Raw genomic sequence first — 72,089 nt, 5'->3', positions numbered from 1 at the left:
GTAAGGGAATTTTGGACCCAAAATTAAAATTCATTTAATCATAAACTGGAAATCATATTGTGATGAAACAAATAACTTTGAATAGAATAAAAACAAAATAAAACAAGTGGGTTATTGCAATTTTAAGGTCAAATATTTCATGAGCTGCCAGGACCAGCACAGGATATTCTATAGCATTGACAGGAAAACATTTTTAAAGACCAATACCTCATGAACTCAAATGGAGGTGTGTATATATAAAGGTACCGATAGACTTTGTTAATTTGTAACACAAACAGACTATCACAGTGTGACATGGTATAAAGGTTTATTTTGGGGTGATATACATAAAAAATCTTTGGTTAAACTAATCTTGAGCAAATTGATTAACATGTATATATGCACACATGCACACATCCAGTATAAAGCAACAGAGAGTCCTGTGGCATCTTTAAGACTAACAGATGTATTGGAGCATAAGCTTTCGTGGGTGAATGTCCACTTCGTCGGATGCATGACAAGGTCTGAAAGGTGCCACAGGACTCTCTGTTGCTTTTTACAGATCCAGACTAACACGGCTACCTCTCTGATACTTGACATCCAGTATAGTTACCCTGCTGAACCAGAGTGAACCCTTATTGACATGTGTGGTCCAAATAAAATATTTTGCTTATTGAATCCTTTTTTATTCTGAACACTTTTCATGGGACTATTGCCTTTGTGAATCTAGGTGCTAGGACTAGGAATGTCTACCTTTAAAATGAGCGCTACATTACAGTTCCTTTATTGCATGAACTCTGAGTAAGTTGTATGAGCCAAAGAACCAATTTTCAAGAATCCAGTTAAAATATATATTTTCCACTGGCACTATACTCATAGTTTTGATTTTTTCCAATCACTTGTTTCTACTTCTTTTTTCTATTACCTGCTTATACACAGTATGGAGGATTGCATATGGTTTTCAAGTGTCTTTTTAAAAGGCGAAATCTTGGCTATGTTTAAGTCAATGACAAAACTGTCATTGACTCCAAAGGGGCCAGGATGTCACCCCACCTATTTATATATAATCAGGTATCAATATGGTAGGCCAGAGAGTATTTGATTTCCATTTCAGATATAGCCAGTCTAACTCTGATGAAGTCATTTAACTTTATGGAAATATATGGTCCTGTAAAGTTATACTGTGTAATTATTTTTGGTTGTGTCTGCCTGAGCAGTAAACTATTATTAATAATATAGAGCAAAAAGAAGAGTATAAATTACATGGTCTAACAGTCAATAATAGGTATTTGACCAGTGAGGAGGGACATGATAAAGTAGTGGCTGAACAAGATCACCTTTTAAATGAGTTGATGTCCCTTCAGGACCAATTAAATATCTGTCACCGGGAGGGAGAAGCAATATTGAGCTTGTCCTCCCATTGGCCCTTTCATCTGCTTATTTGGGAGGGACAACTGAACCTTTGAAAGTGTACCCCTACCTTGTTAAAACTGAAGAATGTGGTGCAGTAGCAACTGGGGAATGCATTCTAGTCACCATCACTTCCACTGTGCCTATTAAATTTGATGATGTGCAAATGTTTATAAAGGAATTGAGTCCCCTTCCCATGGATAATTGGGATAAATTTACTAAATGGATGATTACAGGCTCCGATGTGGGGGAGGTTGCCCAATTAAGAAATGAAGATTGGGGTATTATGCTCCCTCATGCTACTGGACCTTTATAGTCAAGTATGATTGGATTTACTGGATCCACTAATGAGGCGGCTGGTAGATTAGCACATTTATTATATGAGAAAACATCTGTGAATTTAGAATGACTATGTTATGGCCTTTTAAAGAGGAATCTCCCAGTGATTTTTCTGAGTGGGTATATCAATGAGGAACTTTAAGAAATATTCAGACTAATATGTGTGAAAGCATTTCTGGTTATGGTCCTTGAAGCATCCCCAGAGGATTTTAAGGATTACATTCAGCAATATACCCCTACTCTCAATAAACTAACTGACAGGCTCAATAGGGCTCAGCACTGGTGAAAAGTGATACTATCACTGTTGTGGAGGCTAAATTATTCAAAGAGGAAACAGAAAAAACATGAAACTAATTGAAGGGGTGGGGGTGTGGCTACAGGAGTAAGGGAACATATAAAGGGCAAGAAGAAAGGCGTTTAAGAGGTCAAGGGAGTATGAATTGAAGGGAAAATTCTATTGTTTGGGGAAATTATGGGAATATACTCCGGGAATATAAAAAAAAATGAAAAATTAGAGAACAAAAATTGCCTGATGGATTATCCTGGATAAATCCCTGAAAGGAGAAGTAGGAAAAAGAGTTTTTAGAATGCCTGGGTGATAGAATGAAAAAGGAGAGTTGTAAGGTGGGCTCAAGTGTTACTCATTCCAAGAAGAAATATTATGCTCGGGGGTGGGAAAGGGGTGGGGTGGGGTGTCAAGGGCCCTAACCCAGCGTGTCTGTACTGTGTAAATTAGGAACAGACCCTTGGGAATGACCCACTGTCTCAATTACAATAGTGGGGGCCTGTAAAGAAATGTTAGCAGACAGTGGGGCTGCAATTACAATGACAGGATGTATTAAAGAAGGGAACAGAAGGGGAAATATTCAAGGGGTCACTGGACACCCAGTTTCTGTAATTGCATCTAATGTCACAATCTTTGGTCATACAATCAAAGAAGAAGGGGAGATGGTGGTAAACAGTCCAGAAGAAATTTGGGAACTTAACATGCTAAGGAGCATAGTCTCATTGTAGACTTAACTAATGGTCTCCTATGGCCAATTCAGGCAGGAGATGGGAGATATATTGCCATGGGAGCTGTGACAGGAACTGTTAAAAGTTTAGTTTAGCTAAAGTCCTCCCTTAGCCGATTTAATGGGTTAAAGAGATGGTCCTAATTTTCCTGGCTGTGTGGGCTAGGGACAAATTGGACAGTGGAACCATAGATACTGACATTTTACTGGAAGATGTGTGTGTGGGGGCGGGAGATTCCTCCTCTACAACCACCGTATTTAGTACCCAGGGAGGCAATTGCACCTCTAACGGACACCCTGAACACTTTGGAAGCCGGTTAGAAACTTCAGAGGGGTAGCCGTGTTAGTCTGGATCTGTAAAAAGCGACAAAGAGTCCTGTGGCACCTTATAGACTAACAGCGTATTGGAGCATAAGCTTTCATGGGTGAATACCCACTTCGTCAGACGCATGTTGCATGGTGCCACAGGACTCTTTGTTGCTTTTTACAGTTAGAAACTGTAATTCTCCAGCATGGCCTGTTAAGAAACCAAATGGTCATTTTCAATTGACCATTGATTATTGTAAAGTAAATGATTTAGCTAACCCTATGGCCCTAGAGGTAGCAGCTTATCCAAAGATGATTTCTAAAATCTCTCTATAAATGAAATGGTTTTTCATACTAGATGTTAGCAACGAATTTTGGAGCTTGCTGCTTGCCAGGGAATGCCAATATAGACTTGCTTTCACATGGGTGGGGGTCCAGTGGGTATGGACAGTCCTGCCCCAATGATATAAGGACAGCCCTGCTGTTTTCCATACACATATGAGAATGGTGTTAGAGAAATATAGCAAGCCCAATTTGTCCACATCTTTCCTGAAATGTGGCGCCCAGAACCGGACACAATACTCCAGTTGAGACCTAATCAGCATAGAGTAGAGCGGAAGAATTACATCTCGTGTCTTACTTATAACACTCCTGCTAATACATCCCAGAATTATGTTTGCTTTTTTGTAATAGTGTTACACTTTCACTTATATTTTTCTTGTGATCCACTATTGACTCCCAGATCCCTTTCCGCAGTACTCCTTCTTAGGCAGTCATTTCCATTTTGTATGTGTGCAACTGATTGCTCCTTCCTAAGTCGAGTACTTTGCATTTGTCCTTATTGAATTTCATCCTATTTACTTCAGTTTGTCCAGATAATTTTGAATTTTAATCCTATCCAGCAAAGCACTTGCAACCTATCGCAGCTTGGTATCGTCTGCAAACTTTATAAGTGTACTCTCTATACCATTATCTAAATCACTGATGAAAATATTGAACAGAACCGGACCCAGAACCGGTCCCTGCGGGACCCCAGCTTAATGGTGAACCACTGATAACTACTCTCTGGGAATGGTTTCAGAGTGGTAGCCGTGTTAGTCTGTATCAGCAAAAACAATGAGGAGTCCTTGTGGCACCTTAGAGATTAACAAATGTATCTGGGCATAAGTTTTCATGGGCTAAAACGCACTTCATCAGATGCATGGAATGGAAAATACAGAGACAGGTATAAATGCACAGCACATGAAAAGATGGGAGTTGCCTTACCAAGTGGGAGGTCAGTGCTAATGAGACAATTCAATTAAGGTGGAGTGGGCTATTCTCAACAGTTGACAAGAAGGGAGGAAAATCACTTTGTAGTGCTAATGAATTCAGTGTAATCAAGGCGCCCTGTCACGATGTGCAGTCTATATGGTTTTGTAAAAACATGATAATAAGTGAATATAATGTAACTGGAATAGTTTTATAAAAACATGATAAGTGAATATAATGTAACTGGAATATGCTTCATGCAAAAAGTCTCTTGTAAGGTATCATTACAAAGTTCATAATCTACTGAGTGTGATCATCCTATTTGTATAAATGTACCACTCTTGTATCTAAAACTAGAAATATAAAATATAACTCTGAGGGCCTATTGTAATTATGCAAAGTGTGGGCCATTAATGGTGGTTTGGAATCTTGATGACTCCCATTAACCAGGACTTTTGTCTGCAGATGGCTGTGTTTTACCTGTGAGTCTTCCTGTATATGTGTGTGCTGGCAAGTGGGTAATGAAGTCTTGCAGTGACATGTGATCACTGGATTCCATCTTTAACCTGGTGCTTTTCCAGTGAGGCGGGGGGTGGAAACCCAGAGGGACAAAGGGTCCCCGCCTTATGCAAAAGATATATAAAGGGGTGGAACAGAACAAAGGAGAGAGAGAAGAGCCACCATGAACAATCCCCTAGCTACCACCTAAGCTGAAACAAGAGCTGTGCCAGGGGAAAGAATTGTGCCCAGGCCTAGAAGGTGTCCAGTCTGAGGAAAAAACTTACTGAAACATCTCTGAGGGTGAGATTATCTGTATTCAGTTTGATTAGACATAGACATTATATTTTGCTTGGTGATTTACTTTGTTCTGTCTGTTACTACTTGGAACCACTTAAATCCTACTTTCTGTATTTAATAAAATCACTTTTTATTTAGTAATTACCTCAGAGTATGTATTAATTCCTGGGGGAGCAAACAACTGTGCATATCTCTCTATTAGTGTTATGGAAGGTGAACAATTTACAAGTTTACTCTGCATAAGCTTTATACAGGGTAAAACGGATTCATTTGGGTTTAGACCCCATTGGGAGTTGGGCATCTGAATGCTAAAGACAAGCACACTTCTGTGAGCTGTTTTCAGGTAAACCTGCAGCTTTGGGGCAAGTAATTCAGACCCTGGGTCTTTGTTGGAGCAGACAGGAGTGCCAGCCTCAGCAAGACAGGGTGCTGGAGTCCTGAGCTGGCAGGGAAAACAGGAGCAGGGGTCGTCTTTGCACATCGGGTGGCAGCTACTAAGGGGGTTTCTGTGATCCAACCCGTCACAGGCCCATTGCAAACAGTTGACAAGAAGGTGTGAATATCAGCAGAGAGAAATTAGTTTTTGTAGTGACCCATCCACTCTCAGTCTTTATTCAGGCCTAATTTGATGGTGTCCAGTTTGCAAATTAATTCCACTTCTGCAATTTCTCGTTGGAGTCTGGTTTTGAAGTTTTTTTTGTTGAAGAATTGCCTGTTTTAAGTTTGTTATTGAGTGTCCAGGGAGATTGAAGTGTTCTCCTACTGGTTTTTGAATGTTATAATTATTGATGTCAGATTTGTGTCCATTTATTCTTTTGTGAAGAGACTGTCCGGTTTGGCCAATGTACATGGCAGGGGACATTGCTGGCACATGATGGCATAGATCACATTGGTAGATGTGCAGGTGAACAAGCCCCTGATGGTGTGGCTGACTGTTACTTATCACCTTATTATCTTCTAGGTGTCTGGAAATTGATTGCCTAATTATTTGTTCCATTATCTTTCCAGTTACTGAAGTTAAGCTGACTGGTCTGTAATTCCCCTTGTTGTCCTTATTTCCCTTTTTATAGATTGGTACTGTATTTGGGGAATGGGACACTCACCAATCTACATGTATTAATCAGCCAGGGGATTGTGAATTGGTTTCAGCATTAGGTATCAATAAACACTTCAATTATTTGGGAGAAGGTAAAGTATACTTCCATGTTAGAGAACCTGCTAATTTTCAAACTAAAACTCAAAATATTACTGTTGTGGGCACTGTGGTGGCAGGTACCTGTTGCATCAACCAAAGTATCCAAGAAATTCAAGTAGGAGACCAAAAATAAATGGTATCCATCATTGTATTAAAGGATCAGGAAATTTCAGGAACATCTTGAAGGGGATTTTCTAACCAAGTCCTATGTCAGTTGAAAAACCAGACATATATTACACAACTTAATGCAAAATTAGAACATCAGGTAGGGAATATTAAGGTAACAATGAATATTTTTGATGGAAAAATTGCAAAACAAGTTGAAATTATCAAAAATGTTATCCAGCATAGTTGGTAAGAATTGGTTTTGCAATGGTCATCTACCACAAATAGAGTTTTGAATGTAATGCTACATCTTATAGTTGTATTATGCATTATACAAATTGTTTGTGTATTAATTATGTTTTTAATGTGTTGTTGGACCAAAATAATGTATTTTAGACTGTGAAGTATTCAAGAGAAGATGAAAATCGAAATGAACTTGTTAAATTAGTTAAGCACATTGTAAACAGGACCTGAAATGAAGCATAACCCTAAGGAATATCCTCCCTTGAGGGCTGGCGAACCAAGGACACGTAAGATCCCTAAAGGACAGGGGCAACCTAAGACAGACCCATTGGGAAAGAAAAGAAAAGGAGTGGAATGTAGGCTGCGCTAATAGTATAGTGCCAGTATAATGAGTGCAGCCTAAGGGCTGTCTATCAAGGTGTGCCTCTTTGTGGATCTGCACATGTGCAGAATGGACTCCTGGCCTGAGGATTGCAGGTCTCAGAGTCTTGTTATGGTTATGATTCATGTGAAGGGCACTAGTCTTGCTCTGCTGAGCAACAGTCCTTACTCTGTCCAGCAACAGTTCCTGATTTGTTAATTTGTTTACCTATCAATAACTCCCTCATCGTCAGTATTTATTGGTCAATTGTTAATACATATACTGTTACCAGTTCTTTGGAGAAAGTTATCTGCTGGTCAGGTCACCCCACTACATCTCTGCTTGAAGCAACATTCTGACGTCCGTATTACTGACTTCTATCCAGACAGACCATGAGGGTAGCAGGTAGAACCTGAGGGGATTACTACCACCCAGAGGAAGGATAGGATGGTAGCTAGATGGATAACCTCCCATCGATGCCACCTCAGATGGTCTTCCATTCCACCTCTCAGTCCCTAGTGCTGTTTCCCTGAGCTCCTTACTACCCCATATCTCTATCATCTGGTCTATCTCTAGATTTACAACCAGAGCTTCCTGTGATCCCTGTGGCTATTTCACCTCCCTTGGCCTCTTGCCAGACTCCCTACGCCAGGGCAAATCTGGGGCTTATTCTCCCACTAGACTTCCTCCTTCTTCCTGACCAACTCCCTTTGCCTCTAGAGAGTGACTGCAGGCCCCTTCCCTGTAAGCCTCCTTCTGGTATCACTTCCTGGGCTTCATCAGCAGTTAGGATTTATCAATCCCTGCCTTCCCTCCAGGTGCAGCATACAAGGTTAATTGGCCCTTTCTGGCCCACACTAACCCACTTAGGGCTTGTGTGGAGAGAACACCCCAACACACCCATTTTTCTGTTCCTTTACTTCCACACTATCTCTCAAAGCCCCAGAGCCCTTTCTGCTCCACTAAGCCTCTGAGAGTTTTCCCTATTCTGATCCCAAGGATGTTCCTTCTCTCTGATTCTTACTGTTATCTCTGATCCTGTTTCTCTTTGTCTCCAAACAAACAGTTTCCAACATGTCTGATGACAGCACATTAGTTAGATTAGATATAATACTGAAGAATATAGGTTCTTATACAATAATGAGGGCCATATAAGTCTCTGTGTACTGTAGGTAGACTGAGGTGCTTTTGAGATGTGGCTTTCTCTGATACACTCTGGATGGTTGCTCTGTTCATATCTCATGAGATTAGCTTGTCCTGGTGAGAAGCCGCAATAATATAGCTCCTCACCATTTAATTCAAGCTGAGGCTTCAAATTCATGACACTTGAAGATAACAGCCCTCCTAGCAGAGATGGCCAGACCTGCTGAGACCCAAAGAGGGATTTCAGAAAGGCCTGTTGGGGCTCAGGAAGGAAGAGGAAGTAAATATCTAAACATTTTCAAATTGCAGTTATGTCCACCCTTAGGTCCCCTAACACTTGCTTTCCAATTTGACTTCTTTATCCAAATAGCTTACGTAGGGTTTTAGTTAGACAAATAAAATAAAACAGCAAAAGAAACAAACAAAAGTGCCTCAAAGGAACATCAGATGTAAATACGGATCATTTTAATTATTTATTTAAATGCATAGACATTACACATTAGTTCAAAATAATCTATATTTCTTTATGTTTTCATAACATCAAGAATTGAAACAGGAATACTAATTGATATCTCAGTTGTAACATATATATATCATCATATAATATGGAAAAAATATGTTCAATAATTCACTGCAACACCTGTGTCAAATGAACTTTTTTCTATGACAAACATTTTGAAGAAAGAAAGAAAGAAAGAAAGAAAGAAAGAAAGAAAGAAAGAAAGAAAGAATCCTAAAAGTGTGTGAGAAACAAGAAATTTCATTGCATAAATACTTAAAACATTTTGGGGTTGATTTTCGATAGTAAGAACCAAATCTTCTGTTGTATGTATGAATGCCAAAACCGTCTATTCTGTTATGGTATGGTATGGAATGGTATGGTATGGAAGAAAATGAAGAGAAAAGCAAATATACAAGCATTTAGTAATTATAGACTATCTGAAATCAGTTTACTTATTAAATGAATCCCAGCACTCAAGCACCTCTTCAATGAAACAATAAGACCCTGCATGAAACAAAGAGATTTACTTCTTTAGAGCAATCCCATATTGCCACTAACTCCCTGTGAGGAGGGTATTACCTTCAACTTTGTACATAAATAGTTTCTGCCTTGTGTGATGATGTGCTGAAGCTCTAGTGAGTTTGTAGGAAGATTTTTATCAGGATGAACAGCATAGAAGGTTGCACTATATTGTTATGAGTTAAACATGGGGAAACCCGTTTTCCACCTTGATTTTGTCATTTTGCAGAAGACAAGAAAATAATTTTGAATTCAAAATGTTTTATTCCTGTTGTCTCTGTAGTGCTTCTCAAAAGAGAACTCTGCACAGTAATGCTGTTTAGCGCGTTGGAAGTGGGTGGCTCCTAAACCAGGAGTTTAAACCCATTCCATTAATCAGTCTGAATCAAGTATTGCAATCCATAACAATATAACTAGGAAGTACTTCCTGTTTGCCAGACAATAACCATATCCTGAGCCAAACTCAGTAACCAAAGATTGAGCAGAAAGAAGGCCTGGAAATTATGTTTAATAATAAACTAAAATGTCATAAATTAATCAGAAGTATTCTTTTTCCTCTAGAAGAAATGAGAAGTTGAAGGGATCATGTTCATTGTATGCATAACGATGGTGAATTCTGAGGGAAGCTCTGAAACCCAATGTATGGATTCACATACTTTCTGGTTATCAGAACCAGTGCATAGTTAAAAGCCAGGATGCAGGAATTTACATACTTCACAGTTACAGAAAACCACCAATAAAAATGGCAAATCATTTGTGAGTTGCTCTCAGGTTGGCTGAATGAAATCAACAGTAACTGAGAGAAACTTTATTCACAAGACTCAAGGCTTTACAAAATGTCTTATTACTATGTGGATAAGGCCCCTGTCAGTAATGATTTCAAATAGCCTATGAACACATTTTAATGATCCCAAATCTCCTCCCAGGGGAATAACCTACTTCAGAAACTCTAAGGTTCACTTTGCTCAAATGGCCCTGTGAAGCCATACATCCCCCTTCCTAGGGATCAGTTCATTCCCCACTTAATTCCAAGGGAAATGAATTAGGCCTCAACTGAAGTCAATGGGAATTTTGCCACTGATTTCAATAGGTCCAGAATCAGACACTTAGTTAGGTAAGAGAAGATAAGGAAGAAAACTAGATGTCAATGGAGTTGCATGGATGTAACTGAAAGTAGAATTAGACTTCCCATGTACATAACTCTCTTAGCAACACTGGGAGTTAAGCACAGGAATCTGGAAGAAAGTAAGCTCCACAGCTAAAGAAAAGACAGCAATTCCTGATTCTGGACCTATCGAAATCAGTGGCAAAATTAGGGTGACCAGATGAGAGATGTGAAATATCAGGACGCAGGGTGGGGGAGGGTGTCGATGGAGCAAAAAAAAACCATCTGGCGGCGGAGGAAAACACAAAAACAATCAAACAAACAAACAAAACAAAACAAGAGCTGCCGGAGCATAGGAAAAATTGGGGGGGGCTGAGCTCCCACCGGCAGCTCCCCGCCCGCCCCTGCACTAGCTCGCCTTCGCTCCGCCTCCACCTCCCCTGAGCTGGGTGCCGCATTCTGCTCCTCCCTCCTCCCTCTAGCGCTTGCGCTGCCATACAGCTGATTAGCGCAAGCCTGGGAGGGAAGGGTGAGGAGCAGGAATGCCACGTGCTTGGGGAAGAGGTGGGGCCAGGGCGGGGATTTGGGGAGGGATCCAATGGGGCAGTGAGGCGGCGGGACTGGGGGCGGGGCAAGGGCGGGTATGTGGGGAGGGATCCAATGGGGGAGGGAGGGGACGGAGTCGGGGCGGGGCTGGGGCAGAGTTGAGGTGGGGGGGGCACGAGCCCCCTCTGCCTGTGCGCCGGGGGGCAAAATATCGGGACAATTCGCGTCCCGAAGGAACATCGGTTGGGACGCGGGACAAACAAGTAAATATTGGGACAGTCCCGATAAAATCGGGACATCTGATCACCCTAGGCAAAATTCCCATTGACTTCAATTGAGGCCTAATCCCTTTCCCTGGGAATTCAGTGGGAAGTGAACTGATCCTTAGGAAGGGGGATGTATGGCTTCACAGGGCCATTTGAGCAAAGTGAACCTTAGAGTTTCTGAAGTAGGTTATTCCCCTGGGAGGAGATTTGGGATCATTAAAATGTGTTCATAGGCAATTTGAAATTAATGCTGACGGGGCCTTATCCACCTCCCAATCTTCACAGAGGACACTTATTGACAATAATGAGAAAGTTCTTTAAGTGCAAAGTGTAATTAGGATAGGCTTTTTTGTTTTGTTTTTTAGAATAGTCTAAATTTTCCTCTTTGATGCATGTAAGGCTCTTATTTAAACCAACAGGAACCATGTACTTGCTTCCAAAAGCAGAATTTGGCCAATAACTCATTGGCCTACCCACAGATGCTGTGCTCCATTGAAAATGGCTCACAAGCACTAGAACATGTATTGTAACAACAGAAATAAAACTTGTCTTCTGCAGAAATGTCTCCAGCACCAGAATATATAGTTTAGCACCAAAAAGGCAGCCTTTACTAGCCATTTGCTCAGTAAATGACATAACAGTGAGTCAAAAATATCACAGGCAGTTATTATAACATGAAGGGCTGCACTGGGTTCTTAATGGCATTGCTGCATCCTTTTAGCTTTTTACTCCTATAACTCTTATAAGTGTCTCTTATTTTAAATCAGTTATTCTTCATCCCTATTTTATTCCTTGTACAGTTTTATAAATATCTGTTTTATATTTAAAGTTGAACAAAAAATATTGTATCCAAAAGGAATATTTTTCCAATGGCCAGTCTACTGTTATAAAAGCACACTGCTATTCTGCTCTGTAGGAAAAAGAGTGCAGGTTTGTAAACCTGTGAAATGGGTGGAATAGTCCCATGGTATTTGGGTTTTTTGGGGTTTCTCTTTTCTCAGCATAGCCCTGTAATGGTGAGGAAATATTATATGGCACCTTTGGTCTTCAGCACAGTACTTTTATTCCAACAGCATTTTGTGTCAGGTAATCAATCAAGCAGCACTGACACGGGCTATCAAGGTAGATGTATGCTGGCATTGTCATTATTCAACTCAAGGGAAAGCTGATGAGAGAAATTGCAGGGATTCAAATAGATAATGCACGTTTATAAAAAATTGAAGGGTAAACTGCATTTGGTTAGTCAAATGTCCAGTTGGCTGTAACCTTCTCTGTTAAATGAAATATGTTAAACTAAATGCTTGCTGCTGGTTTTCTCAGAAGCTGCTCTTATGAAATAGCTTATATCCAGATTATTTCCTGCTGCTGTAAATTACAGTGTGATTATGACAGATATAATTATCCGTAGCACCATTACTGTGTTTTGAAAAAAATCTGCACCCCTGTTTGATAGTAGCAAAGTTTCCTATTACTTATATCTACAGAAAACAGAATATTCCAAATGATCAGCTTATTATTACCAAGTTAAAAAAAGTTACATATACAATAACATATATACCCGTTATAATACTTTCAGCTGAATTACACAATTATAAATTAATTTACAATTTCTAGTTCTGTTTGGAAAGTGTACCACACAATGTACAAGTTGCAAGTTACAAAGTGCATAGTTGTTAAACATTAACCCTAATCCTTAGGCTCTGCAGTTTAGAACTTTTGTTAACATAGTCTCTGCCTGTTATTTTTTGCAAATGTAAGGAAATGCAAACATGTAAAATTTTATCTCTTACCCCTTCATCCTCCAAAAACCATCTGTCATGTGGAACAAAAATGCATTTTGCCTCTATATTCCTTAGTCAAAACTCCCATTGGGTTACAGAACATGGCTTATGTACCACTTAAAACGGAACCTTTCAAATAGAGCCTTAAGTGCTGCACAGAGCTTGTGTTTTCCCTCTGCAAAGGGGTGAATTTCACCCAGTTGGACTATTTGACCAAGTGAGGACTGCAGGACCTCAAGCCCATTGTTAACAGTAAGGAAAACCTGTAACATTTAAATTGTTACTAAAATAAAAGTTACAGAAACATCACATGTGGTTTTGGTTTTAAGTTCTCATGCCTAGTGGCATTATATACTTCTCTAATTATTGTCATGTTAGACAAAGGAACGTCAGCCAGAGAGATACTTGAAGAGCTACAGTACAATAAATGACTTTCTCTGAGTTAGTGTCAAATCATAGATATCTGAAGTGTGATAATTCCATTTGCCATGTACTACTACCTCACTCATTCAGTCCATTTAATTGATCCCTTTGGCAATAGGGTTGACTACATGTAAATTATTCCCATATTTGTAATTTTAGTAAAGTTATCGTGTCCTCTGGTGGCAGACTTTCTTAAACAGCCTTGGGAAGACGACATCTTTGCTTTAAAATAAAATGTATATATATATGATTCTGGTGAAGCACATGAACTTCCAAAGCTTATGAACTTCTAAGCTCCCAACATATCTGTGCCAGGCAGAGTGGAAATGTGGGAAATTGTAAACAACTAATCACTTGTATTCCCTGTTCATCATGAGCAAAATTCTGCCTTGTGATATGAAGGAACAACTCTCAGTCACTTCAATGACACTTGCACACATGTATCTGAGGGCAGAATTTGGACCCTGGTCTGTTATGGATACCATTCAGGACAAGCTATCTATACATATATACAGTGTTCTAGTTTCAGCTGTAGTCCCTTTCTCCAGAAATTTTCTACTTAGCTCCCACAAGAAGTTTGCTTTTTGGGGGGGAGAATAAATATATTTTTCTTCGCTGGTTTATAAAGATACTTCAGGAAATAGCTTCACCATATTGTTTAAAGGACTCTGTCAACTGTTTTACAGATTCTGTTTTTTTGTTGCACACTGTTAAAAAATCCCCCCCCCCCTTTTTTTTAAATAAAAGTTCCCTTTTCACTTTGTACTTTTTATTTGGGATACCCGTTAGTCAAAATTGTGCAACACTTAGGCCTGATTGGAAGTTTTACCTGTAGCACTATTTCAGCTAGGGATGTGATTTTTTTTTTTTTTTACTAACATATTTAACAGGTAAAAGCCCTAGTATGGATCCAGTTATACTTGTATAAAGGTGTCTTATGCCAATATAGTTATTCCCCTTCCCATATGGAATAGTTACACTGGTAAAGAGTGCCTTTAAACCAATATAACTGCATCCACATTAATGGGGTTCTACAATGTTAACTATACAGTATAGTTAAAGTGATACAACTTTATAGATTAGACAAAGCTTTAGTCTGGTTGGTGAACACTTGCAGTTCCATCATATTTCTTAGTGGTACAAAGGCCAGCATGGCTCCCTATTCTTTACTTCTCTATCTCCACACAGGCATCATTGATGATAGCAGCAGCCATGTGTGGAACTCTTGAAATACCTTAAGTTAATCACTGTTGTGCATGGGGGAGCTAACATAAGGCTGAATACTGGAGTTCCTCCTGCACATATGTTTACTCTTGCTCAGAGTCCCATTGACTATGCAGGAGTAAGCATAAGTGCAAATGGGAGTAGCCATTTGCAAGATGAGGACAATGTAGGTGTGGAAGGGGGGTGTACTTTTTTTGTACATTTGTACATTTTTCATTTTTAAAGCACTGATGTAGTTGCCAGTGGCCATTATCTATCTATATCTATAATTTCAAAGGGAAGGGTCATATTTTAGACTTAAGTTGACAGTGCCCTTTTAAATTTTCTTTTAATATCAAACAGAACATATTCTTTAGGAAGTTACACTTTCTTAAGATGATATAAGGTTATCCTTCTCTACATGATCATGGCCTGAAATGGAGAATTATAGTTATAAATTCCAAAGAGTTAAAAATGAATCTATACTGTACTCTGAAAGCTAATTATGCAAAAGGATATAAAAAGAAAACAAGGGTATTATTACTATATATATATATAATATGTGCAAAATTCAATATACAAGCTTTTGTTACTCAGCCATATTATTTAAAAATAATGTAAACTTCTGTTAACTTATTTAAACCAATATAAGTAGTTTGATGTTATTCCTGGAAAACAAAGATTGTCAGTACAAGCAGCTCCATAACTAGGAGGGCAAGCGGAACACGGGACTCCTACTTTATATGGTGCTTCTCCAATCCAGTTGCCCCTGAAAATATAAAGTAATACACCTTTTTAGTAACTTAAGAAAACATATCTCTTAATAAGTGCAAACTAAGTTTGGGTGATGTATTGCCTATCATGTATTTATAAAATATTTTCATATTGCATTGGTGACAGACACTATTTTCGGAATGACTTTTGCAACTTTGCTCTCTAGAAAGAGAAAGCAACCAGAGGGCTCTTGTTAATAAGACATTAGTGTCACAGTGTTGTTGCAAAGTTTTAAAACTTTCATTGATTGCATATTTGTAATGTTTATTTTCAAGATGGGAGTGGGTCTTTTGAGGCTCTTGTTACAGGGTTTAGCTGATCAGGGATCCATTTTGCTTGGTATTGAGTGTGAACTCATGTTGGTTTGCTCAAAGGAACTGGGAAAATGAAGGACTCGTCACAATGACACGTAGAAAGAGTGCAGGAACTGTGAGATGGCTGGAAAGTTTCACTGAAAGATGAAGTCGGGGGTCTATTGGGATTTCATGAGGGCCCAGGGATTTGGCTGGAGGTTGTGTGTGCCCAGTTTCTGCTAGAGGACCGAGGGTACATGTAGGTAGCAGGCTGCAGAGGCAATCATGAGGAGTGGGGTAGCCTCAAATGAGGCATCTGAGTAAGCATCCAGACTTCCAGATGCTTATACAAAGCTCTAAACTTTTAGAGATTGACCCATCACTATTGACTCTGGGATTACAGGATGGTCACTGGAGAAAGAAAGCTAAAATGAGATTTCTACTTAAATGTTGCATTTCACTAAGAAAAGAACCTTCTAATACATAAAAAGAAGAACAGGAGGACTTGTGGCACCTTAGAGACTAACAAATTTATTAGAGCATAAGCTTTCGTGGACTACAGCCCACTTCTTCGGATGCATATCTAATAATAAATTTGTTAAATTTGTTGACTAATAAATTTGTTAGTCTCTAAGGTGCCACAAGTCCTCCTGTTCTTCTTTTTGCGGATACAGACTAACACGGCTGCTACTCTGAAACCTTCTAATACATGTGTGATGTGCTACAGCAGTGAGTAATGCAGTTATTTGTGAAGCATTTTCTCATTCCCCCCCTTCCCAGCCAATAAAGATGGATCAAAAAGCCTAACTTCGGGTTGTGTCTTGGAAGAAAGTAGGAGTCTCTCAGATACATTACTCATTCTTACTCCTATTCGAAATGGGCACAGCAGACTGCACAAGCAGGGAAATTTGCTAGCTTGATAACAGATACTGTAATCTAGAGGGAGTGCCACAAGTTGAATGTTGGCTTCATTCACTGTATCATGAGTGATTAATAGAGCTGTAGATTAAGTATATCAGTTAATTAGGTCTAAACCATACACACATTTTTAAACAACCCTTCTTAACACTGTTTCTGAAATCAGAAACTCAAGTAGACAATGTGGACTACCTGGCATATTTTTCAACCAGTTTATAGTAGGGTATACATCAGCTAATAGGAGGTATAGCACTGATATCCTGGGCAGATTCCAATTTGAATACTCTGCACCTCTAAAACCCCTCTAGTTTAAAATGGTTACAGTGTTCTTCACTTCCTGCCCTCAACTATTGTATAGTGCTGTGGTATGTTGTGTAGCTGAGAGGTGCAAACGTCTTAGTGATTAGTGAAGTGAGACCTATATGTAGATATACAGGTCCTGACCTTGAAGTCCTTGCCAAGTTTCATTCATTCTTTTCAGGCAAATTTCCACTGACATCAAAACATGGACCTAGGAATTGTCATGCTAGACCAGAATAGTGGTCCCTGTAATACCAAATCCTTTATCTGATAGGGCCAAATACTAGGGATGAAAATACTGGTCCCACTGACTTCACTGGAGCCAGGAATTCACCCAAAATACTTCAGAGGAAGATGTAAGAAACCCTTTAGTTTATGGGATAACCTGCCTAGAGGGGAAGTTTCTTCCTAGCTCTAGTCAGTGAGTGGTTGGCTTATGCTCTGAAGGATGATAGCTCATGTCTCATTTAAAACACTCTTTTATCTTATCTAGTGTAACTATTGATGTTCTCATTATCCACATAAAAGTTTAACCCTTTTTTAAAATCCTTCTAAGCCTTGGCATCCATATGTAGTGGCAATGAGCTAATAACTTTGATAGAGTAAGGGCCTAGTAAAAACTGAGTTGGGACCTCAGGATTTCTTCTACAGACTGCAAAGTAAGTCAGAATTTTCAGAACAAAAGAAACGAAATGTAACATATCATTATTACAGGGTTAATAATGCATCAAATAATTAATCAAATAATTCAGCAGTTCTCAACAATGCCTCTTATTCATTTGCCATAATTGAATGAAATTAATGATATACCCTAATAATTTTGTAATTACTTTGTGTTTTGTAATTTTTGATACATATATACATATATTATAATGCCTGGGTTGCTATTAAAGAGAGGCTCAAGTTATGATATTTGGAACCTGACTGGGATATCAGTCCAAACATCCCCAAAGTGTGGAGATTGGAGTCAGATCTGGGTTTACTGTCTGATCCCCCTCTAGTTCCTTTGCTACTACTTTTTATATTAATTGTAATAGTAAATATAAAGGACCTGCCTTCCTGTCTCCCAAAATAGAAGTGGTTTCTTCTTTGGAGGTTTTTTCACCAAAATTCACCTGTTTGGGGGTTGCAACTTTTTAAAGAGACAGTTAAAAATTCTCTTCTTATGTATATGGCAGCTGAGATTATTCACACTCATTCACTGCCCTATTCTTTACCACTTATGGATCTGTGACATTTAAAGTTTATCAAACCTGTACAACTCATTATTATTTGTTTGGGTTGTCTTATACAGCACCATGGGCATGCAAGGCCCTTTATAGAAATTTAAGGCCCCAGTCTACAATGGGCCAGCTCATGTCAGTAAGTGCAAATCAACATAAGAATGGATTGCAGAACTGCATTCCCTAACAAGGCAAGGGAGTGAGGAGAAAAAGGTGGGGGAAAAGAGTAATGCAAAGGATGAGCATTACAATAACAAAAGATAAAGAGATGTGCTTTTGTTAAATACACATCTTGTTATTCCCCTGTGGTTTGTTTATATACAAAAGTAGTACATTTTTATATTTCCAATTATTATATTTGTTTGAGGAAGCGGGCCCAGCACAAAAGCATGACAGGAATGCTAGCTGGAAAAAGGGAGTAAACAGTCCTATCAAATAACCCATACATGCATGAAGTATAAAAGTAAACAGAATGAAAAGAAAGCAACTCACTTTGGGGCATAGTTGCATACCAAGTAAACAGCTCGTCGCCAAACAGATCCCCAGACATTCATATTGTGGCATGTGTGGACTGCGCAGCCTATACGATTGGAAGTGGCCCAAACCATCTGAATAAATAATCATTATTCTTTTGGTGAAGTCAACATTGAAAAGAAATATTATTTGCACACACACACACACAAACACACACACACACACACACACACACACACATCACAGAAAAGTCCACTTTTGAACTATAGATTGGTGAAAGAAGAATGGAACTCAGATAACCTGTGTATAATGTGTGCACATGGGTCCATAGCATCTCAGAGGGCATCTAGGGTTGCAGTCCTGAGGATATGGAAAAGCATAGTCTTTCACTTCATCATACCATGGCTTTACCAGCTGAAGAATGGATCGATACCTAGATTAATTTAAAGACATAGGTTGTGGGGGAGGGAAAGTTCATTTTCAAAACTTGTTATCAGGGCCGGCTCTAGACACCAGCAAAACAAGCTGGTGCTTGGGGCGGCACATTTTTGGGGCGGCATGGCCGGCACCAGAATGCCGCCCCTGCTGCCCCTAAAAATGTGCTCCAGCCGCCCTAGCTCACCTCCGCTGCTGCCGCCGCTCGCGCACCGCTGCTCGCCCTCCCTCCCAGGCTCTCAAACCTGGAAGGGAGGGGGAGATCCCGAGTGGCCGCGGCGCGCGAAACAGCTGATTTGTGCGCCGCTGCTCACCCTCCCTCCCAGGCTTGAGAGCCTGGGGGGAGGAGGCAGGGCTGGGGATTTGGGGAAGGGGCAGAGTTGAGGTGGGGTCAGGGGGTGGGGTAAGAAAAAAACGGTGGGGGGGGAGCAGCCAAAATTGATTTTGCTTGGGGCGGCAAAAATCCTGAGCTGGCCCTGCTTGTTATGTTAGAACATTTGGCTTGGCATCCATAGTACAGTCCATTCACAAACTGCTATTATGTGGAGACCTGAAATCCTTGGTTACAGTAATATTTACCAATGATTAATTCTCATATTCCTGAATGGAATGAAAATCTTTATAAGCTGTAAACAAATTGAGTTCTTGCCATCGCACTAGCTAAAAGGTTCAGATTGGTGTAGACACCTGCTGTCAGATTGGAAATTGACACCAGCTGAGGATATGGCCCTCAATATTTTTATAAAACAAAAGGTTTTACAAAATGACAACTACCTACCTTCCAGTTCTTACAGACAGGTTTTGGCCCAAAAATCTCAGTAAGTAGGAAGGTCCATGGTCCCAAATGCATGTTGCAGCCCAAGCCTCTGCAGACTTGGCAAGAGTTTCATCCCAAACCTGACAAAGTAAAAAGTCCTTAGCAATGGTACTGAAAAATGTAGACAAATGCAAGATGCAGGTATGATATGAAATTATCAGGTCAATATAACATATCAGATCAATAGCTCAACACTTTAAGAAGATTTTTATAATACTTGATGTTAAATCTGTGGTTCCCATGAAAAAATATGTTGTGTGTCTTACAAAAAATAAAATACAGTCAGAGAACTCCAGCATCCACAAGAACATGGCTACAGCATGTATGGGGACTTGTCAGATCTATCAGAGGGCCAGGATACACCACCAAAGTCCAGCACCCCGAGTATGCAGCTGTGCCCCATCCTGTATGGAAGGGTCCTCCTATGACACTATTCTCCCCATCCACTTTCCAGGAGTTTTGGGGGGCTCTTTGTATTGGATAGAGTCCAGAGTGGGCAGTGGGGATCCTGTGAATTGTTGGGGAGCAGGGCTAAGAAGTCACACATTGTCCTGTGGAACATTCTAGAAAGGATAATGCAACCTCAGATGATATAACATATTTCATGAAACCCCCTACACATAGTAGGTGGAATAACCAGTCTGGCTTCTTTGAAGCCACGTTTCAGGAAAGCGAAGGGCCAGAGTGGAGGTAGAGGGTGTCCTAGGGACCCCTCCTCCAGGATCCACACTGAGCATGTGCTTCCATAGCTCATCCCACAGGGGATCAAATGCTGTTTCCCAGTGAAATAATCAGCAAACAATTCTGTGAGATATTTTAGTGATTTCTTCCCCCTAAGTTTTCTTCCATGAGTTTTACTGTGAGAACAAATGATCCAGCACACAGTTCTTTATTACTAGGGATATTTGCATTAAAGGGGGATTTTTTCCCTTCAGAAGTTAAATAGTGTCTCCTGCTTGTATCTCATTTGTTCACCTAGATCCTTGGTTTGTGGCTAGACTCAACCCTGCAAACAGTTATAAACAGAGGAATGTGTCAGTCAAATAATATAAATAGCAGCAATCAATAATCTCTTACAGAATGAACACATATTCAGGGTAATGCCTCTAGTAATGAGCATTTTACTGATATCATAGAATATGTGCAAATCCCAATATATTTAAAAAATAAAGTTATGCTCAAGTAACAAAGTCTAGCTCCAGACTTGAATGCATGTTCATAATGTCTCAAAGTTCCGGGTATTCCAGTTCAGGCTTTTGGTCCAGGCCAGCTTTAACAAACAGCAAATAGAAACGCAAAAAATCCCCAAACAATCCGGATAAATATTTTATCCAGGCCAAAAATATATATTTAAAAACAAAAGCAAACCAAAAACATCCAGTGAGGCTGGAGAACGGAACATATACTTTGTCACATATGATGTAAGATGGACAATTGGGAATAAACATCATAGAGGACAATTTGGCACATAATGCCCATATCTTGACAATGAGCTAATGAGCTGTGATTGATTCTGGGAATTACAGACCAATGAGAATTATCTCAGTACTAGAAAAATAGTTGAGAAAAATCATTGAAGTTAGGATTATGGAGTGACTCAAAGGTGCCCTCTTTCAGTGTAATCAAATATGAGATGCAGGAGAAGGCATTGATAGTTTAAGTTCATTTAGAATTTCAAAGTGCATTTGAGGAAAGAGCCTTTTGAGGAACTCTAGTAGCCACCAGAAGAAGTAAAGTCCCATCATGGATTAAAACTGGTTGTGTCCTCCCCTCCTCCACCACCCCACCCGGTACTTCCCTCCTCCACCACCCCTCCCGCGCTACCTTGGCAGTTATCCCCTATTTCTGTGACTAATTAATAAAAAATGCATGAATTTGAAACAACACTGACTTTATTGCCTCTGCAAGTGGTCATCGAAGGGGGAAGGGGAGGGCGGTTGGCTTACGGGGAAGTAGAGTGAACCAAGGGAGCAGGTTTTCATCAAAGAGAAACAAACAAAACTTTCACACCGTAGCTTGGCCAGTCATGAAACTGGTTTTCAAAGCTTCTCTGATGCGCAGCACACCCTGCTGTGCTCTTCTAACCACCCTGGTGTCGGGCTGCGTGTAATCAGCAGCCAGGCAATTAGCCTCAACCTTCCACCCCACCATAAACGTCTCCCCCTTACTCTCACAGATATTGTGGAGCACACAGCAAGCAGTAATAACAATGGGAATATTGGTTGGGCTGAGGTCTAACTGAGTCAGTAAACTGTGCCAGCGTGCTTTTAAACATCCAAATGCACATTCTACCACCATTCTGCACTTGCTCAGCCTATATTTGAACAGCTCCTGCCTACTGTCCAGGGTGCATGTGTATGGCTTCATGAGCCATGACATTAGGGGTAGGCTGGGTCCCCAAGGATAACTATAGGCATTTCAACATCCCCAGTGGTTATTTTCTGGTCTGGAAAGTAAGTCCCTTGCTGCAGCCATTCAGACAGACCAGAATTCCCGAAGATGCAAGCTTCATGTACCTTTCCCGGCCAGCCCACGTTGATGTTGGTGAAACGTCCCTTGTGATCCACCAGTGCTTGCAGCACCAAAGAAAAGTACCCCTTTCGGTTTATGTACTGGCTGCCTTGGTGCTCCAGTCCCAAGATAGGGATATGCATTCCGTCTATTGCCCCACCATAGTTAGGGAATTCCATTGCAGCAAAGCCATCCACTATGACCTGCACATTTCCCAGAGTCACGACCCTTGATAGCAGCAGCTCAGTGATTGCCCTGGCAACTTGGATCACAGCAGCCCCCACAGTAGATTTGCCTACTCCAAATTGATTCCCGATTGACCGGTAGCTGTCTGGCGTTGCAAGCTTCAGGGCTATCGCCACTCGCTTGTGAACGGTGAGGGCTGCTCTCATCTTGGTATTCTTGCACTTCAGGGCATGGGAAAGCAAGTCACAAAGTTCCATGAAAATGCCCTTATGCATGCAAAAGTTTTGCAGCCACTGGCCATCGTCCCAGACCTGCAACACTATGCAGTCCCACCAGTCTGTGTTTGTTTCCTGGGCCCAGAATCAGCGTTCCACGGCATGAACCTGCCCCATTATCACCATAATGTCCAAATTGCCAGGGCCCGTGCTTTGAGAGAAGTCTGCATCCATGTCCTCATCACTCTCGTCACCACGCTGCTGTCGCCTCCTCACCTGCTTTTGCAGGTTCTAGTGCTGCATATACTGCAGGATAATGCGCGAGGTGTTTACAGTGCTCAGAACTGCCATGATGATCTGAGCGGGCTCCATGCTTGCCGTGGTATGGCGTCTGCAGGAGAGCAGAGTGGCAGCGGAAGCGTGATGATGGTTTGCAGCCCTATTGTACCATCTGCTGCCAGCAGCACCCAGAACACAACAGCGGCGGCTGAGCTGAGCGGGCTGCACGCTTGCTGTGGTATGGGGTCTGCGCAGAAAAAAGGCACGAAACGATTGTCTGCCGTTGCTCTCACAGAGGGAGGGGTGATTGACGATATGTACCCAAAACCACCCGTGACAATGTTTTTGCCCCATCAGCCAGTGAGAGCGTAACCCAGAATTCCAATGGGTGGCGGAGACTGCGGGAACTGTGGGATAGCTACCCACAGTGCAATGCTCCGAAAGTCGGCACTAGCCTCGGTACTGTGGACGCACTCTGCTGATTTAATGCTACTTAATATGCTTAGTGGGGACACACACTATAGACTGTATAAAACTGCTTCCTAAAAATCAACTTCTATAAATTCAACCCAATTTCGTAGTGTAGACATACCCTAAGAGTAGTAAGAAAGTAAATAGACAATTTTAGGTAGATGCTCCAGGGAGCCACAAGAATGTAACATTTTTTGATGACATTTGGATTAGACTAGAGAAGGATCTGAGCAATTTCAAAAAGACCTAACCAAAATTAAATTATATTTGGGTAACTAGCAAATTAAATTCCAAGTGGACAAATAAAAGCCAACGAACTATGTAAGTGTAGGCACACCTGTCTGAGAAGCCTCTGAATCCTTTCACAGATATCCTGATTAGACAAACCTCTAGATACTGTATGCTGACTTTGAAGGATTGCAAGTCCCATGATGCACTCCCTAGATGCTCTCTGGGACTAGACAAAGCTTCCTGGGTCAGAGACTATTTCAGGGGGTCAGCAGCCTCCATTTTGTGAGTAAGGAACTGTCACAGACAGCTGCTTCTTCCCTTTGGACACATGACCAGGGCTAAGGCCTGGTCTACACTACGACTTTAATTCGGATTTAGCAGCGTTAAAGCGAATTAACCCTGCACCCATCCACACAACGAAGCCATTTAATTCGAAATAAAGGGCTCTTTAAATTGATTTCTGTACTCCACCCCGACGAGTGGAGTAGCGCCAAAATCGATTTTATCATTTAACCAATTAGGGTTAGTGTGGCCGCAATTCGATGGTATTGGCCTCCGGGAGCTATCCCACAGTGCACCATTGTGACCGCTCTGGACAGCAATCTGAACTTGGATGCACTGGCCAGGTAGACAGGAAAAGCCCCGCGAACATTTGAATTTCATTTCCTGTTTGCCCAGTGTGGAGAGCACAGGTGACCACAGATAGCTCATCAGCACAGGTAACCATGCAGGCCGATAATCGAAAAAAAGCACCAGCATGGACCGTACGGGAGGTACTGGATCTGATCGCTATATGGGGAGAGGATTCAGTGCTAGCAGAACTTCGTTCAAAAAGACGAAATGCAAAAACTTTTGAAAAAATCTCCAAGGGCATGATGGAGAGAGGGCACAATAGGGACTCAGATCAGTGCCGCGTGAAAGTCAAGGAGCTCAGACAAGCCTATCAAAAAACAAAGGAGGCAAACGGTCACTCCGGGTCAGAGCCGCGGACATGCCGCTTCTACGACGAGCTGCATGCAGTTCTAGGGGGGGCCGCCACCACTACCCCACCTCTGACCGTGGATTCCGAGGTGGGGATAATCTCATCAGCTACACCTGAGGATTCTGCGGACGGGGAAGAGGAGGAGGAGGAGGAGGACGAGCTTGCAGAGAGCACCCAGCACTCCGTTCTCCCCAACAGCCAGGATCTTTTTCTCAGCCTGACTGAAGTACCCTCCCAACCCAGTATCCAAGACCACGAGCCCATGGAAGGGACCTCAGGTGAGTTTACCTTTTAAAATATAAAACTTGTTTTAAAAGCAAGGGTTTTTAATGATTACTTTGCCCTGAGGACTTGGGATGCATTCGCAGCCAGTACAGCTACTGGAAAAGTCTGTTAACGTGTCTGGGGATGGAGCGGAAATCCTCCAGAGACATCTCCATGAAGCTCTCCTGGAGGTACTCCAAAAGCCTTGCCACAAGGTTTCTGGGTAGTGCAGTCTTATTCCGTCCTCCATGGTAGGACACTTGACCGCACCATGCTTGCAGCAAGTAATCTGGTATCATTGCATGACAAAGCCTGGCAGCGTATGGTCTCGGTGTTTGCTGGCATTCAAGCAACATCCATTCTTTATCTTGCTGTGTAATCCTCAGGAGAGTGATATCGCTCATGGTAACCTGGTTGAAATACGGGAATTTAATTAAGGGGACAGAGGTGGCAGTTCCTACTGGGCTGTTTGCCTGTGGCTGAAAAGAAATCCTTCCCTGCAGTTAGCCAAGCGCGGGGGGGGGGGGGGGGGGAGAGGGAGAAATTGGCCCAGAGCTTTTCGCGTTTGGCTAGCAGGGATCTTCCCTGATACCAGCCACACGGTGGGGGGAGAGGTAAAGCGATCATCCCAGAGAATTCATGGCGGAGTGGGGGGTGTTAGTTTGGTTCCTGCAGGGATCTTCCCTGATACCAGCCACGTGGTGGGGGGAGGGATAAAGCGATCATCCAGAGAATTGGATGGGGTGGGGTGATTAGTTTGTTTTCTGCTGCTGAATGTTAACAGGAAAACCGCAGCACTCAATGGGCTTTGCTTGGTATGTGGGAAAGGAGGGCGCAGAAGCTGAAAGACAATGGCTTACCATGGCCGCATGCAAGCCGAATTCTGTTGCCCGGACCTGCGTCTATGATCTCTAGCAGCAAAGCCACAGGCACTCAATATTAAGAGGCAAAATGCGACCTTGCACAGAAATCACATGTGCTATGTAATGTGAATAGTTTTGCTCACTGTGAAAGAGTATAAGCATTGTTCTGCAAAATGTATCTTTTTAAAAATTTCTCTCCTTTTTTCCCTCCCTCCAGCAGCTGCAAATTCTTCAAGCCTCCCTCCTCCGTCCCAAAGGCTATCACAGATAAGGCGTCGGAAAAAGAAGACGCGAGACGAGATGTTCGCAGAAATCATGGAATCCACCTGCAGTGACAGAGCTCATCTGAATGAGTGGAATGACACGGTTTCAAAGTATAGGAAAGGAGCCAGTGAACGTGAGTACAGGAGGGACCAATGTGAGGACAGGAGGGACCAACGTGAGGAGAGGAGAGACGCTCGAGATGAGAGGTGGTGGCAGGAAGATCAGAGGAGGCAGGATGCAACACTGGGGCTGCTGCGTGAGCAAACAGACATGCTCCGGCGTCTGGTGGAGCTTCAGGAACGGCAGCAGGATAACAGAGTGCCGCTACAGCCCCTGTATAACTCCCTCCCCCCTCACCATGTTCCATAGCCTCCTCACCCAGACGTGTAAGAACACGGGGGGGGGGGGGAGGCTCCGTACACCTTCCCATTCCACCCCAGTGGTCAGCCCAAGCAAAAGGCTGTCATTTTTTTAACCTTTTTTTAGTGGCCTTTTCCTTCCCGCCGATCCTTCTCCCAAACCCCACCCGGGTTCCCTCCCTATTTTTATAATCTATTAATAAAGAATAAATGATTTTTAAACGATAGTGACTTTATTTGGTTTGAAAGCAAGTTGGGGGAAGGGGGAGGGTGGGTTCCTTACAGAGAATGAGTCAATAAAGGGGGCGGGTTTTCATGAAGGAGAAACAAACAGATATTTCACACTGTAGCCTGGCCAGTCATGAAACTGGTTTTCAAAGCTTCTCTGATGCACAGCGCTTCCTGGTGTGCTCTTCTAACCGCCCTGGTGTCTGGCTGCACGTAATCAGCAGCCAGGCGATTTGCCTCAGCCTTCCACCCTGCCATAAAGGTCTCGCCCTTACTTTCACAGAGATTGTGGAGCACACAGCAAGCAGAAATAACAATGGGGAGATTGGTTTGGCTGAGGTCTGAGCGAGTCAGTAACGATCGCCAGCGACCTTTTAAACAGCCAAATGCACATTCTACCACCATTCTGCACTTGCTCAGCCTGTAGTTGAACAGCTCCTGACTCCTGTCCAGGCTGCCTGTGTATGGCTTCATAAGCCATGGCATTAAGGGGTACGCTGGGTCCCCAAGGATAAGTATTGGCATTTCAACATCCCCAATGGTTATTTTCTGGTCCGGAAAGTAAGTCCCTTGCTGCAGCCCTTTAAACAGAGTAGTGTTCCTGAAGACGCGAGCGTCATGAACCCTTCCCGGCCAGCCCACGTTGATGTTGGTGAAATGTCCCTTGTGATCCACAAGTGCTTGCAGCAGCATTGAAAAGTACCCCTTGCGGTTTATGTACTGGGTACCCTGGTGCTCCGGTGCCAAGATAGGGATATGGGTTCCATCTATCGCCCCACCACAGTTAGGGAATCCCATTGCAGCAAAGCCATCCACTATGACCTGCACATTTCCCAGAGTCACTATCTTTCGTAGCAGTACCTGAGTGATTGCTTTGGCTACTTGCATCACAGCAGCCCCCACAGTAGATTTGCCCACTCCAAATTGATTCCCGACTGACCGGTAGCTGTCTGGTGTTCCAAGCTTCCACAGGGCTATCCCCACTCGCTTCTCAACTGTGAGGGCTGCTCTCATCTTGGTATTCTGGTGCTTCAGGGCAGGGGACAGCAAGTCACAAAGTTCCATGAAAGTGCCCTTACGCATGCGAAAGTTCCGCAGCCACTGGAAATCATCCCACACCTGCAACACTATGCGGTCCCACCAGTCTGTGCTTGTTTCCCTTGCCCAGAATCGGCGTTCCATGGATAGAACCTGCCCCATTAACAACATGATCTCCAAAGCACCGGGGCCCGTGGTTTCACAGAATTCTGTGTCCGTGTCCATGTCCGTGTGCTCATCACGCTTGTCACTGCGCTGCCGCCGCCGCTGCCTCCTCGCCTCGTTTTTCTGGTCCTGGCTCAGCATAAACTCCACGAGAACGCGCGAGGTGTTTACAATGTTCATGACTGCTGTCTTGAGCTGAGCGGGCTCCATGCTTGCCATGGTATGGAGTCTGCAGTGTTCACCCAGGAAAAAAGGCGCGAAATGGTTGTCTGCCGTCCGTTGCTTTCATGCAGGGAGGGAGGGAGGGGTGAGGCTGTACCCAGAACCACCTGCGACAATGTTTTTTGTCCCATCAGGCACTGGGATCTCAACCCAGAATTCCAATGGGCGGAGGAGACTGCGGGAACTATGGGATAGCTATGGGATAGCTACCCACAGTGCAACGCTCCAGAAATCGACGCTAGCCCCAGCACATGGACCCACACCGCCGAATTAATGCTTAGTGTGGCCGCATACATTTGACTTTATACAATCTGTTTCCCAAATTTGAATTATATAAATTCGGATTAATCCCGTATTGTAGACATACCCTAAGACTACACTACAGCTGACAACTTGTTAATGCTGAGCCCTTGCTCATGGACTCTGTCTCTACAGCTAGGCATTGAGGGCAGAAGCTGAAGACTGTTGGTTGTGCAGAAGATCTGAATCTGGTTTACAGACCATTGAGTAAAGAACAAGTTACCCCTGGGCTATTGCTCTCTAAAATAACAACTGTTACGCCACCTACCACTGTGCAACCAAAGCTGGTCACAATACAAAAGTGCCTCACTCCTTGTTTCACCTGGACTGCCTTTGCTGGACTTACAGAGTGCCAGCTTGAACGCCTGTTCAGCCACTGCACCAACACAAGAGAGGGCTCAGGTCTGTAAACTTAAGGAAGAGTGCTTAGTCAGGGATGGGGTGGATCTGTGTATAATGCCAAGAGTGGTGGTGAGGTTTATGTTGCAACTTGCTGTTGAAAGCTGCTGCCTTTAGCTGAGCTACACACCACTACTCTTTTGGTATAGATATCACACAAGTCTATATGAATCTGTTGCATTTTGTATTGTATGTTGGTAGGATAACTTTAAAGTAAAATTGTTTTGGTTTTATTCTGGGTGTTTATTATCTGCATAAGAGCCATTATTTATATTTGTGTACCTGGAGGCAACCAAGGTATACCCATAGGTGTATACTGTGCCTGTCCAGGGCGAGGCACTGCCAGCTATCAATATTCATAGGAATTAGAGGAGTAATGCAGAGGGGTGGGTGAGGTTCTGTGTCAAGCGATGTGCAGGGGATCAGACTATAGGATCATGATGGTCCCTTCTGGCCTTAAAGTCTATGAGTCTGTGGGTGACTAGAGGATTCCCACCTAATTCCCCATCTCATCTGGGACCCCCAGGGTTTCCATTATCCTTAATGATGTAAGGTGACCAGGAAACTGGCAGAGGCGATGTGGGGGGAGTCACATGGGGTCACATGCCCGCCCCTCCAGATTTCTCAGGCCGCCTCTCACTGGGATCCCAGCAGCAAGGAGGCAGTGATTCCCCCTGGCAGCGGCACTCACCATGTGTCTGTACAACGCAGGGAGGGAGGAAGCAGCAGGGTGACTGGCTGAGCTCCCCTGTCCCCCGCTACATGGGACTGCTTCTCCTTCCCTGCTGCTTCCCACTGCCTGCTTTACAGACCGTCCGCTGTGGTCAATCAGGGGGGTGGATGCAGAGGTAATATGTGGGGCAGTCATGTGTCCCCTCCCAGAATCTTTCAGTTGTGCCCCCTTCCATCCACAGTTATGTGTCACCTCTGGCAACAGGTGAGGGTTGCCTGCTCCTGGGTACCCTGGGAAGGAAATGTGGGGGTGGGTAGAGGAAGGGGGGAAAAGGAGGGTTACATAAGGAACAATTTAAAGGCCAAGCTTTTGAAGCTTAGTAGTGGACACAATTACAGCAAAGATACCTCCAAAAAGGCACCCTCCAAGGTGAACCTTCAAAACTTGCTGAGTTCACAGTCCTATGTGCCCAGAGCTGCAGTAATGGGGTTGTCCTGGAATAAAATGGTACTACAGTTCTAGCTCAGATCTGTGACTGCATGTGAAGATTTCAGAATCTTGTCAATGTAAAATTTATGAATGCTAATTGATTTTATGAAATTGCTGTATCAATAAATGTCTCAGTGTATATTGAATCAATCTTTTGCTATCAGGGTTTGTGTCACATCCCTCTGAGACAAGGGATAGGGTGGTTTGACAAGAACAATTAAGCGTCATTAACTTGAATGGCCTTTCATTCAAATGGAAGCACCCTAGAACAATGAGATATCTTTAGCCTAAGGGAAACTGATGTTCCTCAGGTTGTCTGCAGAAGGCGGAGTTAGAGCAATGGAAAATCCCCATCAGAAAAGAAAAAGAGCAAAGACAAAAGGTTTTATGAACTGCTTTTTAAAAAAAGGACATGCTCAATGAATGAGAGGAACTTTTGACTGATGTGCTGGATCTGTGCCAGCTTGTTACAGAAGTTAGCGAGTCCATAGCCAGGATGTGAAGATTTTACATGTAATAATCAGAGGACTGCGGTCTAAAAGAAAGATTTGGGGGGACCCCAAAGCAGTGACCAAAACCCAAGAAACTTAAGAGTGGTGAGGACTCACCGGGAGAGAATTGTGTACAGGTGTTAATTATTTTGCCTAGATCAGTGCATCTCTTGTACTTTATCCTTGAGTAAAGTGTGATTGCTTTAGAAATTCTGCAAAGTCTGTGTGCTACTTGGTTCAACCCTCACATGTCCCTGAAGGGACAAACTATAAACTGAAGTACTCATGAGGGTGGAGCTCTGGGGAGAGTGTTCTTGAACAACTTGGGCATCTTGGGAGGGGGGTCAGCATTTGTCCTAGGAGCCCAGGGCAGTCCCGCTCCCTAAAAGTGGTAGCAGACGGAGAGTCTGTGGCCAGGAAGTATGCCAAGAGGCCATAGCCAGAGACTGTGGCTAGATCCTGCCCAGACGTAGGGGAGCTCAGAAGTACATGGCTCCAGCACATGGGTCTAAACATAGCTTCCTGGTGAGCAACCACAAAGGGGAGTTCAGTCAGGTATGTGATACTCCATAAACACCCTTCATTGCTAGTGATAATCATGCTTTTGCCATGAGCTGTCTTTGCCAGAAGCACTGTACGGGGTGTGTGTGTGTGTGTGTGTGTGGTGGGGATGGGGGGGTGCCCATTCCCATGTGATCCTGGCTATAGGCCCACAATCATAGAATCATAGAATATCAGGGTTGGAAGGGACCTTGTGAGGTCATCTAGTCAGTCCCCTGCTCAAAGCAGGACCAATTCCGAACTAAATCATCCCAGCCAGGGCTTTGTCAAACCTAACCTTAAAAACCTCTAAGGAAGGAGATTCCACCACCTCCCTAGGTAACCCATTCCAGTGCTTCACCACCCTCCTAGTCCAACCTAAACCTCCCGCACTGCAACTTGAGACCATTGCTCCTTGTTCTGTCATCTGCTACCACTGAGAACAGTCTAGATCCATCCTCTTTGGAACCCCTTTTCAGGTAGCTGAAAGCAGCTATCAAATCGCCCCTCATTCTTCTCTTCTGCAGACTAAACAATACCAGTTCCCTCAGCCTCTCCTCATAACTGTGTCTGTGCAGAAATAGCACTTAGCTTCTGATTTTGACACAGTATACTTTTAAAAATTAAATTATTTTACCTAATAGCATCTTAGATTATTAAATCTAAAAACTGTACAAATCTCAATTTTTCCCCACCATTAATTCTATGTTTACCTTTTCCACTCCAAAGACAAAACGGAGCTAATCCATTCACTTCATTCTATTCAGTTTTGCTTTCTGGGCCTCATACATCAGCATAATGCTGCAGCATTTGGGAATGTTTGAATCCAAATAAAAAAAGGTTTCAGAGTAGCAGCTGTGTTAGTCTGTATCCGCAAAAAGAACAGGAGTACTTGTGGCACCTTAGAGACTAACAAATTTATTAGAGCATAAGCTTTCGTGGGCTACAGCCCACTTCTTCGGATGCATATAGAGTGGAACATATATTGAGGAGATATATATACACACATACAGAGAGCATGAACAGGTGGGAGTTGTCTTACCAACTCTGAGAGGCCAATTAAGTAAGAGAAAAAAACTTTTGAAGTGATACTCAAGATAGCCCAGTACAGACAGTTTGATAAGAAGTGTGAGAATACTTACAAGGGGAGATAGATTCAATGTTTGTAATGGCTCAGCCATTCCCAGTCCTTATTCAATCCTGAGTTGATTGTATCTAGTTTGCATATCAATTCCAGCTCAGCAGTCTCTCATTGGAGTCTGTTTTTGAAGTTTTTCTGTTGTAAGATAGCCACCCGCAGGTCTGTCATTGAATGGCCAGACAGATTAAAGTGTTCTCCCACTGGTTTTTGAGTAGCCCACGAAAGCTTATGCTCTAATAAATTTGTTAGTCTCTAAGGTGCCACAAGTACTCCTGTTCTTTTTGCAAATAAAAAAAAATCTCAGGACTTGTAGGAGCTACTGTAATACAGAATAATCATACATTCCATGTTTCCTTTCTCTGCATGACCAATGCATTATGAGGGCTCTCTGGGGATATGAGGCATGATGGCAGCCATCATACAAAGGAATAAGAGAACAAGATAATAATATGAGCAGGGATTAAAATAAAAATAAGCACAGCTCCCCATGCTCCTCCCTCATTGGGAGAGTGCTACTCATACAGATCTCCCCCTCATCTAAGCCTGTGAGGTAAGGACTCATCAGGGAAGTTGGAACTGGGAGCATCAGGAGAAACTGGATCCTGGTTGAGGCATTTCTGAGGCTCCCAGACTTTACCACCAATAGATGTAGAAGCAGCACCTAGGGGAGAAGAAGAGATGTCCTACCAGCAAATTCCCTATCCAACTTTCCTTACAGAAGCACTGTCCCCTTGCTGGCCCCCCACTCCCTCAAAGACCTTGCCACCAGATCCTGATTCCCTCTAGAGGCAATGGCAGACAATTTATCCAAAAAATATGTCTACTGCAGTATGTATTATCTCATAATGACATACAATCTTCTATAATATAGAAAATTATATCATTACTTCAAACTTTTCTGAGGAAGAATAACCTGAAGCCTGCACTTCTCTTTATTTTTGTCTCAATATATATTTTCCATGCTGGTCAAGTCTAAGTGAGTGGCATTTATGGGAATGGGGGGAGAAGCACAAGGAATGTGTCTCTACACAGATTCACACATGTGCATACACACACATGTACACACGTTTGTTTGTGAGCATGATATTGTTTTATACACACATTTGCTCTTGTTCCCATTCTCTTCTTGCCATATCCTATCACCACAAGACGATGCAATAAACTAAGAGCTGATAATAGCCAATCCCATGGGCCCCAGGATCTACTTTAATCATCTGATAAGGGGTTGGAAAAAAATATTATAATGACAAAAGTTGACTCTGCCCTTGAAAACTGCATTCCTTTAGGGTCAGCCATCCCAAACAAGACAAAGAAATAGAAAAAAAATCTGATGGCCATTATAATGACTAATAGCATGGAGAAGAAATTTCCTTACAAGAGATTTAAAGAATAGGATTAGTTAGTAAGAGAAAAAGAAGAGTAAGGGCCCATGCAATAGAAGTATAAAAAATAATGAACATTATAATGATGGTCAATCAGGAATTAGTACTGATCATGCAAAGGGAACTCAGCATCGAAAGAAAAAGGGAAGAGTGGAAAAGATTTGTATACACAATGGATCAAATTTTGAGGGGCTTACTCATTCATTAATCATGCAAACTCCCACCAAAGCAAACTGCCTTCTCTCTCCATCTCTAGATGCCTAATTCTCTAGAAACGTTATTGGTGTGGAGGTATTCACCTTCCTTCCATCGGAAATAGGCACCTGCCAGAACTCACTGGATCATTGTATTGAAATCCTCCCCACTCCTCAAATGATCCTAACTGAACTGCAAAGGAGTTACAGCTCTTGTCAAAGTAGCATTAGTAACCTGAAGTGTACATTCTTAAGCCATATTTTGCAGTTTCCCGAGACAAAAGGTCTTTTCCTAAAAATTGTTCTCAACATGTGTGATGCTGTATGATTGAAAATGACCATTTGTATCATTGCTGCTACCACTGTTATACAATTGCAACAACTCTTATGCAAGGTATATCATGTAAGGTGTCAATGGAAAAGTTACAGTCTATCAGATATAATTATCCTGGTTAAATCCATGTATCATCTTTGTATTTAAAGTCATGAATATTAACTATGTATTTGTATCCCAAATGTGTTTGTTACGGGGTGACACTTCTCAAATAGATTTACATCAAGGCTAGACAGCTATATGTGGATGGCCTATTAAGGACACTTCACTCTAACAATGGGCCATAGAAAAAGCTTCATTTTGCCCATATAGCTCTCCCTGACGATGCCTCAGGCACCGAGGGGCCAATGGCCAACCCTGTGAGTCAGCAAGTCTGTAAGGACATGTGATATGCTCATGTGACCCTGAACTCCATCTTGGGACAGTAAGTTTCCACAAAAAGGGTCTGTGGGCTTTGGGATAGTAAATTTCCATGCACATGGCAGAGGATATAAAAAGGCAACTGAGACATCTCCATTTTGTCTTCATTTCCTGCTTCATTTCTCTGGACTGGATTTCTAACAAGGAAGCTCTAAACAAGGACTGGTGACCCCCAATTTGTTTGAGTGATTCCAGAAAGTCTAGCAGTTTATTCCATTACTGCTACAAACTTGGTACAAGGACTTTACAATTATTTGTATATATATAATCTATTAACCATTTATAACTCTCCCCTTTTATTATTAAACCTTTAGATTTTAGTTACTGAAGGGCTGGCAGCAACATGATTATTAGGTAAGATCTGAGTTATGTATTGACCTGGCTAAGTGGCTGATCCCTTGGGATTGGAAGGACCCGAATTCTGATTAAACTGGTTTTCAGTAACCACTCATCATAAAGTCCAAGTGTCTAGATGGTGAGCCAAGGGCTTGAATGCATACGGGGGCTATGTTTTTGGCTTCTTGTTAACTAGTGTGGTGATACAGAAGCTCATTTATGTTACCGATTTGGTAAACTCTAATGATAGAATAACCACCAGTTTGGGGTGTGTCTGCCCTATTTCTTACCAGGCTGTCCTGAATTTGGTATTCTCAGTCGTGACCCACTGAGGCATGGTGACAACATGGTCTCCACAGTTTTCTATCTAATACTAGACTTTAAATAGGGATTATATATGAGCACTATCAAATGGATTGTAAACTGGCAAAGGATAATGATAAATTACAATGCTTTTTCCATTTGGAGATGGACAAATGTGTCCAGTGATGTACTGCAGTGATTAGTGCTTAGGCAAGTTTTATTCAGCATGTGACTTGGCATAGAGAACAAAGAGTTTAGCTGCAGTTGACACTAAATGGGGAGATGTTGCAAACATGAAGCAGGACAAAAAAATAAATAAATCAAGGGATTTGGAAAGGTTGAAAATATAGACAAGAAATGCCAAGATTATATTCTCCTCAGACGAATGCATCTGATAAAATGTAATCCAAAACATATTTATTCAAAGAACCAAGATACTAAAGAAAGAAAGAAAGAAAGAAAGAAAGAAAGAAAGAAAGAAAGAAAGAAGCCAAAGTCTGATTGTATTCAGCAAACAAAAGGCCTGTCTCTGGAAGCCATCCATATATGTAACTCCTGCAGACTTCAATGAGCGTTCCATATAAACAGGATCACAGCCTAACTTTTGGTCTGGATGGCAAAAGAGAAATGTGTATACAATTTCAGGCTGTGTATGCAGAAGTATCTTATCAGAGCAGGGAAGCAGTAAGGCCCTCTTTTTATGGTATTGATGAGACCACCCCTAAAATACTGTGTTTCTTTTGATTTATTAATTAATCATCATTAGTTTTCAGTCAACAGTACAAGTTGCTAGCAGTTGTGAAACATAAAATAAGGCATAATTCTTGCATTGAAGAGCTTGCAATCTAAGACAAAGACAAAAGGTAGGGAAAATAGCACCAGCATTTAGTAAAGGGGTCCAGGTGATGAATGGCCATGTCATGATAGTACACTTTTAAACAAATATTATCAGTCAGATCCTCAGATGATATAAATGAGCATAGCTGCAATGCAGTCTTGCCCAATATTTTTGCCACTTGCCAATAATAGTTAGACAGTTTCTTGTAGGAGTCACAGTGGAAGTGATTTCTCCAAAGGGATTTGACTGTTGAGAGGTAATGGCCTCATGAATCAAACCAGGGAGGTTTCTACAGGTTAGTTGAAATTCATGGATGAAATCAATGGGACTTTTACTCCTGGCTTTAGTGAGGCCAGAATTTCATCCCTGTTTTTTTTAACTCTCTTCAAGCAAGAAGTACAGTAAATCCTATCATTCCCATCAAGTACAGCAAACAGCAGAGGAAAGTGTAAAACATACTGCTAATAATGAATGAACTGTGAGAAGTGAAACTAGTACTCTTTCATAAGGATTTTTCAATATAGTTTGCTAACAAACAACCTCCATTCCTGAGGTGTTTGTAACTCTGAGGTTCCACTATAGCTTCCATAGTGCCCAATTTGTAGCTGTTAACAGCATCCTGTCACACTATGAAACAAATATCTTTGAGACAGGGAAAAACAATGTATTTTCTAACTTTGCTGGGGCTGTCTGCAGTCAGAAGTCCTCCATCACCATTGCTTTCACAAAATCTAATGCAAGCTTGCTAAAGGGCTGCTGAATTATACTATATGTATGTTTCAATTTCTAGCTATATTGTATTTATTTCTTGGTAATTTCTCAAGAGCAAACTGCACCTTTTAAAATGGTCTCTAAACAAAATTACTTCTGTTTTATTAGTGAACTAAAATATTGAATGTGCTTATTCTTAAATACACTATTGCACTTGGCAGCAGCTGTTCAGGACAGTTTGAACATGCAAGCTTTGCTAAGGGCATTTGTGGATGATGAATGTGCAATGTCAAGATTAAATTATACTGACTAAAACAAAACAAATTTAAAAATCAACATTCTCCATTTTTCTGAGCATGCTATTGGGATATATCAAACTTTAATGACTCAGATTTTATTAGCATGATGAGACCACATACAATTTTCACTCTATACATACACTACAGCAGTTTTCTTTTGCATTTATTGAGTGCCTGCTGTCTGAATACTCAGTTTCAATAGAATTAATGTCACCTCTTTTTTTAGGTTTGCTTTTTTAGAGGAGGTTTCAGTGTAGAGCAGGCTAAGGTCCCACTGTAACCTATCTTGAAATGACACATTATGCATTTATCACTGGATTAAAAGTTAAGCATTCATCTAGGGCTTGTCTACGTGAATATTTATTTTTTGGCAAGCTGGGGTGTGAATCTACCCTGTGCTAACCTCCCATGCACTAACTATCCATGTGGATCCTGCTGATGCACACTAACAGTTTGGGAGTGCACTTAATCTACTCCCATTTCAAAGCAGGGTCTAATTCAGCACCCATTGATATCAATGGCAACTTCAGTGGGGGCAAAATGAAGTCCATGATTGTATTCCCTCATTATATTCAGTCATCATGGAAAAGTGGGGTCAGGTAGAGTTAACAAAGATAGCTAAATATTTCAGCTTAAATGCTCTCAGCAATACAATATGCAAACCATATTGATGTTTAAACTGCCACTGTCAGATGTCAGAGTTAGCATCCCATTAAACTATATGGAGCAATTCCTTTCAGAACTGTTGTTTCAATTTGTCTGTTTTTGGAATTCCTGGTGGCTCATGAACCACACAGCATCAAGACATCCTGAAGATTTTCGTAACTAGAAGGGCTAGAAATACACACACACTCTATGTATACTTAATGGAAGCTTAAAATCTGTGCAGATTGAAGGGTCTACAAGAGAAGTGCCCATGTGTGAGCATTGGTTTAGTCCCAGTCACAGCTCCAGAGGAGCTGGAGTTGATATACAGACCTCAGTCCCTGGATAGCACTGGAAGAAGCATAGGGCTCTTCACATCACTCCCCATCAACTTCTCTAGGCAGCTTAGAATGGTACTGACCAGTTCTGGAGGCAGCTGCATTCAGCCTCACAGTCTGATAGCCTAACGCAAGTCAAAAGGGAAAAATGGTAGAGAACTTTGAACCTCAGACTGATGCATGGAGGACACCACTCTCAACTTGAAGAAAATAAACAGGCAATCCCACACCTATGTGTGTATGTGCAAATATTGCTTTTAAATGTTATACTAGAGTATATTTATTTGACTCTATTTCTACGGACACAAGCGATTGTTTCCTCCCTGTCATGAAAAATTATCAAAATTCCATCACTGGATAATCTTGTACCAGAGGAAAAATCCATAGCCACTCCATAAATCAATCACTCACTAATGAAGTAATTTTCTACCACATCTCTTTAATGCATTGTCAGAGAAACAAAGAAAAGAAGATGTATAATTTTAACCACCCATATTGCCCCATCCTCACTGAGATTTATGATCTGACTTTTAAATTCTACAAGATGTGTTGTGATTTTTTTTTCCCGGGGAAAGAAATTGCTACTTTATTCCAAATACACCAGGAAGGTCTGTCAACAGTTTACTATATTTCTTATGCTTAGGAGTGTTGTTACAATCTTCTTTTTAGTGGCTTACTCTGAAAGTGGACTGCAGTAGGTGCAGTTAGAAAAACTTCTTTTAGCTTGTTACAGGACAGTAAAATAGCATTGATTCTGGCAGTATTCCCTATTTTTGAGACAATGAATAGTTCCTTAAATCAATAATACCTATTTATAGTTGAAATGGTGTTTTTAAAGCCAGCTCTTTAACTATGTCTATTGTGTAGAAGTGATATTTTAGAAAGAATTACTGATTTTGGTGATTGAATGCAACCAAGTATTCCTGCAAATATATAAATGGGCCTCAGAATTCTGAATTTGTGAGAAGTCAGACTCAAGATCCATAAATAAAATAATTTTGGTTTTGGTTTTCTAACAAAAATAAATTTTTTTTTCAAGGAAATCAGTCACTTTCAGTGAAATAATTTCCTTTAGTTGAAAACCCATTTGTCTGTTGGAAAAAAAGTTTTGATGGAAAATTTTTGAGCAATCCCAATGTTTATATCTCAATGCTCCCTTACTATGATGTGTGAAAAGGGAAGAGAGGAGGTACAGAATTCTTCTCTCCTACAAAGGGGAGAAGGTTGTCAGGGGCAGCAGGAGGTTATGGAAAGGTAAGAGGGCATCATGTGGAAAGGAACAAATCAGGCAAGGTATTCCATGATAGTATCGGCACTTCTCTCATGCGCCCATATATTTCTGCATAATTTGTGCTTTCATTTAAAACATTTAAGTTTCTAGCCCTTATAATCACAAATAAAATGTTATAAACATGAGTAAGTGTAGTGCTGTCTTCCTGAATCTGCTAAGAGACAGGTACCTTAACTGGCCTATTCATATTAATGGGATGTTAACTCTGAAAGGTAATGACAGTGATTTAAATGACATTAATATTAAGCTGATGATCATTTTAGGAGAAACGTTCAGCTTCTCTGGAATACTGGGAAGATCTTAGATTTATGGGAAGAGTACAGAGTATAGCCACACTTCCCCCTGTTTTGATGCTGGTCCCGTGTTGGTATGAGCTCTTAATCGTTCCTTGTACAGATAATAAACTTGCCTAAATAGAGAGACAATTTAAATATTTCACTTCAATGTAAACTTTGGAGTAGACAGTCTTTCATGTGTAGTTGTATACATACCTGAAACCTTACTTGCACGTGCATACTTACAACATCAGATTGCAAATAAAATGCGGAGATAAGTAATTGTGAGGCCATTTGTACCCTAAGAAATTAGGCTGACCCAGCTACGTTGCTCAGCGTTGTGAAAAACCCGCACCCCTGAGCAATGTTGTAAAGTTGACCTAACCCCCAGCATAGACAGTGCTAGGTCAACGGAAGAATTCTTCCAAGAGTTTACCAACTTTTGGGGAAATGGACTAACTACAGCAACAGAAGAACCCTTCCTGTTGCTGTAGTGAATGTCTATGCTGCTATAGTAATTTAAGTGTTGACATAGCCATACTGTCATGCAAATATAAGCAACATCCTCTTGGTTATTAACATGCACATTCCTTTTATATTTGTGTCCTCATTTACATTGTATTCATGGCTGCTGATGGATTTTTCTTTTCAGTTAACAAACAAAAACCAAACCACCACGATGGCCCAAAGAGAAAATGGCAGGTAAGACCCTACTTTTACTGACGGTCCATCAAAACCATTAAATGTTTACATCGAACTTCCCATTTTATTTCTCACAATACATACATTTTTTCTTATTTATTCAACTGGCTGTGCAGGTCAGAAATACTTCTTCATAAAAAGTTAAAGCCTAGAGAAGGAGAAAATCCTTTACAAAAAGACCTCTCTGTGACAAAAAAAAAATTGGGGAATGGGAGGGGGAAATGGGATGACTGAGGAATGAAATCCTGGCCTCAATTGGCCAGGCTGTCTGTTTTGTTCTTATATAGGTTCTTATACCATGCTCATCACTGTAGCATCTGCGCGCCTTCCTGTGGTGCATTAAGCAATGCGACTGCATATCTGTCACATGTTGTCTGTACAGCTAGAGTACAGCTACACATGTAATCATGGGGAGGAATAGCAAAAGTGGCCTGCTGCTGTCCCATTACGCAGGGCTTTGTCCAAGGTGATTCACTCAGTGTACAGATCCCAACTGGCCATGCTGGTACCCTCTATGGAGACCTACCACATTATGCAGAGAGATGCAGAATTTCCCTGCACAGCTTCTCTGCTGGCCCCTCTGTACAGTGGACCTGTAGCTTTTTAATGTTTTCAGGTATTTTGTGGACATGTAGGACCCCCCAGTATTTGGCCCTAAGCTTAATAAAACAACCACCATTCCTTCTGCTTGCATGCCTTTTTAGCAGGGTGATTGAAAATGCCTCCTCTCTTCTCCCTCATTCTTTCAGTACATACTGTGTGATGAAAACATATGAGCTCATTGGAATTTATATAGACAGATTTGGCAAGCTTTATATATTTATTTGGGCTGTGAGATCATTTAGATTCAAGGCTGACTCTCTCTAAGAATAAGAATAGTTTCTTTGCTCTCAGCTGCCACCTGTTAGAAATGTTACTATGCATAGTGTAACTAATTAGTGCCTAGTGTGTGTCTAAATCCTGCCTTAATATGTGCAGCACAAATTTGAAAATGTAGATAGAAATTCCAAAAGTCCACTTTGCAAAGAAAAAATCCTGATTTATCACACAAGGCCACCTGTAAGATGTAGTTCTCTTTTGGATATTATTGCAAATAAATACGAACAAACAGGTTCACATAAAATAACCCAAAGGGAAATTGTTCTGAGTTTCAAAGACGGTTAGCATTTTAAAATATATAACACAGCTCTGAACTTCTGGTAAGCAGAAATGCTGAAATACTACAAGGAGGAAGGGTTGCCAGCCCTCCAGGATTGTCCTGGAGTCTCCAGGAATTAAAGATTAATCTTTAATTAAAGATTATGTCATGTGATGAAACTTCCAGAAATATGTCCAACCAAAACTGGCAACCCTACAAGAGGGTCACTTCTATGGTATTCATTCCCAGCATGACCAGAATCAGATGTCTTAGAAATCTCACAAAAAGCCTGCGGTCATGAGATTTCAAGCCAGTTTGCAGATTCAAGAGGTATAGATAAGTTTTATATAAATATCTACATTTTTGGGTACCTATTCAGTCCAAACCTATACTCCTAACTGTTTCAGGTTTGCCCATCACTAATGGCCAAATAGTTTTCTTTCAGTTCTCTGCTTTTCTTCTTCTCTTTAGAACCAGCCTTTAAAACAGTAAAAAGCAAAGAAAGAAAATCAGTAGGCTGACAAATTTAATAGTAATAAGTTCCTTTCATATGTTATTATTTGTGTATCTTTTGGGAAAGTCAAGTGAAAGAGTTACAAACCTTAAAATATTCAGTGTTTTCCTAACCTACTCCAAGACTCATTTTACTTGGCATGATCTTACTCAGGAAGAGGTACCAAGGGGATCTAACTTTATCCAACTGATGATCATACTGATAATTTGCCAAGAGCCTGAAGGAAGAGTCAGTTGAAATCTTTCATCTGAAATATTTTCAGAGAGAAATGTATTTTATTCAAGAACAAAAATGTTAAAGGAAATTTTGTTTCTTTCAAAATTATCCTTTTATATGAACAACCTGAAACTTTTCGAATTTTGATATACCAAAAACTGATGGTTCTTGGTTTTTCATTAAAAAAAAAATCAGAGAATAAAATTTCTTCCATTTACTTTGAAAATTTTCATGGAAAATACTTACCATTTTCCAAACAATTCTACCAGAAAGACAAATGTAAGATACACAAAAGACCCTATTGGAGCTGCTTTGTTCTTCAGAATCAAGATATCGTCCAAGGAGTGATAAGTCTCAACATGTGATGCTCCATCTTGATACAAGTTGACAGGCATTGAATGAAGATATAGAGAACCATTGTTCTCTGGACCACATCTTCACACTCAGGGTCGAGCTGGCTCTAGGCCACATTGGAGAACTGCAGAGGATGTATGTCATAGGCCTTACTATAGTCAGCATAACTGGACTGCACTATCTAATAGAGAGCAGGTGGTGTCTCTGCAGTTTTTGTCGCTTGCTATCTTTGGCATGCACATTTCCACAATTCTGGAGAACACATTCTCTTTTTCAGTTTTGTCTCAGAGGTAGAAGGAGGACAAAAATGTAGAGAGGTTTGAAGTCACTACCTTCTCCATTCATGTATGAAGCTAAGTACTTTGTGTACTTTGGAACAGGATTTTTGTGAAAAATGTCTGTCTTTGTTTTTAGCCAAGAAGTTCAAGAGGTGCTATATTTAATAATGAATGAATGTCCAATTCTGAGGGCTCAGGGTTACTGCCCTTCTATAAGAAACCTCACTAGGTTTTTCTTTTTCCCCTGTGACTCAAACTCCCAGAAGGCTTTCTGCTGATATTATATTTACATAATGTAAATATTCATCCACACTTTAGGATAGACACTCCAAAACATTTATGCCTAAAACAAGTGAAAAGCGCTCTCATGCCAAAGCAAATTTAAACAGGGCATTCCTTACCATTTTATTGTTTGAGAAGTTCTTTAAATTTTGCAGAGAAGGGATGTTTTCCAGTGGAGGTCTTTTCTGTTTATCTTTCAAACTGTTCTCCAATTATTCGCTATGAAACACTTCCTGGCTTTTGTTTTTGACATACACAATAAGAGCTTTACTTGGTCTAGTGGGATGCTGATTCACTCCCTCAGGTAAGTGAGAGCATCCTAAAAGCTGCTCTGACTTATGCTGGCTGCCAGTGTTACCTGAGGTCAATACAGCAGAAGTGGACCATTGGGCACAAGGAAGCCACAGCTAAGGCCCCTTTACACTGCAGTGTCCCCTGACCAGGCACCAGTACATTAGGCATGAATATGCCAGATTTAGAGTCAATTTGTTCTGCTGGCATGACAGAAAACAGCCGTAACATAGGGGAGAATCTGTGACTTGTCTGTCCATTACTTTATTTCAAGCTTTAGCATTTATATAGGATTTTTGAGAACTATGTGACTGAGACAATTCAACATACATAACTTCTTGAACAAAATCCACTTTGTGTTATTCTTGTGTTGGTGCTATTGAAGTAGTTAGCAATCCATCAATTAAAATGATTGAGCCTAATTTTCATTTACACAAATGCTGCCTTTCACTGCTTTGGTAAAGGAGCCTTAAAGTGGGTGTAACTCTAATTTACCTGTATTAACAATAAAAACATGGGAGGACATAACCTATGCAAAGAGATTAAAGACATTTGATATTGTGACAGACCCAGACCAGTGGGGTACAGGAGTCTGGTAGAGGGCAAATATACTGGTCACTGGATGAGTTTTCTGTTCCCTGAGTGACCAGAGCAGTAGAGTAATCAGGAACCTGCTAGAACCAGTTAAGGCAGGCAGGCTAATTAGGACACCTGGGTTTTAAAAGGAGCTCACTTCAGTTTGTGATGTGAGTGTTAGGAGCTGGGAGCAAGAGGTGCAAGGAGGTGTGGGTGTGCTGCTGCTGCTGGAGGAGGAGGAGGACTGAGGAGTACAAGTGTTATCAGACACCAGGAGGAAGGTCCTGCGGTGAGAATAAGGAAGGTGTTTGGAGGAGGCCATGGGGAAGTAGCCCAGGGAGTTGTAGCTGTCATGCAGCTGTTACAGGAGGCACTATAGACAGCTGCAGTCCACAGGGCCCTGGGCTGGAACCCGGAGTAGAGGGCAGGCCTGGGTTCCCCCCAAACCTCCCAATTGTCCTGGACTGTGGGTTCTTCCAGAGGGGAAGGTCTCTGAGCTGTTCCCCAACCCACATGGTGAATCTCTGAGGCAAGAAAATCTGCCAATAAGCGAAGGACCCACCAAGATAGAGAAGGAACTTTTTCACAATATGTAGCATACAACTTAGAGAAATGATGCAAAGAAGACAACTTTCGGTAAATACTTGAGAGGTAATGATATGAAATGTAACAGGGAGATACATTCAATTAGTTGGTTACAAACAGTATATAACGAGTAATCTCAACTTCTAAAGGAAATATTTAGGTTAGACATTTGGAAAAAATTTCTAATGCTGCTAATGTAGCCCCTATTTCTTTTTCTGATTTCATGGTGTTTGGCCAAAAACATTTCACAGGTTATACCAAGGTAAATTATTTGCTAAGAGATGTTACTGAGACATCATCACTATGTTCAAGCCATATGTGTTCAATGCAGAAGACAGTTCTGCAAGGGGTTGGAGCAGACTGTATGGACTAAGAGATCCTGTCCAACCCATTATATATGACTCTTAAAGGAGTTTATCCTACAGTTCTTACCAGAATAGTTGATTTCAATGCACATGAGCAAAGGCAAACAGCTCAAGAAACAAACCATCGAAAAGAAACTTGTACCCTGACACCTGCAGCAGCACTAGTTCCATAATGTTAATGTGGCAAAGTATATAAACAGCAAGGCATTTTTATCAGCAGTGCCAGAGTGCTGGAGGACAAACCAAGTAAACTCACTTTGTTGTTTTATGATGAAAGGCTTTCAGGTGTCAAATAAGCCTCTTTAATGTGCTTGGAATGGTAAGCAAAATTGCTTCAATCTATTTGACCTATCCACCACCCAGTGTGTACTTCAAGAGTAACTGGATGGCTAGGAATGTTTATACAGAGACTTTCACCTTTAGCTCTCTAGTTTTAATCCAACTAATAGTATTTGGAAGTTATGACCATCTAATGGATGCTTATGGCCTCTCTGAAATGAATTTGTGAGCTTATTACTGCTCTTGGTGAACTTGAAGATGCTTTCTAAATACACACAGGGTGAGGTATCAGTTGAAAACTAGTAACTTGCTGGTCATTAATATCACGGTGAAATGTATGTAGCAACATTTTAGGCAAAGTTATTAATTCCCCCTGTATGATATTGTTACAAATGCACACAGCCCTGAGTAGGAAAAAGTTGTTAAACAGGTCTTTCCTAAGCAAAGGAATGTATGTTTACCTATAGAATCAAAACTAGGGCCAAATAGATTAATTGATTTTAATCATCTGTTTGCGGTGTTGCTGTAGCCATGTTGGTCCCAGGATATGAGAGAGACAAGGTAGGTGAGGAAATATATTTTATTGGACCAACTTCTGTTGATGAAAGAGACAAACTATTGAGCTATATAGACCTGAAAATCAGCTCTGTGGAGCTTGAAAGCTTGTCTCTCTCACCAACAGAAGTTGGTCCAATAAAAAATATTACATCACACACCTTAGCTCTCTCTTTATCACTCTGCATCAGATATCGCTTAATACAATAGGTCTAATTCTTTTCTTGCTTTCCCTGGTGTAAAACAAGGGTAACTCCTTTGAAATCAATGGAGTTACACTTGTTTAAAACCCATATAAGCAGAGGAAAATCAGGTCTCAAATAATGTCAAATAACTCATACCTTTAGTGCGAGGAACTCCAGTTTGCCAATGCAAAATCCAAATAAAAACGTTAAGACCAGAATGTGTTTCACGTTTATAATATGTAGGGTGACCAGACGTCCCGATTTTATCGGGACTGTCCCGATATTTCCTTGTTTGTCCCGCATCCCGACCGACATGCGGTCGGGACGCGGGACAAACAAGGAAATGCGCCGGAGCCTGGAGCCCGGAAGTGCTCGCACACACCCCCCCCGCCCCAACTCCACCCCCTCCTCCCCCGATTGGCTCCCTCCCCGAATCCCCGCCTCTTCCCCGGGCTCACCATTCCCCCTCCCTCCACAAGCGCTGGAGGGAGGCCCGGGAGACTCAGGGGAAGCGCGGGGCCGGGGTGAGTAACAGTCCAGCCTGGTCCCGAGCAGGCAGGACTCAGTTGGGTGGTAGGGAGAGGAGGGGGGCGGCCCGCGGGGCCAGGCGGCGGCTGTTCTCCCCCCCGGGCAGCGGGACTCGGGAGCAGCCGCTGCTGCAGCTCCCACTGCCGCGGGGGAGGAAGCGGCCATGGCCAAGCTTGGCGGCTGCGGCTCTGGCATCCCCGAACCCCCCGAGCCGGGGCCTGCTGCGGGGACCCAGCAGCGCGCACGCTGCGCCCAACCCCTGGCCAGTCGTGTCTGGGCTGCTCCCCAGGTGGTGCTATCCCGCAGCAGCCCCAGGGCGGAGGCATCGGCAGCCCAGCCCCGTTCGTTCCCCTGCAGGACCCGAGTGGGACAGGGGGGCTGGGGCCTGCTGTCCCCACTCCGGGGCTGCCGCGGGATAGCGCCAGCTGGGCAGCAGCCCAGACGCGACTGGCCAGGGGCTGGACGCAGCGTGCGCGCTGCTGGGTCCCCGCAGCAGGCCCCGGCTCGGGGGGTTCAGGGGCGCCAGAGCCGCAGCCGCCAAGCTTGTCCATGGCTGCTTCCTCCCCCGCGGCAGTGGGAGCTGCAGCAGCGGCTGCTCCCGAGTCCCGCTGCCCGGGGGGGAGAACAGCCGCCGCCTGGCCCCGCGGGCTGCCCCCCTCCTCTCCCTACCACCCAACTGAGTCCTGCCTGCTCAGGACCAGGCCGGACTCTCACTCACCCTGGCCCCGCGCTTCTCCTGAGTCTCCCGGGCCTCCCTCCAGCGCTTGCGGAGGAAGGGTGTGGGTTTTTTTTGTTTGTTTTTTTTGGCCACCCCCCCCCCCCCACGTCACCCTCCCCCCGCGTCCCGATATTTGACTTGGGTGATCTGGTCACTCTAATAATAGGTCTGAGACTGATGTGTGGCAACAATAAAAAATATATCCCCTTGTTCTTATCAATTTGGCTATCAAATTCAATGTGTCATGGAATCTCAAGAGGTCTGGCAATAAGCTGAGCTGGCTACCATATACAAATCTTGTGCATTCTTGGCCTTTCCTTATATCAGTAGTATAGCCAAAAGAAGCCCTGTAAACGTAAGAATTTAAGACAACAGGTGTCTCAGCACAGTAGATGGCATAATGCCCAATGGGCTCAAAATATTACTAAATGTAGAGACTGCATGGGAGGCTGAACAGACTTGGGGTCAGAAGGAGACGTTAAAGGAGACAATCATTCATGGAGGGAGGGGTTAAGAATTGGAGTATGGGGTCCAGGTTCCTGTGCTAAATCCTAAACTCTATCAATAGAAGGGAGTGGAAAGGAGTAAGAGTATAAGGCATTTCTGAGGAAAAAAAGGATGCAATCAGGGGGAAAGAGCAGAACGTGATTTGCATGGACAGTGGGGAAAAAAACAAGGCGAGACAACATATTTTTGTTTTTTTTTCCAAACCAGTTTTCCCATCCCTATTTTAATGTGCTATATGACAAGATCCTCTTTCAGCTTGCCTAACAAGATGTCTACTCAATGCACTGAAACAGCATCCTCAGCTACTTCAAAGTTCTCCTGCACCTGACATGCTTTTTCCTCATTGTAAGGTGACTAAGACAATGATTTAGGAAGACTAGTTTCACAACTAGCTGTGCCCTTTTGCAGACGCCTCAGGGTAGGATGACATAATTCTGTGAATGTTCAGCATGATACATTTGGTCTGTTGGCAATGACAATATGTCCCAAATATTATATGTGGGAATGGATATTGAGTGTCATAACCTCATAAATGTAAGAGACCTGATGTTCCCAGCAGCACATTACTGATGAAATTATACATACTGAAATTTCATGAAGAAATTACATGGAGGACTCACGATGGAATCCAAGCTTTCCATAAGACTCCAATACAATGCTTTTGGGTGAGGGACAGCTAGGTGAATTATTGGTAGTGCCTTGAGCTACAACTTGCAGATCTAACTGAATTGTAATCTCTAGTCCTTTTGCCCAAGTTCTCTGAACTCTGAAGGAGGAAACAATGGAACACATCACTGCCATTGTGACCCTTGCTGACTAATTAAAACAGGAAGCAGCGCTTCAGAGGAGGCCTAGTTCTTGTCTTGGTTGCTACTGAACTGGCTGATGCTCAAAGCAGCACAGATACACCTGCTGGATGGCTGATTGCAAGATATTCTACAGTGAGGAGGGCAAGAAAGGGAGTAAAACGTAGCTTGTCATGAATTTCAGTCCTACTGCCAATGGCAGGATCTTGGTTCTTTGTCAAACCTGTCAGGTCTAAAGGTTACCACTTTGGGGTGAAGCCCAGCAGAAAGCCCAACAATATGTAATGAAGCCCTAGCAGTTTCTGGGAGGTGTTAATTTATGCAAATAAATTAAATGAATGGAGTCATCTTCCTCTTTCCTGCTCTTCACAATTTCTTTACTTTTGTCTTGTGAATGATTCTTTTACAAAACTCTTGAGAATATGAATTTTTTTCCTGACATTGCTTTTGAAGCAAATTTCAGCTGGTTTCATTGCAGTCAATTGCACCATACATTTCCAAAAGACACAAGGCAAAGGGAGGGGGAGGCTAGACGGCCCTTCTCCCAGACATCACAGTGAAGTTTATTTATACAGAATCAATAGAAACCATCAGTCACAGAATTCAGTAATTAAAAGGCTGATTGAGCTTGACTTTTGACCACCTTATTTTTTTTTCTGCCTTTGACCTTTCCACTTAACCAAACTTCAAACTCAATCTCCATCACAGACACAAGCCCTGATGCTGCAAGGTTCGGTGCACACTCAGCTCTCTGAGGTGCCCTTGGGAGATACTCAGCATGTTGCATGATCAAACCCAGATTTAGGTAACATCTGTGACAGAGAGAAGTCCAAATTGTTAGTCATTAGCTACTAAAGGGGAGGAGTTTGTCAACCCCTTTTTCTGCATGTCATGTTAGTGGTGTCATGTTTCTTAAATCTGTTAACCAGCTGTTGTCATCTGAGATGCTCCTGTGTCTTTAAGTGAATATTATACTCCATATACAAAATTTGACTGCCCTTTAAAAACAATGTGAATTCCTTGCTTGGTAGGTAAAAGGACTTCTGCTTAACTGGCCTATTTTTAATTTTAGAGTACTAAAGTATGCATGCATTGAAAGTTGAAACACATATTACAAATACACTGGCTGAGCAGTTATTTCAATGACAAAGCATTAAATCATAATGAGGAAATAACTAATGTGTTCAGTTAGCATACTGTAGGAACAGATATTTCCCAGAAAGAACTTCAGCCAATAAAGGGAAAAAATACCTAGAGATATCATGCGCACTGATTTCTGAGTAAATCCAACATGTTTAGAGAAACATTTTAAACAAGTACTGTATCTGACAGAGAAATAAAACCATTATATGAATACAAAATATGCATGCAAAATAAAAACCATGATCACCTGACAAATCAATCTCTGCAAATAATATATGTGGAAGAGACTAGCAATGTTCATGGGATGCATTTTTTTTAAATACACCAGTGTTATAACTTAGTGTTCTCTCTAGTAATTCAGAAATGGAACTATTAATAATTAGAATCTTAACCACTTGGTTTAGATGCTAATTATTTAAAAGCAGATTGTATACCCCTTACCCTCTGAGCAGTGACTCACATGAGTAACCCTACTGACTCAAATCCCATTGACTTTATTGGAACTACTTGTGATAGTAAATGTTCACCAGGGTGAGTAAAGGGTTCACAATCTGGCTCTTAGCTCTTATTAATTATTCATTACAATACTTCAGTTAAAAAAAAACTTTATAGTAAAGCCATGCAATGGTTACAAATCATTTGTCTACTGAGCTAAAAAATGTTGGCTTGGCTCTGGAAAATGAAATCACTGATTTATAGTCTCTTACATTTTCCAGCAGATCTAATGAAACGTTATTCCCCTCAGAAGTAAACGAAAATCCACTTACCATATACTCCATGTTTGAAGCAGGTGGAAAGACTTTGCCTCTGACTTGATTATGATAATCGAGGATGGCAATCATGTCATTCTGTGAAATGTACCGCTTCCGCCTGACTTTGGGGATTTTTGCAGAGTCCAAGTGAGCTGCCAAAGCTGCTTCAATGTCAGTGAAATTTTTGTTTGAGAGGAATAGGTCAGTGGAATTGGGTAATGCTATTGCACTTGTTTCACAGAGAATGAAAAATAAGAAGGCACAACTGATTGCAGAGATTACTGTCATTTTGAGGGCCAAGGGAGGAAGATAGGCCACAGGGTTGCTCAGCTTTAAGACAGGAGAGCAGAGGGCAGATCTGTGGAAGAAAAGGTGTCAAAAGATGTGATTCTATACACAAATTTATGGCTTGATAGAAAAAAGGAACCTTTTCCCCCCTTAAGATCAAAAGGTTTTTTTTCTTTCACAACTTGTTAAATCTCTGATACAAAGCAAGCTAGAGCTATTTCTTCATAACACAGTGTATGAAAGTGAACCTTAATATGAACTTTTAAAAACTAAGGTCAAATAAAGTGCCATCATATCTGGACTGCCATAATCACAGATACACACCATCAATTTGTACTACACACCATACTCCTTGTTCTAACTGGGCAGACTGCAAGGAATCTCACAGAATTTTATTTACTGGGGATGAAAAATACATTCCAGGGCATGTCTTTTACTGCTTGCACTCATGGCTCTGATAATGCCTCACATACAAACTAACAGGCAAAGAACATAAAAAAAGCATGAAAATAGGACATCTTAGTAATAATATTCAAATCTTACTCCAGCAAAATGTGATGAACAGTAATAAAAATGCATGCAAAGCAAACTTATTGAGTTGAATGGCTTACCTCTGTGTAATACCAAAAATCAGTACAGTATACTGTGATCCCAATTTATACAGCTCTTTCTTATGCTGTAGTGTGAACCATTGTAATGAGGATAGTGTCTTATTACAAACCCTCAAAGAACAAAAGTCTGCTAGTTTTGAAGCTGCTGGCTACAGGAGCTACTAACAGCTTTTATATATTACAGTCTGTATGATCCAGAAAGGGCAGTCTCTAAGTCTCTTCCTAGCCAAAATGGGAGGGGAGGAGTTTTGCACAGAACACACAATGATTGGGTGGCATCTTTTTAATGTAGGTGGTTAAGATATTGTGTCATACCCACAGCTGCTATACAACAAAGAAGCAAAAGACAAACCTCTTCTTTTTTTTTTTTATCAGTACTGCCTACCTTTTCCCTTACAGTTCCTCCCCCCTCCCCCTTTGATGAAATTCATCTTGATTTCCTAATACTATTTTATGGTGATAATGGGAGATATATATGTTTTGTTTTAAAACAACAGTATTCAAGTAACAAGCAATACAATTTATATAGGCAATGACTGGGTATAAGGTAGTGACCTGGTAACTCAGACAACATACAAAGTGAGTGCTCAGAATAGTCCATGGGAATGACTTTAAAGAGTGGTTTCTCACTGAGCTATGCTAGTGGGCTTACAGAGCATGCAAGCAGCAGCATAAAAGAAGTGTTTAGTTCATTCATTGTGGAGTGCACCAGACACTCAAAGCCCTGCTCCTTCTCGCTCACTCTTTTGCTCTGGCTTTCTCTCTCCCTCTCTCTCTCATACACCTACAAGTTCCAAAACAAGGATCAATAAAGCTTATAACTAACAAATAGGTCAGTTACCTGAATGTCTGCCTCTGAGAAACTACAGAAACAGCATGACTAAGAGTGAGAGAGGGCCAGGGAACCATCTGTTTCAGATTTAATAGCATATACATTGGAATTATTTAGGCACAGAATGGTTCAGCCACTCATACAGCAAAGCTGAGGGCACAATACTGAGGCCATGAAGAATGTAACAGCAGCAGCAGCCAGTGGCTAGCAGCCAGCAGTCAGATATTAGGGGGCTAGGGATTGGAGCACATTCAGTTTCAGGCTGAACGAGTTGCCAGGAGTAGGAAATTTGGGGCACTCTGTAAGACAAGGCCCCTCAAAGTATTTTGTGATGTCATAAACAAGATGTGGAATATTCACAGGACATGGGGAACGGAAACACTTTCAAAAGAGGACTCATCATTAGTTTATACACCATACATTATCACTTACTGAGTTTGCTAGTGCACTAGTTTGCAGTATTTCACTACATGAATTTGTAGCCAGGAAGTGTGATCCAATGGTCAGTTCATGGGACTGGAAGCCAAGACTTTTAGGCTCTATCAGGGAGCTGTGTGTGTGGTCTACATAAAGTCATTTAATTTCTCTGTGCCGTATGTACAATAGTCCTTCACAGACATGTTGTAAGACACATATCTGGCTTTTGTTGATGCACTTTGCAATTAAAGGTGTTATGTAAGGATAAGGTGTATTATTATTATTCTAATAGTGTTATTATGTATGCCCAAATTGTCCAACACTGGCGCCTAAATTGTACCCACAAAATATTCATATGGATGACGAAACAAGAAATTTTGAACACCAGCATATTCTGCGTGTATGATATTGGATAATTTGTTCCATTTAATTTTCTCCCCTATGTAAATAAAGTGCATATTTGTGTATATTACTGATAAGTAACATCTCCTTGTTTGAATATAACAGGACAGATACTCAGTGTAAATTGTCAATGATTTACACAAGTTGAGAATCTGGCCCAACCTATCAAGAAGTTCAAAGGATTAATTTTGTAAAGCAATCACATTTTAGATTGGTATCATTATTACTTAACATTTATATTGTGGCTAAAGGCTACAATGAAGTAGAGCCCCACTGTCCCAGGTTCCAAGTACTTTTGCCATAACATTTTAAACCCTACAAAATGTTTAAAAATAAAATCAATTTCATCAGCCTACTCCTACCCTGTAGTCCCAGTAAAAATAAATAAGTAGAACATTGAAGAGTGAAAAATATCACATCTTCAAATTCCCAGCCATCAACTCACTGCACCAAAGCCTAAAGAAAACAGATGAATTTCACACTGGACCTTCAGGTCAACAGATTAGGACTATGTCAGACCAAAGTAGGGAATGAATTCCAAAGTCAAAGGCCCTCTGCCACCAGCACCCTCTCTGTTGCACCAAAAGGACCCAGCCACAGTGCTGAACTCATCTTCAGCAGTATCACATGGGGGGATGGATACTGTTTCAAGCAGACAAGTCCCAAGCCAGCTACGATTGTATAGGTAAAATCCTAATAACCTTTAAATTCCATTTGGAAACCAATTGCTAGGCAACAAAGATGGAACACATGAAGTACTGGTGTCATGTGCTCAGAATGAAACACACTTCTGACCAAGCAGGCTGCTACTTTGAGCACCAGCTTTAGTTTCCTAATTGTTTTAATATGTTGTCTCATGTAGAGCATGCTGTAGTTTAGTTTGGTGGTTATGGTTGAGGATATGGATGTCAGCAGTAGCAAAGTTGGCATCTGAAAAACACTTAGAATAATTTCTTCAAATTGGTCATCTCAACACCAGAAATATATCAAAAAACTGGGACTCCTGGGTGCTACAATACTACTACTTCAGAGTTCTGAAGAAGTGAGGTTCTTACCCACGAAAGCTTATGCTCCCAGTACTTCTGTTAGTCTCAAAGGTGCCACAGGACCCTCTGTTGCTTTTTACAGATTCAGACTAACAGGGCTACCCCTCTAATACTACTACTATTACTACCAATACTAATAATAATTAATAATAATAAATGGAGGAAATGTTAACGACTCCCGGCAAGAATCCTACTTCACCAAAATTGCTGCTGAGCATACCAGACAAAGATGTCTCCTAGAATGTCCCTTCTGGATTGCCAGAAGTTCTCTTACTAGGTGTATTATGATGTTCCATTGATTTGAAGCAACTAGCATACTTTTGGACATAGATAAACATTTCATTGGAACATCAGCAGCACAGAGGAGAATAGCAAGAGTATTTACTAAACAGAGTGTACTTGTCATATTAAAAGTACATTTTCCAGATGTTTTGTTGGTTGCTGTCATATTACGCCATTCTGTGCAGTGCTATGATGTCCCTTTAGGGTTCTTATCGTAACCAGCAAAATGAAAATAAATGAATGTATTAGAGTTGAACGTCTTTGTGTAGATAAATTACAAAACAAAGTCTCCCAATCCATTAACGTAGTGTCTGCAATGCTCATCATTTTGACTCCTGGTGAGCGAGCCTAAGCATTTTTGTCATGCTGTCTCATAGCTCTGCAGTAATGTTTCCCCTTTATATGGTCCTTTGGAGATATTTAAGCATCTTTACAACTAAAGCTGTCACTGAAAAAAATCTAGTGTATTGTAGTACTAAAAAAGGTAAGATTTCTCATACTGAGCACAGAGATTTATATGTTTAATTTCTGTTGGACTGAGCAGCCATTTCAGCAAAGGATAGTATACAGAAGGGAAAGGAAGACTATTGGAATAGATATCCTTCTGTCTGTCAGGCAGCAAGGATATACCTCCAGGAAAGCACAATCTGGTCTGAGTGATATTTCTTTATTCAACACTATTAATACTTCTTTTCTTATGAAGAGGTGGACCCAGCATCAGCATTGCAAAATGCAAGGCTATTCATCATCACTATTTCTTACTGACATAGAGGACTCAACTTTCTGAATATGCCACTTTTGTGAACAATAGATACAGTTTAACTCAAAAATGGCCAAAATGATTTCTGTGTGTGGAAAGTTAATTTTGAAAAATTCCTTGCTAAATTATTATGTGGGAGGTAGTGTGGTCTAGTGGATTATTAGCCTGGGTCCAGAGTGAGAAGAACTGAGTTCTATGCCTGTCTCTTCTACTAATGGCTGGATGACCTTGGGTAAATCATTTCCCCTCCAAGCCTTTGTTTATTAGGAGTATAAGCTCTTGATGGCAGGGACTGTCTCAATATAGGTGTTCATGCAGTGCCTAGCACAATGTAACCTCCAATCTTGGTTTGCACATCTTAGTGCTCCTGTGACTTCAGAGGGAACAGAGCTAGGTTAATTCTTTGAACATCTATCTATTTAAGAAACGTATATGTCCCCCATTCCCACAGCATCTCAGTGCCACACAGTCTTTAATATTATTATCCTTACAACACCATTGTGAGGTAGGGAGGTACCGTTCTACCCATTTTACAGATGGGGAACTGAGGCACAGAGAGACGCACAGGTTTTTAAAGCTATTTCGGAGCCTCATTCCCATTGATTTTAATGTGAGTTAGGTCCCTAAATACCATTAAAAATCTGTCCCTTGATCTCTCTATGTCTCAGTTCCCCATCTGTAAAATGGATATAACCTATGGGATCTCATAGGAAGTGTCTAGCAGAGCAAGGAATAGAAGCCAGATCTGCAAGTCCCAGGCTAATGCCCTAACTGCTGGGCCATCCATCCACCCCTCACTAAATGTGGATTTGGTGCCCAGCTTTTGGTACCCAGTTTGAAAATGCTGGCCAATATGCAGGTTAAAAATTAATTGAGATAAAATAAAATTAGATCGGAGTCTAGGAATCAAAGCAGTCAATTAAAAATTACAAGTCTATTATTGCAGGATAAATTATTAATAGGTCCAGAAGATTAAGAATCTGTGCATGGAGAGACCCGTTATAGGTAGATTTTCTCTTCACTCTCAGGTGCTGGGGAGGGGTGTGTGTGTGTGTGTGTGTGTGTGTGTATTTTCCTGTTGAGCTATTATTGGTCGACCAATGCGGACGGTGCCAAACCATTGAAAAGTCTGCTTTAAAGTCATGCTTTAGACCAGGTAAAACTCTTGATTCCCAAGATGACACAGTTTGACTTTGTCTGCACAAGGTAGACAAATCATGTTAGAGACCATTCTAGCTGAATTGAAAAGCTCAGTCCCAAGGGTTGGAGCTAACTGCAATGACTTTTCTTCCTAAAGGTAAATATCTTTTCCCCTAGCATCAGTTGTACCGTATAATTTTGGCATCCAAATGATTTAACAATTTAGTGGGTCAAGTAATTCTATTGGCTTCAGCTGAATTAAATGAAGTTAATTTAGTCAACTTCATGTAGAACATAGATATGGCAAAATTCTCCATCACAAATGGCCTTTCACTGCAACAAGAGTATTTACGGTTACAAAAATTCCTACTTTTAACTTTGTAAAGCCACTGACTTTACATCCTGATGTAGAATTCACTAATTTAAACAATGTTTTTTTTCCACCATTAAGGCAGGGACAGTCAGTAATTAGAAAGATTTTATCTCCCTCCACAAGGATACAATCACTTAATGGTTGGGACGTTCTCTTCCTCAAGACTGGATTCAGTCAACCTCATGTTGGGATTTTTGCCACTGAAGCTGAAGTCACAGAACTATAGGCCTGGATTTCCCTCTTTAAAGGTGAACTATTCCTCTAAACCTAGAGCTACAAGTTGTGATAAGGGCATATCCAAAGGGCTACAGGCTGATTTGATTCACATAGATCTATAGACCACTGTTGCTGCATTCATATCCACTCCATGCTCCCCCCAGCAATTGCTGCCCAATAGACTGTCTGCTCTCTCACAGTGCAGCAGCCTTTATGAAGCATAAAATACAACAATGCAACAAGATCTAGGATTCATGTTAGGAAAAAAAAACACTGGTCTAGCCTTTTCCTCTTTCTGTTTGGGGGGTCACAGCTGGTCTTCTCTTCCTGTCCTTACTGTAATAGAAGTGTGGCAACAGAGACAGGAACAGGAGTCCAGCCTTAACTATAAGCAAAGATAGAGAAGGCCAGCTACATTGGGTTTATGTGCAATGTTGACTACCATTTTTTGCTTTACATGAGTTTACTCCAGATGCTGCCATTTTTAACTTTAGTTGGGCTCTCCAATGCTTTTGATAAATGCAAAACATAAATTTTAGCTCAAATTTTCCACACTGATGAATGGTGCAGTCCACTGGACAAATATGGCACACCATGTTCTATAATGTGGCACACAGAATCCCTTAGTTTTAACAACGAGGTTCAGCCACAGACAGTATAAATGGTGCTCTTTGAGCAAAGAGGCCGTGCAAGTTGCATAGTCAGACATCTTGGATCAAGATAAGGCATCACTGGAACTAGGATGCTCATGCCATTCTCATGGGTCCTAGCATTAAAGATGAGGGCTGAGATTTTCAAATCAGTACAGCTTCTTGTAAGTATGTAACGTCTAGCTGTGAATAGTCTGTGGGGCACAGGAAGTAAATGACATTTTTTAAATGTCAGTGGTCCATTGAATGGAAAAGTTCCAGGGAAACTAAGAGATTAACAGGATGGGTTAGAGGACCTTCACCCTAATGAGATTAAAATAGTGAGAATGGCCTTAATAAACTCAATTTCCTAAACTGAAACACTTTGGACAGAGGTATTTTTTTTTTCTGTTCATATAGTTGTAAGTAATTTTGTACTGCTTGTTCCTTGGAGGCTGAAAGATTTGAAGATAGAGATTGAGATTTGATATCACCTGAATCAAAAATATTATCACTGGAAGTGTAATGTTTTTTTGGATTCTTTTGGATCTCTCTCCTGTCATCATTAGCTTTCCCCTACGCACATCTGCATTCAATTTGGGAAAAATTGGCAAAGACTGAGGTAGACACCTTCAAGTCTTGTCAATCTTCTATGTCTTGTTAGATTATTTACGCTTTTATGAATAGAGCAATACAACGGCCTCTTTGACCTTACGCAAAGATCTCAAACAAAGATCTCTGGTAATACAACTAGACAAAATATTTTCTAAAATGGGAATGCTGGTGTCAAGTTTGTTTTTATAGTGAGTTTGCCAAATGATGCAAATTCTGGAATTCTACATTCTGTATTAATGTGAGACTGTGTACAATATTATTTTTGATGTAGTTCAAAATGGTTTTTTTCCCAGTTATATACAGCATTGCTGATATTTTAGCAAGTAAAGACATTTTTCAATCAAAGTTCAAGCAATGAAATCTAAATAATTCAGATTTTAAAATCCTTTTTGTTTTTCAAACAAATGAAATGTTTTATATACTGTGCTAACTAGAATGATTACACAGAATTATTTTAAGCATAGGCATAAATGTCCAAATTCAGCTGTAGGCAAGGGGTCACTTAAGTTGCTCTCATTACACCTGGGTTTAATAAAGCCCCAAGTTTTTATGTGGTTACTGTGTGTACTCCTGTAATTACTGATAATAATATCTTATATTACATAAGAATCCTGATCCAAAAGTATACTAAAATGTTTTGCAAGTTATACACAGAAATAAGTTCATTCACCATTGAAATACTTCCAATCTTTAGGGTCCATTTTTTAAGGGAAGAAACTTTAGTAATTCTTAGTACAGGGAATTGGTAGTTCCAGATGCAAGAGAAACATCCATTTGTTGCAAAAGCAGCAATCCCATGATTGTATCAGAAGTTGCTGAGCGGCCCAGGATGGTCTGATAATCCAACTGACCACAACCTAAAGCCAGCAGAAGATCATTCATAACCCTAAGAACTCCAAAGGAAGCGGAATTCAGACCAGAACCTACCATATGTCATTGGTGTTCCTGGAAATTAAGTCATTGCCTTCTCAATTACCTTTCCCTCATAACAGATGTTTAAGACTGGGAAGGAACTGTTCAGTCAGGAAGTCAAGATCTAGCCCAATGTGAAATCCTCAAGGACCCCAGTCTATGAGGACTTCAAGAACAATGTCAGTAGCAGCTCAGAGAACCTTGACATTTATTATAGAACTTGGTCATCTGTACACCAGCAGAACCATAATTTACACAATTTCTTCAAACTCCAAGTTGAGAGGTCACTGAATACCCAGCTGTCCCAAAATAGGGCCACAGATATTATTCAAGAAGGCTTTAATATTAAATGCAGGGTTACAGTGACATTCAATAGAATAATCAAAAGTGCTGGATTTATTCAGAAATGACCTGCCATTACCCTACCACAGTTATGCAGGAAGAATCTGTTACACCCAGTCAATGTAGGGAATTCTCAGTAGGGGCCAAGGGAAGATTTCAAAGGATCCTAAAATGAAGCAACTTTTCCAATCCCCCCTACTAAGAGTCATCCTAATGAGTATGTTCAAAACTACCTCGCTCCTTCACTTACCCCTCCCATAAATTCCCTATATGGGGATATCATCCAGCCATACCACTTGTAACAAGTCCTCTGCCCAGCCTTCTTCCTGGGGCCTACTGGCTGCCCCAATAAAACACAGAGAGGCTTTTCCTTCTGCAGCACCCATGGCTTTATTTACTGACTTCTCCCACCACCAGTGACATACTATATACAGTTTGCAGGCTTTACAATCTCCACTTCCACCCAGAGCTTGCGATTGCCCTTGCTCCCCCCCACCCCCTTCCTTCTGGCTGCCAGCCAGCCTTTATAGCCCTCAGGCCCACAGGTGCAGCCAGTTCTAAAGGCCAGGCACCAGACTTCTCCCCAGCCCCAACCTATTTCCCCGATTGGGGCTGGCTGAGCAGGGGCTAATTAGGTGCCTCTGCACCAGCACCCTGCTACACCAATGAAATAGTAAAAACAAAACAATCACAGAAACACTTTGGCCAAAATGTCAAAATTGGAAAGAGACCCAAATGTCTACCTTTCAAAGGTAGATGGCCAGATTCATATTTATACACTTAAATAAGCATCCTGTGTGACAAAGTCCGGCTGGACAGCTGTAAGAGAGTGGTGGAAGGCAGTATGTTAGCCCTAGAATAAAGCTTTCCCTTTAATGTGAAAAGAGGTAATCTCAGGTCAGTTAGGGACACCTGAGTCCAATTAAGGGCTGCCTGAGACCTTTACAAACTCCTCTTCTGGTGAGAGAGGAGGAGGAGAGACAAGTCTTGCTGCAGGGGTAGTGTGGCCTCAGGGAGAAAAACTTTTCCAGGGTGGGAGGCTGCCTAACCGACTGCCTGTTTAGGAGAAGGACTGGCACCCTGGGGCCAATAACAAGGTTACACACAGATAGAGAGGAGGTAGGAAAAGGTATTCCCCTTTATTTTGTGTTTTGAATTTGTTTCTTTTGCTTGGAGGAGGAGTACTCCTTGGCAGGAGCGCTGGAACAGGGGGGCCATGGTGCCATGACCCCATCACTTTTTATGGCAAGCGATGGGGGAGAGGGTGCAGAGAGAAGTGAGCGATGGGTCTTGTGGGGGGGAAAAGGCAGTGTTAGGGTTGCCAATTTTGGTGGGATGTATTCCTGGAGGTTTCATCACATGACATAATTTTTAATTAAATATTAATCTTTAATTCCAGGCCAATTCTGGAGGGTTGGTAATCCTAGGCAGTGTGGGAGTGGGACTTGGGGAGAAAAGGTGGCGTGAAGGCAGGGCCTCAGGGGAAGAGATGGCCAGAGTGCGGGGACTCAGGGAGAAGGGGCAGCATGAGGCTGGGGCCTCAGGAAGAAGGGGTGGTGCATAGGCGGGGACTCAGGGAGAAGGGGCAGGGTGGGGTGGGGTGGGGTGGGGCCTTGGGGTTAGAATTGCCAACTTTCTAATTGAACAAAACTGAGCACCCTAGCCCCGGCCTTTCCCCAAGGCCCTGCCCCTGCTCACTACAATCCCCCTGCCTCGGTGGCTTGCTCTCCCTCACCCTCACTCACTTTCACTGGGCTGGGGAGCGGGAGGAGGTGAGGGCTCTAACTGGGGGTGTGGGATTTGGGGTGGGGCCAGAAATGAGGGGTTCAGGGTGTGGGAGGGAGCTCTGGGCTGGGACAGGTAGTTGGGGTGTGGGATGGACTGTGAGTTGAAGAAGGGGGTTGGGGTGCAGGAGGGGGTATTGGGCTCTGAGCTGGGGGTGTGGGCTCTGGGGTGGGGGTGGGGCTGGGGATGAAGGGTTTGGATGCAGGAAGGGGCTCCAGGCTGTGGGGTGGGGCCGAGGGATTCGGAATGCAGGAGGGGCCTTTGGGTTGAGGCAGGGGGTTGCATTGCAGGAGGGGGTTTGGGCTCTGGACTGGAGTGCAGGCTCTGGAGTGGGGCCAGTGATGAGGGATTTGGGGTGCAGGAAGGGGCTCTGGGTTTGGGGGGAGCTCAGGGCTGGGACAAGGGGTTGGAGTGAGAGGTTGGGGCACGGGCTTACCTCAGGCGGCTCTTGGTCAGCAGCATAGCAGGGCTAACGCAGGCTCCCTGCCTGTCCCGGCTCCGCGCTGTGCCCCGGAAGCGGCCAGCAGGTCCGCCTCCTAGGTGGGGGAGCGGGCAGGAGGCTCCGCGTGCTGCTCTCGCCCGCAGCCACCACCCCTCCAGCTCCCATTGGCCGTGGTTCCCAGCCAATGGGAGTGTGGAGCCGGTGCTCGGGGCTGGGGCAGTGCTCAGAGCCCCATGGCGCTCCCCTTCCCCCCACCCCACCTAGGAGCGGGACCTGCTGGCTGCTTCTGGGGCACAGCGCTATGCTATGACAGGTAGGGACTAGCCTGCCTTTGACCTGCAGCACTGCTGACTGGACTTTTAACAGCCCGGTCAGTGGTGCTGACCGGAGTTGCCAGGGTCTCTTTTCGACAGGCATTCCGGTCGAAAACTGGACACCTGACAACCCTACTTGAGGAGAAGGGGTGGCACAACATGAAGCCTCAGGTCAAAGAGGCGGGGCCAGGGCCACAGTTCAGGCACCCACGGCCCCCCACTTTTAGAGAGCTTGAGGTAGTTAGGCAATGATTTACCATCATTTGGACCAGCAATTGTCTGGAAAAGCAAAACTGCAGGCAAAACGAGAGGATGATGTGGGGCTGTTCAGTTTGATACAGTATACGGTAGTGCACAGAATGGTGTACTTGTTCATAAAGTGAATGCACATAACTGTCCAGAAATCCTTGCCAGGTTTATGTTGTGCCAAGTGAGATTCACTTAAGCAGATTGTCCAGCTGCCAGCATAAATTACAAATGAAAGCAGTATGACGCATGAACCAGTTCAAAGACAATCACTAATCTTTTACGGACTTTGACTGGAAATGTTGCTTGTCATGTTATCCTGAAATGTTTCTAAATAGGTCATTAAAAATAATAAAGGGTCCATAGTGTACTAAAAGAGAGATAAATGTCATTTATATCACACTAAATTCCCGTTGTAAAAATCTCTCCTTCAGTTCTTTTATTTTCTCATCTTTTACTGGGGGAAGAAAGCTGATTCTCCTCTCAGTTACACCAGTATAACTCCAATGGCTTCAACAGAATTACTCCAAATTTGCATTGGTGTAAGTGAGATAAGAATCCATCCTTTTATCTATCTATCTATATATATTGCACTTTCACTGCTTCAAAAGCTGAAATATTTGAAATGACAATTCGCATACATAGGATGGCTTCAGACTGGAATGACCTAAGCATATGTAATCAAAACAATCTGAAAAAGCAACTGTCTGTAATGTACACAAATACTCAGGGCCACATTTGGATCTCAGTTACATCAATGTAAATTAAGAGTAACTCCTTTGCAAACAATGGTGTTCTAGTAACATAAAAAAGTTATAACTGAGAGAAGAGTAACGCCCCCAGGAGTCCTCCAGCCACTTACTCCATCCCCAAGTAGAAAATGAGAAAAACAAAGAAGATGGAACTAAAGATCTTCAGATGGAACTGAGAGTGGCATAAATGACGTTTAGCTCACTAAGAGCTTGTCTATATGAACATTTAGTTAGTGGCAAGCAGGGAATTATCTCTACCCCACTCTAGTCTCCTGTGCACTAAGTGTCAGTTTGGACCCTGCTGCCATATACTAACAGTTCCTTAGTGTACTTTGGTCTACTCCCATTTCAAAGCAATGTAGATTAAAGCCTGGGAACCCTTAGTGCATAGCAACAGAGTCCACATGGACATTTGATGCACAGCAGGCTTCTGGGTGGTAAATTTATACCCCATCTTGCCCCGAACTAAATATTTGTGTAGACAAACCCTATGGTCACTTCATTTGAAATGACCTATTTAGAAACATTTCAGAGTAATAATGACAAGCAGTATTTCCAGTCAAAGTCAGTAAGGAGTGGTGAGTTTCTTTAGCTTTGTGCAAATAATATTGGGTTATATTCATCCCTACTACAGTGTATTCATCCCATTGAAGTCAGTGAGTTACACCACTGAATTTAGCCCATTGTGCTCAATGATTAGAGTGATAAGTGATTTTTAATCAGATGTGCAAAACTTCCATTACAAAACCTACAACCCATGTGAAACATGTCTGGTTTTATATATCATTACACACTCAAAACTGAGCCCATATTCATCAAAAGGTTCATGAATCTTTTGAGTGAACCTGGGCCCAGTCTCTAAGAAATCTCATCTGATTTGTGGTTTTGTATCAAAACCATGACTTTCATTGCATTTTGCATTGCTTTGAATTTATTCAGTACTGAAACTCAAAGGGAAATTCAAATCTTGTGAATCCATCTGAAAGGGAAGATAACATTTGCTTTACATGAGACTCTGTGAACTGAAATCAATAAGTTTTGCATAGCTCCTTTATTAACCTTTCACTTCAGAGGAAAATTCACATCTATAGAACCTAGTGAATTAGGTCTTTAACTCATGAAAGAAACATAACCAGCCCTAATAGAAAATATATCATTTCTGTATTGAGTTACTTTTGTCTGGCAGAAATGTCCTGTTTATAAAGCATAGCAAAAAGTATTGTAGTGAAAAAGTGACACCACTGGAGAGGGGGCTTCACAAACATCTGTGTACCCCTTAAAGTACAGTTTTGCTCTGAATGGTGACACTAAAAATGGCATCTTGGTGCTCCATATGTATTGTCTTAATGACTTATGGATCAAATATACTCTGTTTACAAGCAAATATATATTTATATATTCTAACTGCCAGCCTTGCACACTCAGCCTGGGTTCTTCAAGTTGTGTTGGTTTTCTTCCATCTTGTGCATCATCAACAGTAATGAAACTGTGCTTGTTAAATCAGAACATTTGTGCAGCCCCAGTGCCTTCAACATGGTGGTAAAATGGTTAGAGCTTGATGCTATGCTCATTAAGTCAATGCCTTAAATGGTGTAGGAGCTGGGCCTAAATGATTGGAACTCAACAAACAATTGTGTTGATGGGATAGAATTTGTAGCTCTCTCGGTCTCTCTGTTAGCTGTTATGGCTCTGTAGGGTTAGAAGGAGTAAAATGCAGTCAAGCCTTATTTTTGTCACTAAAGCAAGTAGAAATGTTTCAGAATACACACAAGGAGCAGATCTGTTGAGTAAGAAGGTACCATTTTTACTGAAAAAGTTTTATGGGTATTTTAAGTGTCACTCATTTATTGTTCCCTTACTGATTACCATCTGTGCAGGAAACAGAGTTTTGTTGGAGGCTGGTCCAAGAACAGGGGAAAAACACCCACAGGAACTAAGGATCATCACAAACCTTAGCAACTTCTATTCCAAGTGAAAGACACACGTTGTGACCATGCCTTCTGTAGTATAAACACAGCAAAGTCTGTTCATATAATAATAAAATAAAAAAAACACCAGAAGAAAACACAACTTTGCACACACAATTTTTCCCTAGGGGGAAGATTAGAGAGAGAACAAACCTTGTGTGATAAACGATACTCATGTAGCTTAGTGCGCTACTGGAAGGCACTCAGATACTACATTGATGAGCACAGTATAAGAACCTGAATAGCATAGTATAGAGTTGTGATAAATGAGGGGTGGAGGGAGCTCCCTTTTATGGACACCCAGCCAGCCAGTCAGCTGTAAAATTCCTGTTAGTAGCTGTTCTCTACTTGCTTTACCTGTAAAGGGTTAAGAAGTCCATAGGTAAAAGGAAGGGATTGGGCACCTGACCAAAAAAGCCAATGGGAGGTCTAGAACTTTTTAAAATTGGGGAAAAAAAACTTTCCCATAGTCTGTCTATGGCTGTTCTCCGGAGAGAGGAGAGACAGAGCAGCAATGCTATAAGAAGCTTTAAGCCAGGTATGAAAATTCATCAGATCATACCTAGAACTACTTCTCTGAAACCCCAGATATGTAAGTAGATCAGAAAATGTTTAGGAAAATGTGATTAGGTTCATTTCTTTTATTTTGTAAGGCTTGTGGGCTCCTCTGTGCTAACCCCAGGTGCTTTTGTTTTGCTTGTAACCTTTAAGCTGGACCTCAAGAAAGTTATTTTGATTCTTAATCCTGATAAGTGGTTCTTTTTAAATCTAGCAAAAAGCCTAGGTTCCAAATATATTTTCTTCTTTTTTTGTTTTTAATAAAATTTACCTTTTTTAAGAACAGAATTGAATTTATGTATCCTAAGAAGTGTGCATAGGTTGTTTAATTAGCTGGTGGAAACAGCTGATTTCCTTTGTTTTCTTTCTCAGCTCTTCCCTGGAGAGAGGGAGAAAGGGCTTGAGGGTACCCCACAGGAAGGAATTCCCAAGTGCGCCTTCCTGGGTTCCAAGGGTTTTTTTGAACTTGGGTGGTGGCAGCATCTACCCATCCAAGGTCAGAAAGAAGCTGTAACCTTGGGAGTTTAATACAAGCCTGGAGTGGCCAGTATTAATTTTAAAATCCTTGCGGGCCCCCACCTTCTACACTTGAAGTGCCAGAGTGGGGAATCAGCCTTGACAAGAGTGCATACAGAGAATGTCCAGTGGCTATTGCCAGCTCAGGGGGTATTCTGCGAGGGGGCTCAATGTTTAAGCAGAGCGCAAGTTGTTCAGATAGCACCTATCCACTACGGCGAAAAGGCAGAGTGGGAGCATGTGAGATATGGACATATTGGGGCATTGCTTAAAGAGGGCAGAGTTACAGTTGTGTGGATGTTTACCTTCACTCTGTATTTCCTGATTTTTCAGAAGTTTGAGTTTAGCACTCTGGAAAGGTATGAGCTATCACCAGGCAACTGTAACTCTGTGTTAAAGATTTTTGCCATTTAATTTCCTAGTTTTTAAACAAAAACAAAATGTTCACTGGTAGGAGTTAATGGTCTTTTAGGCAGTTGTAGTTCTCACGTAGGTCTTCAGTTGATATGCTACTGTGGCTAGGTAATAATCAAAAGACCTAGCTTTTATATAAGCATTTTTCATCAGCTGATCTCAAAGAACTTTAGATCATTATTCCTAATTTAAAGATGGGAAACAGAGGCATACAGAGGTGAACTGATTTGCCCGGGGTCAGCAGGCCAGTGCCAGAGCTAAGAATAGTCCCAGTCCAGTGGCCTTTCCACTTGGCTACATGGTTGCTATGTACAACCCGTACAAAATGCTTCTCCTGTACATTTTGTTATAGTGGAATGGAAATAATGGTCATGCTTTGAAATGTTTGCAATGTCTGGATGCCAGTGAGAGAAATTTCATCCTTGCTCTATGTTCCATAAGCTTGAGATTTTTATTACGATGTGGTTACAATAACTTTATAAGCATCAGAGAGAAGACTTATGTATCTTTCTCCTTCTTCACCCTGCCCCACCATTTCCAGCTCCCAACCTTTCCTAGCCCATTAAGTGGTTAGTTGGCAATGTAGAAGCCAGTAACATGTAAGAAGTTGCTTCTTGCTGTCTCCCGCATACACACATCACAGGCAGCAGCTTACTGGAGGATTGTATACTACCTTGGTCATGTAGCTTGAGCAATGCCCCTCACTGCGACCACTCACCCTTTGCTTCAGCCAGACTTCCCCAGCGCCTCCTTGAAACTCAGCCACTCCCCCACACATGGGCAATGTATATCTTAATTATTTATTTTCTGGATTTCAGAAGTTTAAATTTGCATTATCTTGAATCTGACAATCCCAACTCACGTGGAGGGGCAGGGAGAGGGGCTTGAACCCCTGCGGAGAGGTAGGACTCTCCTAGATCCCAGTACACACATGGAAGGAGAGAATTTTGGCCCAATGGAGCCCTAAGCCACCAGTTTCTTCTGCTACTTCTCATATTCTCCATCTCTTTGGTCTTGTCCCACTCCCCATAAACCTTACCCCAAACCCTCATTGCAGACCCAAGCTCCTCTTCTCCTATTAACACCTAAACTTGTACTCCCAATCACCCCTCGCCATCAGTGAGCATTCACATGTGTAATTTATTTTCTTTTTAATGGTACTTTCAGCCCCTTGGAAATGTTCTTATGTACTCAGATGACATTTCTCCAAGAAAAAAGAAAAAACAAGTTGACAGACAGACTTTTCCCCAGAGTTTAAATTTCATTCTCCGATTTCTGCCCAGGCTAGATTTCCAACTCCAGAGTTGCAGGATCAAAGAGCTGGTAAGTGGCCCATTCATCTCAATTACATGTTCTCAGTTGAAAGAGACTATCCCATGGATAGAACTACAGCCTAAAACAATAGCTCTGAGGTGTGTGAACTGCTCCATTCATCTCAGTGGTCATTCCCTTCCTCCTCCCCAGTGCTGGAGAGTTTCAGATATATGTCAACCATATCCATTCTCAGATCCTCATTCCAGTCACATCAGTGTGTTCATGGTGCATGAATGTTCTAAACTCACCATCCAGAGGGACAGAACTTCCCTAGATCCTGGCTTACAGGATGGGTAGGGAAAGAGGATCAGATATCTCCAAAAGGCAAGCTGCCCCAGAACCTGGCTTACCTGAGGGGGCAGGAAGTGGGGCTCTATTATCCCCTGAGGGCAGGGGATCCCCAGCTCGCATGAGAGAGGTAGGGGACAAGGCTCAGACCCCTATATCCTTGCATACAGACAGAAGATGAGAATGAGAGGCAGAGAGGTGCCCCGTCCCTATTCTTCCTCAGTTCCCCTGCCATTCACCCCCTATCCCCTTCCCAGTGTCCCTCTCCCTCACCTGAGCTCCCAACTCCTCTGACCTCCCCTACCACTCATCCCCATCTAGCACCCACCTCTCAATGCAGCCCCAAATTCACTTTGCCCCTACTCCCCACACTCCCCCACCTGCTAATATACTCCTCCCCAATCTGTTATTTACATAAACTAGACTCATGGATAAAGGAGATAAAACAGCTTATCCAGTCCAACATTTGTCCAAAGGCTGACACATTTCCAGATGTCTAGTTAAGGGACCATACTGCATTTATTAAAGGAGACTGGGAGAATTCTAAAGTCCATTCATTTAAAAAAAAAGTAAGAAAAAAGGAGAATATTAATATTTTGAATATTATTTGGAGGATTGGTAATATGTCAGTTCTGGGGTACCCCAGTTTATGCGTGTTTGGGTTGAATCTATACTGGCATGGACACAGTCATTTCATCATGCATTGCACTAGCGATCCTGGAACCACTATACAAATACTTATGTCCATTCCACTTGATCCCTACCAGTAGCATATGGACCAACACAGGTTTGGCAGTGGCTGGAGAATTAATATTTGTTACCACTGTACCTGAACTCCTTGAGCATGCAGTACACCAAATTCTGTGAATACCCATTGCAAGGGGTCGGAGAAAGCTCTGTCTGTGTTAGAGAAAACCCTACATTTCCTCCTTTACTTTGGAGACACGTGATGCCTCTTTTTGTCTCTTTCCTAGGTTTTTGTACTGACTCCCTTCACTGTAGTGGTTGAGCACAAATTTCTGTGTGCTCACACACACGGATGGGGTGTATTAAACAATACCTCCTCTATGGAGAAGTAAAAGCAGCCAGGGTTACTTGTATGTCCATCTCGTCATTTATTTCTCATTATCCTAATGAACAAATGTACAAATGGGATTTTACAGATTGTCCCTATTGATCTCTCCCTACTAAGAAATGAAACTCTTCTCTCCTAGTGGGCTATTCCTCTGTACTGTAGTCAAATCCGTTTTAGTCCCTAATGTGAGGATAAATCTACACTGTTTAAAAGAAATTGAATATTGAGACAATAGCTTATTTAGCCATGAAAAAAATGTTTAGAGGTGAAGAGCTAGATTCTCCAGTCCAGCTGGGGAAGCAAAGATGGCAGCATGCTTTCCCAGTTCTGGGGTCAGTCAGGGATCAAATTGGTCCCTGAAGTAAATTTGAGAAGAATCAATGCTTCTCTAACTTATGCTCAGCTGCCCATGGCCTCAATGGGCTGTTTTGGCTGGAGATTAACCAGGCTCAGAAGCAATCCCCCTTTATCCTGACCGTGACCCTTGCACCAGGGGCTAGGAAGGTAGCATTGCTGGGCAGTGCTCTGGAACAGGTACGCATGTTCCTTTGGATTGGGACCCAAAATCTTTGGTCCTACACAGTTTAAACAATGCTCCCAAATCTGCAGCCACATAAAGCCCGTAGCCCTAGCCCATCCCAAATGCTGTGGTGTTTGCTTCTCCTGTGCCACAGATCCATAGCCTGGAGTGTGAGCTGCTCCATGCTGACTGACAGATCTGTAGTGATAAAAATAACCTGAGCCACAGGGGAATTGGAATGCCAGTTCAGTCCTGTGTGGGGCACATTTTCCACTCCTTCACTTTAACAGGAAACCTCCAGCCACTATTGTCCTACTTCCCTCCACAAACACACATGCATTCTGGACTCTCTCTCCCCCACTCTTGCCCCTCCAAGGCAAGCCTTTCCCAAGCTCTTAACCTAGGTCCTAGCAGTCAGTAGGCTTCTCAGGGCCCCAGATTTGCTTGAAGCAGTCCCCACTTTCTCTGCCTACTCTGGGCCCATAGTAGTGCTACAGACTGAATGAAAAATATGTGGACTATGCAGATCCAGTGGAGCCAAAGGACTTTTCCATTAATTAGTGCTATTGCAGATGAGGGGGTCTCTCATTGACCTACAATACTAGCTCTGTTTAGGAAAGATGTAGGAGTTGACATCAGATCTGATCCTGCAAGTTGTTGAATGTTCTCAACTCCCAATCGCTCATAACCTCACAAGGCTGGATCCATAATCTTTAAAGGTAGCTAAGAATCCAGATTCAATGGGATTTGAGTACCTAACTCTCTTAGGTCCCATTAAAAATCTTAGCATTTAAACCAAATTAGTTATCAAAAAATATTATTTTAACATGGGATGCCTTGACTGTTCTATATAGACATAGTAGTACTGTAGATCAATGCACAAGCATCCTATGGCAAAATATATAAAATAGATCTTTGATCCTTGGATTGTTTTCCCTTACAAATTTTCAGTGCTGCTTTGAAATGAGAAATACATTTTCCCCCTTAAAATTTGGCTGTCTGTCAGAGGGAGAGCAATATTAGGTGTAAATCACAAGGGCACTTGTTCCAACTTAAATATTATTTTTGTACTAGATCTGAGACTATTCCCTCATATATCAACTGTTCCCATGCAGACCAGCATCTGTTTAAAAAACAATCTGTTTATTTTATTATATCTCCCAAAGTTGTGCTTATGAAATCATATGACAATACTGGGAAAGGGAGTGACATTTTTATTTCTTTCTGTTCACATATATGGTATCTTGCTGTGATGAAGCAGTGCCTGTGGAATCAGTGAACTTGGCCATTTTATCCCATCTGCAGTCTCAAAATAAGGCATGGAAAACAGATCTTAATAATGTATGTGTATCATTTTAAAATATTAGTACTGCCACGAAAGAATAAACAGCTACTAAAACACTCAATCTAATTTGATATTTGTGATTTCTAAGCTTTAAAGTTTACATTTCATTTTAAATAACAGAAAAGGTAATCCAAAACTGAAATTTAGGAGCCTAAATATAAGCTCCTGAATTTGATTAGGCACCTACATAAAAGCTTTATGTAGGTGCCTAAATATGGATTCAAGAGCTAACTTTATGCATATTCATGAAAATTTGGGCTTTAATGTTCTATTCATTGTAGATGTGTTGTCTGTTTAATAATTGGTACATTGCATTGGTAGTAAATGTAGTAATTAGGATTAATTAACTGCTTATTCCTGCTCTTAAAACAAGTTATTTGGCAATTTTCAACAATTACAAAATAATAAATAGTAATAATAAAGGTCCCAATTCAGCAAGGTACAATGCGATTATGAAGTTAATGGAACTAATCCTGTTTAAAGAAAGATACATGCTTAAGTACCTTGCTGAACTGGATTAAAAATTACTGGGCACTTGTGTAGAACTTGGATGTCTTTCTTGGAGATAGGCTATCGTTCAAACAGAAATTATGGGGTTGATGCAGGAATTAATTAGAGTGAAGTTCTATGTCTTGTTCTATGCAGGTCAGACTAGATGATCATAGTTGGCCTTTCTGACCTTAAAATTTATCAATCCTTCCATCTGACAATTTCAAAATGCTTTATAAATGTTAATGAATTAAGACTCACTATAACCTTGTGAGAGGCATAAGTAATATTATTTCCATTTTACAGATGGGGAAATTGAGGTGCAAAGAGGCTATGGCCTAAATTGCAGAAGTTTATTGACCACTCATTTTTGATTCAGTGCTCATCTTGAGAAACTTACAGCCAGAATGTCTGAGCTCGTGTTGTCTTCTGTGACACAGGTGGAAACAGAACCCAGATCCCTTTGGCTTCGTCTACGCTGGCACTTAGTCAGCAAAACTTTTGTCGTTAAGGGGTGTTAAAAAACACAACCCCCAAACGACAAAAGTTTTACTGACAAAAAGAGCCTGTGTGAACAGCGCCCAGCCCAAAAGAGAGTGCTATTTCAGTAATGCAAGAGATCCAGCAGTAACTGATTTAATCAGTCTGTGGTGTGTTTGCAAAGTGAGTAGATTGAGCTGGGAAACTTAGACAACTTTGCCTGCTTCCACTGTACTGTGCCTACAATGATAAAAACAGATTACAAAAATATGCCTGCTGTAACAGAGCCTAATTTACTTTTCATGAAATGTTTTGGAAGAAAATCAACTATTTTATAACGTAAAATCAGACATTTTCTCTGCTGTATAGATCTTTAATTCCTATCCTAAGAAATTATATACTGAATTTCTCATAGTGAAAATGAGTGTCCCAAACAACAATCGTAGCTGATCTTTCAGCCTGTAGATGATAGTATAGTGCTTGCCTATAAAAAGGGAAGAATTATGCACAGTGTTATCTGAATTACTGCAGTTATTTCCTATCCTG

At 41.8% G+C, this 72,089-nt stretch overlaps 1 protein-coding gene across 1 annotated transcript; it reads right to left on the bottom strand.

Moving 5' to 3' along the window:
- Positions 1–14,143: 14,143 nt before the first annotated feature.
- Positions 14,144–51,216, bottom strand: PI15 (peptidase inhibitor 15). Its single transcript, XM_005306767.4, has 6 exons — positions 51,073–51,216; positions 50,189–50,531; positions 19,684–19,802; positions 18,771–18,903; positions 18,489–18,604; positions 14,144–15,257 (listed from the first exon to the last, which is right to left on the bottom strand). The coding sequence occupies exons 2-6, from the start codon at positions 50,459–50,461 to the stop codon at positions 15,122–15,124; spliced, it is 777 nt and encodes a 258-aa protein (XP_005306824.1). The 5' UTR covers positions 50,462–50,531; positions 51,073–51,216; the 3' UTR covers positions 14,144–15,121.
- Between the last annotated feature and the right edge of the window lie 20,873 nt (positions 51,217–72,089).

Source organism: Chrysemys picta, chromosome 2, assembly GCF_011386835.1.
Source record: "Chrysemys picta bellii isolate R12L10 chromosome 2, ASM1138683v2, whole genome shotgun sequence".
NCBI lineage: Eukaryota > Metazoa > Chordata > Testudines > Emydidae > Chrysemys > Chrysemys picta.
The sequence above is the reverse complement of the archived record's forward strand: the minus strand, read 5'-3'. Positions and strand labels throughout refer to the sequence as shown.

Coding starts and splice junctions, on each gene's coding strand:
- PI15 (XM_005306767.4), bottom strand. CDS start 50,461: ATGACAGTAATCTCTGCAATCAGTTGTGCCTTCTTATTTTTCATTCTC. Junction 18,904..19,683: donor CTGTCTGTAAGAACTGGAAG/GTAGGTAGTTGT, acceptor AAATTAATCTAG/GTATCGATCCATTCTTCAGC. Junction 18,605..18,770: donor TGTGCACACATTATACACAG/GTTATCTGAGTT, acceptor TTATTTATTCAG/ATGGTTTGGGCCACTTCCAA.